Here is a 60,948-nt window from a genome sequence, read left to right on the forward strand (position 1 = left end):
ATTGAGAGGGCGTAGCGTGTGGGAGGACCACACTATCCCCCTCACGTCCAATCCGCGCTTAGCAGGCGCCCCGACCGAACTGTAGGAGTCGCTGTTTACAACGACCCGGACCCACCCCGCCAGCTTCTCCCACCCTCTGATACAGCCAATTGTATCAGTGCAGACGGCCAGCCAAGCTAGTGACAACCCCGGAGCTGTGAGCTGGATTCGAACAGGCAAATCCAGCTCAGCTCCGGGGCTGGTGACGAACGCAATCTCCGCTCGGCCACCTAACCGCCTCAATAATAAAGTGTTTTAATACTGTTGTGTTTGTTTCCCGGCACCAGCACCAGTGGTCCAGCTGCTCTTGTCGTGAAACACTTTTAGTATATTGTTTGGTAGTTTAATATAATGTCTAATCCGCCCGGGCCAATGGGCCGGTAGACGGGCAAAAAGAATTGGGTCTTGCCCTTGGGCCGGATTAGTTTTCTTTACATGTATGTTTATTTGTGTGTCCGTTTCCCCCCCACCATAACACCAACCCATGTACAAGGTACCTCTCTCAGATGTGAACACGGGCAGGCTTAGTGTGCCATTATCATATGGATGCCGTGGTTATGCACAGTTTGCACAAGTTGAATCACAGAGTGGTAGGATATCTGTTTACTTCATTGTGAGAAGTTTGACATCCCTTTTTATACAGTTCTTGACGTGGTATTTATTGATGTGTGATAAAGTTTCCTTCATTGTGTGAAGTGCTATTTATTAACAATCGATATCGTATGAAGTGCTATTTATTGACAATTGATCGTATGACATGCTATTTATTGACAATTGATATTACACTCCTTCATTGTGTGAAGTGTCACCAGGTTGCTGTGAATAAAACCCTGCCCGGTCAAGACTGATTGGGGTTCCTGAGCATGAGGTTGAAGTGGGCTTATAGTAATGTTGTCCACTCCTTTTTATGTAATAAATATTATGGTTAAATTAACCTACACTCTTGTGTCTTTCTTAAAGCTAGGAACTTAGCGGGTGTAACAGTACCCATTTCGCAATCTGTTAATAAAGTTTTCAATCAATCAATCAAAACAGCTCAATACAATTGTTAAGGGGATGCAGACCAGAGAAAGACGTTTGTCTTGTTTACATCAGGGTCCCCCATTTTCAATTCATCATAAACAGGGGTGTAGAAAGTACCCAGAAATTATACTTTACTACTACTATTATACTAAGTACACTGTACAACTGTACAAGCAAAACTGTACATTGGAATATTGACGAAACCATACTTGGTCATTTACTGTACATTGGAGGGGGTTGGGTTAGGACATTTACAGGGGCCAGTTTCGAATTGCAGTCTCCCGTAGTTGCTCTTTGAGAGTGGTTTTGAAAGTGGGTAGTGATTCACATTCCTTTACAGCAGGGATCAGCAACCTTTTTGATAAGAAGTGCCATTTTAAAATGTTCTTGTTAACCAGTGTGCCATATCAATGTTAAGGTTAATTATGACACCACATCACAATGTAAATCTCCAACAGATCTGTAATTCTATTCCATCCATATAGGCAACGTGCATAGCAATAGTTTTAATAACCATTTTCCTCTCATAAATATATAAGAGAATGCTGCCGTCTTTATGAGATGCTTGCTTGCCATACCTGGACACATTCAGCCTTGTCTGCCTCATCCTTTAAAGTTCTCATGTTTGGTCTCAAAATGGCGTTTAACACTCAATGTTCGGCAAACAACAACAGACTGACCCTTCTCATTGGCTCTGACCATGAAATATCCCTGGTATATCAGTCAACCTACAGTACCATAAATAACAGGCTGTGCAACTGCCAATGGCTGTGAAAGAGGTAACTGCATGGGGTGGTAACTCAACATTTCCAAAAAGGTTCCTCTTACACATTTGCTAGTGTGCCATGTTGGTTTAGATAATGTGTACCAATGGTGGCACTCGTGCCTAAGGTTGCTGACCCCTGCTTTACAGCTTTGGGTAGGGCGTTCCACATCGATGTGGCATAATTGCGAACCGTGTTTAGTCCCTTGTTTGAGCCGAATCTGGGTTTAACATGATTTGTGGAGCTCCCTCTGGTGTTGTGATCGTGGTATTCACTGACCTTTGGGAAGTATTTTGACATGTACATGGTGGGCCTGATCTCTGCCAACGACGAGAGGGCCTACCTGGAAGAGGTCAAGGTCCTGGCGGGATGGTGCCAGGAAAACAGCCTCTCCCTGAACGTCAGCAAAACAAAGGAGATGATTGTGGACTTCAGGAGGTCGGGGGTCAAGGACTACAGCCCCCTCAGCATCGACGGGGCACCGGTTGAGAGAGTCAACAGCTTTAAGTACCTCGGAGCCTACATATCCGAGGACTTGACATGGACCACACACATTGACAGTGTTGTGAAGAAGGCACGACAACGCCTCTACTTCCTCAGGCGCCTAAGGAAGTTCCAAGTCAGTCAGAAGATCCTTAAGAACTTCTACTCATGTACAATAGAGAGCATCTTGACCGGCAACATCACCTCCTGGTTTGGGAATAGCACTGCACAAGACCGAAGCAGACTACAAAGAGTGACACGTTCAGCCGAACGCACAATTGGAGGGGGGCTCCCCACCCTCCAGAACATTTACAACAAGCGTTGCAAGGGCAAGGCTAAGAGAATCATTAAAGACTCCAGTCACCTGAACAACTGCCTCTTTGAACTGCTGCGGTCAGGCAAGCGATACCGGAGTCTCAAGGCGAGCACAGAAAGACTCAGAAGAAGCTTCTATCCCCAGGCCATCAGGCTGCTAAACGAACAATGAATGAACACTACACAACAACAACCACCAAACGCACATAGCACACACATCCACACGCACACACTCACTTTAAACAAACACACTGTAGCACCCACTCCACACACTTTATAGCACACACCCACTTTAAACAAACACACTGTAGCACCCACTCCCCACACTTTATATTTATTGATGAAGGATTGCACTACAACTCGTACACCTTACTGTAAATTGTACCTAAATTGTACCTCATCCCATTTCTGCTTTGCACTAGATAGTACTGTACATTAGTACACTGCATAGTATTGTATATTATATGGTAACTCAGAACATTGTACATATGTCTATACCGAACACTGTGACCTCATTTTCTTCTTCTAAATTACATGCTATACTATGTTATTTGATACTATCTTGTCTAGCACAGTCTCTGGAGCGTAACAGTAAGAAGCATTTTGTATGAAAGTATTCTGTACTTCTGTATGACAACTATTAAAGAAACTTGAAACCTTAGTCGTATAGTGTATCTTGTTGACCAGGCCCATTGCAAGTTGCTGTACTCCATGTTGCGCGGTTTTTGGCCTCCCGAACGATGTTGTGCCATCCCAGTCCAGCCTCTTTCATTTCCCCTTCCCAAGAACGGCGCCAGGTGTTTCGAGGCCTGCCGCGTTTCCTCTTTCCAGGTGGGTTCCATCGTAGGGCTTGCCGGGTGATGTTTGTGTCTTCCTTTCTCAGGGTATGGCCTATCCACATCCACTTTCTCTTCTTTATTTCTTCTGGCGGGGGTAGTTGTTTTGTGCGCTCCCACAGGTCCAGATTTGTAACCAGTTGACTAACTCACATAATTAGCATCATATAGCCACAATACTAACTAACAATGCTTTACTTTTTCTCTTTCCTTGGCATGTCTCCCAGGGGGCCCGGAATCACTACTTACTGGTCTGTTTAGTCCTATCTCATTCCTCATCTCTCCTGCTCCATCCCTCATCTGCTCTGCTGACTGTGGTCATCCTGTCCTGGGTGTGTTTGGTCTCCTGCTCCACTCTTCTTCAGGCTCTGTGATCTTGCACCTTTTTAGGGTGGAGGATATCGGCAGCCATTGGACGTGGTTGGCTGCCTGAATTTAGCTTAAGTCTATTGCTCTTTTTGCCCAACAAAGTAACTGCAATTTTTTTTAGGACCAGCACCATGAAAGGACATACTTTAAAGACTACAAGACAATCTGAATGTGTGCACATAACCTCACCATGCTCACTGAGAACACCTGCACAATGAGGATTACAGTTTATCACAAATGATGTGCTTGTTTATGTGTTGTGCTTGTAGTAGTAGTGTTAGCTTGTGTGCTATTTGATTGTTATTATTTACACTGTTTCTAAACAACTCCTAACTGATCAGAAAAAGATACTGGAATATGTTGTTTCTTTACACATATGTTGGATTATGTAATTGGTTTGTCTTTTTTATTGGTTTGTCATGACAAACCAATTACATAATCCAACATATGTGTAAAGAAACAACATATTCCAGTTAACGGTATATTTTTTTAATGATTCGTTACAGCGAAATCAATACTTCCATTTGTATAAATTGCATTAAGCGGACCTTAGTATTGCTGAATGTAATTCAAGCATATATACCTTTAGGAGTTGAACATGAAGTAGTATTTTAACTTTGGGTGGAATAAAGTTTTAGAAACATTTGGGATGAATACACCTTTAAAGCTATTTGTGGGAATACACATACAAAAATAAAAACGAAAGAATGGAAAAACATGCAGAACTGATCGCTAATGCTGTCACGTCCCTGATGAAGATGAACAGGAGCACTTGGATTGGCAAGGTATTGTATTGGAGCGGACCCATGACAGGATGAAGGATGACAGGATGGGTCAAGCGCAGATGACATTTCAATGGCAACCCCCCTGTTGTGAAGGGCCAGATTAACACTGAGAATCTACGTTTTATTGTTTTATATAACTTGTATATTATTTATATATATAAGCTATATCCCTTTAAGCCTCCGTTTGAATCATAGCATTATTCGCTTTCCTCATTGGATAACGCCCTTGACACTGGCGGCGCCAAGAATCGCGCCCCTCAGACAAGTTCAAAGACGAGTCTGGACAAGTTGAGACATGCCCTTGGCCAGCGCATTGATTCCGGACAAGAGATTCGGTTGCGCCCTAGAAAGCACTCTAAGTGTTCTGAAGGATCAGATTAAACCGAATATATATATTTATTTATATATATATATTTAATTGTATTTGTATATCCCCTGATATCCCCTGTATATTCCTTGTACAATATGCATTGAATATCCCTTCTAGTCTACTGAACATCCCATAATAGTCTCCATTCTACCATTGGACGAGACCTTGGTGCCAGGTCGCCATACCCCTCAGACCAGGTTCAATCGTACCGCTCAACATGTATGGACAAGTCCTAGTTCCGCGTAGGAATATGTCTACCGCACCACTAATGGTACTATTTATTCATAGTGCGTATATATACTGCGCTATTAAAGTAGAACTTTCTTTTTAGTCCAGTTCCTTACCCTCCAACAGAGTGACAGACGCAAAAGCCTCCCCGCGAACCACGTGTGGGCAGTAAGGCCAATTCGGCCCAGTATCGGCATTGAGACATCGTGTATATTAATATTTGAATAGTCATATTTGGCACTATATCGTCGAGTTGGACGTATTCTATTAAGCTAATAATAGTCTATTCATATATAGTGCCTCGTGCGGTAAGAGTTCTATAGTAATCAGCACCCCCATCGTTTCGGGCATCAGCTGGACGCTTATCCAGGGTGGTTGACCCCACGTGAAGCTGCACCCGAGGAGCTCCAGGCCAAAGAGCGAGTGGACCTGTATATTGGATTATTCTACCGACGACGGCTAGCCTTCCCCGGCTTGGATTATGCTTTGAGTACTTTGATTATTCTATGGATAAAGGCCAACACTGCGGTGTGTTGGAAATACCCCCCCCGGAGAGGACGACAGGTGAGACGGCGCTCTGCACAGTGAGGTCGCCTCACGTCTCTCCGTCGTGGACCGGAGGACGCCGGCCACAGAGGGTCCAACTGCATTCATCTGTGGATCGAGGATCGTTGGGCACCGTGTCGCACAACTGTGGACTCTCCCAAGATACCCTCGGCCAGACGGGATCCAGCCAGTGACTCTCTAAACCCCCCCCCCCTCCAGCTGTCCTACAAGCAGTCGGAACCTTCCCCTAGTGTATCCAGCTATATAATCATTCAAGTATCATCGCTATTGTTCCCTAAATATTCCAGGTTGTATATTTGCTTCCTGCGCAATCAGAGATTGGACATTCGATATTGATCTACCTACGAATACTCATTTGCCATAAAAGTGCATACTATTTCAAATCATAAATGTAATTAAGTGATCGTTGTACATACCTTTTGCTATGTATTAAAACTCAAACTTTCGATTTGGTACATTTGTGTTGGATCCGTTTATCAGGTGGGAGTGTTCAACATATTCATACCTAGTACTGGGTGGCCAGAGTCTAAAGTACAAGAGGTAGTGGTAGTAAGTATCATATCTAACCATACAGTCAGGGAATTGTACCCCTCAGTTACAATTGGTCCTTCGAGCCGGATGGTAATCAGTGTAATATTAATATAGTGTTATTAATATTAAAATGGCCTATGATGAACACTCCACGAAACGATCCTCCTAACCAACAACGCCCGCGGCGCAAACGACAGCTCCCTCAGCACCTAGAGGCTTACGCTGTCAGTCAACAACCTAGTCTTCTACCAACAGTAAACGCGGTAAAACTAGAAAGTAAAATGATGTCTAACCCTAACGACCAGGCTACCCCGACCATAGAGGCCCCTATGGGTTCTAATGTAACTGACCAAGCTCACGGTGGGGACCAGGGGAAACCAGACATGACTTTACACCCCGCCAATACCGAAGAAGTAGTCCCCGACGAGTCCCGGGAGGAAGACAACACTACCGAGAGAGAACTCGGCACGGAAGAAGATGAGGAGAGCACCGTGGAGATAGAGCTCCAAGACTCCGCACGGAGTACCCCAAGGGACGGCTCCCCTATACAACCGTCTTCTCCCAGCGAGGCAGAGAGGACACTACAGCAAGCATTCCTCGTCAGCCTGAAAGCCTCTACTGAACGCGATAGACTCCAGGGTGAACGCGATCGATTGCAGATACAGCAACGGAGCGAAGAAGAGCACATACGCCTGGAAATAAGACGCATTCAGATGGAAGAGAATATGGCAAGAGACCGGGCCGACGCCCAGCGCGCCGCCACCGGTGCCCAGAGAGAATCGGATCTCACCAAGCGCGAAGCCGAGCGCGACAGAGCACAAGCGCAACTAATAGAACAGCTGATCAGAAGGACAACACCCCCTCCCTCCACCAGAGGCTCCAGGAACTCGTCTAGACATCACTCCAGGGCGGCATCCCCTAGCCGAGTAAGCGACCCTGAACTTGACCAACAGACGAGGTCTATACCGCCCGCAGACCCCCTTCCCCAACCGGTCCAAGCGAGACCCAGCCACCGGGAAGGAGCAGCATACACTGCGGAGAGGCTAAATCAGAGACTACAAGCCCTGGATGACCTAACGGAAGACGAAGAGGAAGAGGAGGAGAACCACGCCCGACGACAGCACAGTACTCTACCGGACCAGGAGGTCCAGTACAGCCCAGGCTATACCCCCGCGGAGCTGCGCTACAGACCCCCGATGCTATTCACGGGTGAGCACGACGCACGACCCGCACCGAGGAACAGCACCTGGACCAGCGGGCCATGGTACACAGCCGGTACCAGCCCACGCCAAGGAGCAGGAGGAGACTCGCCTAGGAGGCCTCTCCCCCAACGCTCGCCGATGTATCAACAATCCGCGTCATACATTGGCACACCTATGGTACCAGACTTCACCCAGGAGAACCGGGCCCAGTATACGGAGCTCCGCATGTGTCTGGAGACAATGTTGGTGGATGTCATTGATGAACGCCATAAATACGCGATACTACTGAAGCATTTAAAGGTACCCCGCGCGCACAACATAGCGCTCGCCTACGCCACTTCCACGACCCCATACACCGCAGCGCTGGTAGCGTTGGACCAGAGATATGGACGTATATGGGATTACGTGATCCAGGAGATCAGGCACATCGACCGCCTACCCCCAGCAACAGACAATCGAGCACTGGACGACCTGTCCATCAGAGTGCAGTCCCTGGTAGGGATGCTGGGAGCGCAGAGGGAAAAGGGTAGGCATGAACTATACGCCAACTCAAATGTAGAGAGGATCTTGGAGAAGCTACCGCCCGCCCGACAGGAGCGCTTTAGGCGGCAGAGAGACCACCGAGACCCTAATGGCCCCGAACCGAACCTCCTCGATCTAGCCGACTTCCTGGCGAGAGAAGTCAGCAGCTTACGGCTAGATACATTCGGACGGAGCACCCCTGGCTCCAGAGAAGGAACCAGGAGACTAAATGATGGAAGAAGATCGGTGACTGTCATGCACCAATCGGAGTCAGTGCCAAGCAGTAGGAGCCACAGTACCCCCTCAAGAAAGGAGAAGTGGAAGATAGTGTGCCCCTACTGTGAGAAAGAACACTGGCTGTCACAATGTGACTCATTCCCCAAGATGAATGCGGAGGAAGCGAGTCAATGGATAAAGTCCAACAGACGCTGTTTTCGCTGTGCGCGATCACACATGGCAGCCGAATGCCGCTTAAAGAAAAAGTGCAGTCGGTGCGATGGAGCCCATCTGGACATACTCCACGACAGTAACAGACGGCGGCCTCCACCCGCACCATCAAGCAGCAAAGCAAGCGTCATGTACATCGACCCCGCCAGCAGCAGCGGAGCCAGAGTGCTCTTAAAGGTAGTCCGTGTGACATTGAGCTACCAGAATAAAGTCACTTACGCCGTCCTTGATGACGGGTCAGAGAAGACCCTTCTGCTCGCGTCCGCTGCGGCCCAGCTAGGGCTGCGGGGGAGCGAAAACCAAATGACAATTCGGACAATAAGAAGAGATTTGAAAACGATAAAGGGCGAGAATGTCTCATTCTCTATCGCAGCAAGCGGCCAGCCCGAGCGACGGTACAGGATTACAGACGCTTTCACCAGCCAAGAAATAGGACTGTCGCGGTACACATACCCAAGCTGATGGAGAAATATGTACATCTACGCAAGCTACCGATCCCACTCATAGACGGTGCTACCCCGACACTGTTGATAGGCTCCGACCATGCAGACCTCATTGTCCCGATAGACCGGGTTCATACCGGACCCAGAGGCTGTCCTGCAGCAGTCGAGACCCGCCTAGGATGGACTCTCCAAGGCCCACTCGCCAAATCTCTCAACCGAACCACAGCCACTAGCTGTCTCCACTCCCGAGTCACAGAGGGAGACACCGCACTCCTGCAGCATGTAGAGAGGCTATGGACCTTAGAACAAATGCCCTTTAAGAACGAAAAGAAAGACATTCGCTCTAAAGACGACATCTACGCCATTAACCTCCTCGGAACAAAGAGAGTCCCAGTCAGCGGCGTGTTGAGATACGCCACGCCACTCCTGCGGCGGGAAGGGATGCCTACCTTTCACGCAAAGAAAGACGCCACAGAGCGGTACCTACTAAACACAGAGCGGCGCTTAGCCAAGGACCCCGCCCAAGAAAGTGTATACCGCGCTGAGATTGAGAAGCTCATCACAGCGGGACACGTCACAAAGATTGACATTAAAGAGGCCGACCAGACGACTGAATCGTGGTACGTGCCCCACCACAAGGTTCATCACAACGGCAAAGACCGCATCGTGTTTAACTGCAGCTACCAGATCGGATCCCAAAATCTGAATAAAGAGCTATTGCCCGGTCCTACACTCGGCCCCTCCCTACTAGGCGTACTACTCCGCTTCCGCCAGGACAAGGTGGCTATCAGCGGGGATATCAAAGGGATGTTCCTGCAGGTGAGATTAGTAGAGGAGGACAAGCCCCTGTTGCGGTTCCTATGGAGAGAGAGGCCAGGAGATGAGCACCCAGCCATCTACCAATGGGAAGTCCTCCCTTTCGGAACTACATGCAGCCCATGCTGTGCTACATTTGCACTACAGAGACATGTCGCAGAGGACCCAGCAGCGGACGAAGAGGTCCGACACAGTGTGAAGAACAGCTTCTACGTAGATAACTGTCTACAAAGCGTTTCGACCCAGGAAGAAGCCGAGGCTCTCCTACTTAAACTCCGCGCCTCTCTGATCAAAGGCGGCTTTGATCTCAGGCAGTGGGCCAGCAGCGATCCGCACGTACTGCGCAGCCTCTCCTCCGAGGACAAGGCAGCGAGCAGCGAGACCTGGATGGCCACAATCCCAGGAGAAGCCCAAGAGATGACACTAGGACTAGTGTGGCGCTTCAAAACAGATTCGCTCCACTATAGACACAAACCCCTGACCACGGAGCAGGGAAGGTCGACGGCAATACCGACCACCAGACGGAGTGTGTACAGAACACTCGCCCGACAATATGACCCGTTAGGATGTATACTACCGTACACCACCAGGGCAAAGATGATTGTACGAGCATTGTGGGACAAGGACCAGGGCTGGGACGACCCCATTCCCGCACACCTTGCATCCACCTGGAGAGAGTGGGAGATGGAACTCCACTCACTCCCAGGCGTTAATATACGCCGAAGCTACTTCCCACCCACGGTGAGGCCAGAGACATGTAAAATGGATATACACGTCTTCAGTGACGCCTCCGAGGTCGCCTACGGATCAGTAGCCTACTTGCGGGCCCAAGAAGAGGGGGGAGAGATCTACACAGCATTCATCCTCGCCCGCTCGAGAATAGCCCCACGCAAGCAACAGTCTATCCCACGTCTAGAGCTCTGCGCAGCCCTCGCAGGAGCGCATCTAGCCACGCTCATCCAACGTGAGCTCACCATTCCGGTGCATAGAACAATCCTGTGGTCAGATTCCACGACAGTACTCGCCTGGATCAAATCGGATTCATGCAAATACAAAGTCTTCGTGGGAGTCAGAGTCACTGAGATTCAAGAGTTAACCGGAGAGTTAACCGGAGAAGCAAACTGGCGCTATGTTGATACAAAACACAACCCAGCTGACGTCATCACCCGGGGAATGTCCCTAGATGACTTAACCCGTCGTAACATCTACAGTGACGGACCAGCATTCCTCAAGCTCCCGGAAGGAGATTGGCCCACGCCCACCCCGAGGGAAGCAAGTGACGAGGAGGCTGAGAATAAGAAACCTATGTTCTGTGGATTGAGCACTGTTGTCTCCGCAGACCCCAACATAGACGATTGCATTACCATAGAGAGTGCGCAGCAACGGACATTCCTGCGGCACCACCCAGAGATTCAGTCCCCCGCTGATATGTCAGCAGCTGACTACGAGGAAGCAGAACTGCTTCTACTGCAACGAGCCCAGAGAGACTCGTTCCCCGATTAACTAGACTGTCTACAGGGAGGAAAGCCCGTCCCATCAGACAGCAGATTGATTCATCTGGCCCCCGAGTGTGACACACATACCCTCATCAGAGTGGGTGGTCGCCTGCGGAGAGCCCCCAATTTACCGGATGACATTAAGTACCCGATCGTATTGAACAGCCGACACAAGGTCACAGAGCTGATTATAAAGAAATACGACGAGGATGTACACCACGCAGGAGCAGAGAGAGTCTTCGCGGAGATCAGACGTCGTTACTGGATACTTCAAGGAAGAGAGGCGGTGCGACGCTTCCAGCGAACCTGTCTAGACTGCCGAAAGTGGCGCGCGCAGCCCAGCATACCACGGATGGCTGACCTACCTCCATGTCGCCTCCGACTCGGCGACAAGCCATTCCACTCAACAGGCATGGACTGTTTTGGCCCGCTGCACATAAAGAAAGGAAGAGGCACCGAGAAGCGGTGGGGTATTGTATTCAAATGCATGACCACCAGAGCGATACATATCGAGCTCCTTCCGACCATGAGCACAGACTCATTCCTTATGGCCTTCCGAAGATTCACATCACGGAAAGGAAAACCGTCTACATTATTGTCCGATCACGGGACAAACTTCAAAGGCGGAGAAAGAGAGCTGAGGGAGAGCTTCCAAGCTATGGGCCCAGAACTTAAGACCCACCTCGCTCCAGCCCAGATTGACTTCCAATTCAACCCCCCAAACGCACCCCACTTCGGTGGAACTTGGGAACGAGAAGTACGTTCTATAAAGACAGCCCTGTACGCAGTACTTGGGGCCCAGACTGTGGCGGAAGAAGTCCTAATGACAGTCCTCACGGAGATTGAGGGAGTATTGAACTCAAAGCCCCTCGGTTACGTCTCCAGTGATGTAGCAGATGTCGACCCAGTCACCCCCAACACCCTCCTGATGGGGCGGCTAGATCCCGCGTTACCCCAGACAATGTACCGGCCTGAAGAAGCGAACGGCCGACGAATGTGGAGGTACAGCCAAGTATTAGCCGACAAGTTTTGGAGCAGTTTCCTACTGCACTACCTACCGTCTCTACAGACCCGCCAGAAGTGGGTAAAAGAGAGAGACAATTTGACGGAAGGAACAGTCGTCATGATTATTGACCAGTCACTACCCAGAGCTATGTGGCCGGCTGGCCGCGTAAGCAAAGTGATCACCGGTGCCGATGGCAAGGTCCGAGCAGCTGAAGTACTCGTCCAAGGGCGCACTTACACCCGTCCTGTGGCGAGGCTCGTAGAACTGCCCCGACTCCCAGACACAATCGATGATGACCATGACCCTATGACTTTGTGAGTTGACTGACCCTTACAGCGAACCCTTGAGTGGTAGACAGTGCGGTTAATCTGTCTCTGCTTAACTAATTAGGTTGGGACCAATTAGGGGGCGGCTGTTCTGAAGGATCAGATTAAACCGAATATATATATTTATTTATATATATATATTTAATTGTATTTGTATATCCCCTGATATCCCCTGTATATTCCTTGTACAATATGCATTGAATATCCCTTCTAGTCTACTGAACATCCCATAATAGTCTCCATTCTACCATTGGACGAGACCTTGGTGCCAGGTCGCCATACCCCTCAGACCAGGTTCAATCGTACCGCTCAACATGTATGGACAAGTCCTAGTTCCGCGTAGGAATATGTCTACCGCACCACTAATGGTACTATTTATTCATAGTGCGTATATATACTGCGCTATTAAAGTAGAACTTTCTTTTTAGTCCAGTTCCTTACCCTCCAACAGAGTGACAGACGCAAAAGCCTCCCCGCGAACCACGTGTGGGCAGTAAGGCCAATTCGGCCCAGTATCGGCATTGAGACATCGTGTATATTAATATTTGAATAGTCATATTTGGCACTATATCATCGAGTTGGACGTATTCTATTAAGCTAATAATAGTCTATTCATATATAGTGCCTCGTGCGGTAAGAGTTCTATAGTAATCAGCACCCCCATCGTTTCGGGCATCAGCTGGACGCTTATCCAGGGTGGTTGACCCCACGTGAAGCTGCACCCGAGGAGCTCCAGGCCAAAGAGCGAGTGGACCTGTATATTGGATTATTCTACCGACGACGGCTAGCCTTCCCCGGCTTGGATTATGCTTTGAGTACTTTGATTATTCTATGGATAAAGGCCAACACTGCGGTGTGTTGGAAATACCCCCCCCGGAGAGGACGACAGGTGAGACGGCGCTCTGCACAGTGAGGTCGCCTCACGTCTCTCCGTCGTGGACCGGAGGACGCCGGCCACAGAGGGTCCAACTGCATTCATCTGTGGATCGAGGATCGTTGGGCACCGTGTCGCACAACTGTGGACTCTCCCAAGATACCCTCGGCCAGACGGGATCCAGCCAGTGACTCTCTAAACCCCCCCCCCCCCCTCCAGCTGTCCTACAAGCAGTCGGAACCTTCCCCTAGTGTATCCAGCTATATAATCATTCAAGTATCATCGCTATTGTTCCCTAAATATTCCAGGTTGTATATTTGCTTCCTGCGCAATCAGAGATTGGACATTCGATATTGATCTACCTACGAATACTCATTTGCCATAAAAGTGCATACTATTTCAAATCATAAATGTAATTAAGTGATCGTTGTACATACCTTTTGCTATGTATTAAAACTCAAACTTTCGATTTGGTACATTTGTGTTGGATCCGTTTATCAGGTGGGAGTGTTCAACATATTCATACCTAGTACTGGGTGGCCAGAGTCTAAAGTACAAGAGGTAGTGGTAGTAAGTATCATATCTAACCATACAGTCAGGGAATTGTACCCCTCAGTTACACTAAGTATATATTGTGGAAGGCGCAAACAGCAGCAGTTCGACCTAATCTAATGCAGCAGCAGTTCGTCATTTTAGTGTGAATCTAACGTTAACGCAGTTCGTTCGGTGTGCAGCAGTAACAAGCAGTTCGTTCGTTTAGTAACTAAGTAACAACTTACTGCTTATCTCTTACAGAATGACCTCCTAGACCCTAATCAGTCAGGCTTCAGGACTGGTCACTCCACAGAGACAGCCCTCATTGCGGTCACAGAGGCACTTCACTTAGCAAAAGCGAAAGGCCTCTCCTCTGTCCTGATTCTCCTAGATCTATCTGCAGCCTTCGACACAGTCAACCACCAGATCCTCCTCGCGGCCCTCGCAGGAATGGGAGTGGCTGGCTCTGCGCTGACATGGTTGTCATCATACCTCAATGACCGCTCCTACCAAGTGTCATGGAGAGGGACCCTGTCGGCCACCCGCCCCCTGCGGACGGGTGTCCCCCAGGGCTCGGTTTTAGGACCCCTTCTCTTCTCCCTCTACACTAAATCACTGGGTAACATTATCACGTCTCATGGCTTCTCCTACCACTGTTATGCCGACGATACTCAACTCTTCCTCTCCTTCCCTCCCTCAGATATCCACGTCTCTGAGCGGATCTCGGCCTGTCTGTCCGACATCTCCGCCTGGATGACGACCAACCACCTCAAACTGAACCTAAGCAAAACAGAATTGCTCCACCTGCCGGCCAAATCCTCCCCCCTGACCGACCTTTCCATCACAGTCGAGAATGCAGCTGTGACCGCGTCCCCGACCGCCAAGAACCTTGGTGTTGTCCTCGACGACCAGTTGAACTTCTCTGCTCACATCGCAGCGACAACCAGAACCTGCCGATTCCTCCTGAGCAACGTCAGAAGGATACGCCCCTTCCTGACAAAAGAAGCCACCCAACTCCTCGTCCAATCAACAGTCATCTCCCGCCTCGACTACTGCAACGCACTGCTCGCTGGCCTCCCGGCCACTGCCACTAAGCCTCTTCAACTCATTCAGAACGCAGCGGCCTGCCTGATCTCAAACCTACCGAAGTCGGCCCATGTCACCCCACTTCTTAGGGACCTGCACTGGCTCCCCATTGCTGCACGAATCCGCTTCAAGGCCCTCGACCTAGCATACCGTGCGGCAAAGGGAACTGCTCCCGCCTACCTCCGGTCAATGGTCTCTAACTACACACCCTCAAGACCCCTACGCTCTGCATCTTCTGGCCGCCTCAGACCTACTCCTATCCAAGCTCCGGGAGGGTCATCAAAGAGAAGTCGCCTATTCTCAGTCCTTGCCCCACAATGGTGGAATGAACTACCCACCCCAGTTAGGACAGCCGAAACACGTCCAATCTTTCGCCGTCGACTAAAGACGCACTTCTTCAACCATTATCTGAATAAAAAAAAAAAAAAAGAAAAAAAAAATCTAACCCTAACTAACCATACTGTCATGCACTTGTCCTAATAAACTAACCTACACTGTAGCACTCAACACTTTGATGAACATTGTTACTCAGCTGATAGAGTTGTGCTCTTCCTGATGGCTTGTCGTACAGAACTTGTAAGTCGCTTTGGATAAAAGCGTCAGCTAAATGACTAAATGTAAATGTAAATGTAAATGTAAACTAGTGTGAACCTTAGCAAGTGTGTGTGGACTTAACGTAATTAGTATCAGAACACGAGGTGAACCTAGCAGCAGAACTATTGGACATGTGAGCATTGGAACCTACCGCGGCGTATCGTTACGGATAACTAGTAGCTCCTTAGATACTACTTTGATATTGTAGAACCATTGTTTGGTGGATTATAGTGACTTGTGGAAACGTAGTACCGTGGAGAAGAGCATCGTTAATACCATTGTCGTTTGGATTTAACTACCCTGAAGATCTACATCGAGCTAGCTTCGAGGACGAAGCTGGCTGGCTATCATCATTGCTATCGGGCATTGGATTAAAGCTATTACCCTGCTACCGAGCACTTGGATTACAAGGACCGGATCCGTATGAGAACCCCCTTTCTTCAAGTGACCAGCCGGAGTATCCGTCTATTCTTCATTCCTCTGGAGCTTACTACTCTGTGGGAGGAAATCACCAGTCTCCAGCTATACCCTCGTTTGCCCCCCTATATCGCCATCTCACGCCATGCAGCGTCCCGGTCTAGTATTCTTAGCCTAGGAATGATTCATTCCCACTGACTTTGATACTCTGACATTCTAATATCATTCGCCATAAAAGAGCGACCCAGTAATTCTCCGTTGTATATCTGCTATTGATAATAAAATACTGTAAATGATATCTCTTTGTCACCGTGCCGTCTATTGAGTGTCTGCCATATTTAACTGTACTGTCTGGCAAGTAATAATAATATGTAGTAGTGGTTTAATCTATCACAATCTTTAATACAGTCAGGGTTTTGTAACCCCTCAGTTAGAATTGGTCCTTCGAGCCGGAGGGTATCAGTAATACTAATCATATTAATAGTAATATGGCCAGCGGCAGACACTCTCCAAACGGCTCTCCCAAACTAGAGCGCCCTAGGCGCCAACGTCAGCCCCCTCCACACTTGGAGGACTACGCTGTCGTTCTACCTCCTAGCTTATCTAAAAAGACGTTAAGCACGGATAAAACTAATAGCTTAAGTATGCCCAACCTTATCGACTTGTCGGCCCCACTAGTAGAGACCCAAGCTGGTTTAAACGAAACTGACTTAGCTCACGGGGGGGGGACAAGCGGGACATGACTTGACTATGCCCAACGACCACAGCGCCACCGAGATGGACCTCGGAGCGCAAGAAGGTACAGAACGCGCACCCGAGATGGACCTCGGAGAGCAAGAGGATAAAGAGCGCGCCCCCGAGACGGACCTCGGCGCGCACCAAAGAAAAGAGTACCGCGCCTCTGAGATGGACCTCGGAGCGCGGGAGAAGATAAGAAACAGCGCCCTCGAGATGGACCTCGGAGCGCGTAAAGAGAACAGGTCAACGCCAAGCCCTGTCAACTCCAGATCACCATCATCAGCGTCATCCCCAAGCGAGGCCGACCAGAGGCTAGCGCAAGTCTTGATCGCCACGCTGACAGCTTCAACCAAAAGAGACCGCCTCCAGGGTGAGCGTGAACGTCTCCAAGCGCAACAAGAGAGTGAGCGTAACCGCCTACAGAGTGAGCGTGAACATACCAGACTGGAAGAGAGGCGCCTCCAGGCTGAAGAAAACATCCAGCGAGACCGCGCCAATGCGCAACGAGAGGCACAGCGCGACGCAGCCAATGCCCAGCGCGAGGCGGAACGAGACCGTCTGCAGGCGCAAATTATGGAGCAAGCGCTCCAGAGGGTGACTCCCCACTCCTCCACCCGGAGCTCCCGGAGATCATCACGACATGGGTCGAGGGCACCTTCTCCTCCCCGACCAATCTACACGGGACCCAGCCAACGGGAAGAACCTGCTTACGTCGCCGAGAAACTAACCAAGCGACTACAAAGCCTAGCGGAGGACGAGGGAGGACATAAAGCCCACACGCACGAACCCATCTCAGACCAGGAGGAACAGTGCAGCCCCGATCTCAGCCCCGACACGCTGCGTTACGAACCCCCAACCCGTCCCAGGGGTGAGTTTGAGCAACAGACAGCACCGAGGAGCAGTACCTGGGGGCCCGGCCTCTGGTTCCCACCCAGCACGAACCCACGACCCCACGTACGGGGAGACTCGCCAAGGAGGCCTCTCCCCCTACGCGCATCAGTGTCACAGCCATCCATGGAATCTTACATTGGGACACCCACATTCCCAGACTTTACGCGTGAAGACAGAGCGCAGTATACCGAACTGCGCATGTGTTTAGAGACCATTATGTCCGGAGTACAGGACGAGTCCTACAAATATGCCATCCTCCTCAAGCACCTTAAAGTACCCAGAGCGCACAACATAGCGCTGGCATATTCTAATTCAAGGACCCCCTACTCTGACGCCCTGGTGGCCCTCGACGCGCGTTATGGACGTACATGGGACTATGTAATTCAAGAGATACGGGAGATTGAACGCCTCCCCCCAGCTAAAGACAATAGAGCCCTGGATGACCTATCCATTAAAGTACAATCCCTGGTAGGGATGCTCGGGTCACAAAAGGAGAAGGGGATGTACGAGTTATACGGCAACTCCAACGTGGAGCGGATATTAGAGAAGCTCCCCCCAGCCCGCCAAGAACGTTTTCGGCGGCAAAGAGATCACTGTGACCCCCACGGCCCAGAACAATCACTCCTAGACCTTGCTGACTTCCTAGCCAGAGAGGTCAGCAGCCTACGGATCGACACCTTCGCGTGGGGCGGCTCTAACCCTAAAGATGGACCGAGAAGGTTTAAAGACAACGGCAGGCCCGTCACCGTGATGCACCAGGCCGAGGCGGTGTCACGGCAGACGAGTCACAACCCCCACGCCAAGGAGAAATGGAAGGCTGCCTGTCAGTACTGTGACAGTGAACACTGGCTGTCACAGTGCGACGCCTTCAAAGGACTGACTACAGCCGAAATAAGTCAGTCGCTTAAGGATAACCGCCGCTGCTTCCGCTGCGCGCGTGGCCACATGGCAGCCGAGTGCCGCCTCAAGAAAAGGTGCGGCAAGTGCGACGGCGCCCACCTAGAAGTACTACACGAGAGCAACAAACGCCCACCAGGAGACCAAAGTAGGCCCATCACAGTGATGTACCAGGCCGAGTCGGTGTCACCACAGACCAGTCTTAACCCCCCCGCCAAAGAGGGATGGAAGATCACATGTTTTTACTGCCACAGCGGACACTGGCTGTCACAGTGCGACGACCACAAGAAATTGACCCCCGCCGAAATGGATCATCGGCTTAAGGCTAACACGCATGACGCCGCTTACTGCGAATCACTGTGCGAGGCCCCCAAGCGGAGATTAGCTCTACAAGGCAACTCACCAACAGAAGTGCTCCACATCGACCCCGCGTATAGTGGGAGCCCCAGAGTGCTCATCAAGGTAGTACGAGTACTCCTCAGCCACGGAGACAAGGTACTCGACACCTACGCCGTCCTCGACGACGGGTCGGAGAAGACACTCCTCCTCGCCTCCGCCGCGACCCAGTTGGACCTGCGGGGCCCAGAGGAGACGATGACCCTCCGTACCATTAGTCGAGACTTAAAGACAATAAAAGGTGAAAACGTCTCATTCACCATAGCAGCGATCGACCACCCTGAGAAGCGGTACAGCATCAACAAGGCGCTCATGAGCTACGACATAGGTCTGTCAAGCTACGATTACCCCATCCCACAGCTGATGGAGAAGTACGATCACCTACGCCTACTGCCCATACCGCTCATCAGCGGAGCTACGCCGACCCTACTCATTGGCTCCGACCACGTGGACCTCATTGTCCCAACCAAGGCGGCCCACATCGGACCCAAGGTTAAGACCCGACTGGGGTGGACGCTCCAGGGCCCCCTCTACGGACCTGCCAGCCAACCAACGATCACACGCTGCCTTTACACCAAGGTGAGCGACACAGACAACACTCTCTTACAGCCCATTGAGAGGCTATGGACATTAGACGCGATGCCATTCAAGACCGAATGCAAGATGGTTCGGCCCAAAGAGGACAAGTACGCCATCGCTCTACTAGATCAAAGGACTACGAGAGTCAAGGTCGACGGAGTGTTCAGACACGCAACCCCACTCTTGAAGCGGACGAAGATGCCTGTGAGAGAACCGTGGGCTCAAGAAGAGGGAGTTCCGAACTCCACCCCCCTCAGCTACGCTCCAAGCGACGTAGCTGACCTCGAACCCATCACCCCAAACTACCTCTTGATGGGGCGGCCGGACCCGGCCCCTCCTCAGACGGTGTACAGACAGGACGACAGGAACGGACGGAGGATGTGGAGACACAACCAAGCACAGATCGACCAGTCTTGGGCCCGCTTCCTCCTACGCTACCTACCATCCCTTCCAGCCCGTCAGAAGTGGGTAAAGGACAGGGACAACCTGAAGGTGGACACAGTCGTCATGATAATAGACCAGTCACTACCCCGAGCTACGTGGCCGGCCGGCCGCGTGAGCAGAGTGATTACTGGTGCCGATGGGAAGGTCAGAGCGGCAGAAGTCATAGTCCAAGGGCGGACTTACACCCGACCTGTGGCTAAGTTGATAGAGCTGCCGGAGATCCCTGACTCCCCTGACGACGACCATGACCCACTGACTTTGTAGATTGTTCCAACTCCTCATAACAAAGTATGGAGAAGTTGACTGGACACTAATATTAATCTGTGCCCCTTTACTAATTAGGTGCGGACTAATTAGGAGGCGGCTGTTGTGAAGGGCCAGATTAACACTGAGAATCTACGTTTTATTGTTTTATATAACTTGTATATTATTTATATATATAAGCTATATCCCTTTAAGCCTCCGTTTGAATCATAGCATTATTCGCTTTCCTCATTGGATAACGCCCTTGACACTGGCGGCGCCAAGAATCGCGCCCCTCAGACAAGTTCAAAGACGAGTCTGGACAAGTTGAGACATGCCCTTGGCCAGCGCATTGATTCCGGACAAGAGATTCGGTTGCGCCCTAGAAAGCACTCTAAGTATATATTGTGGAAGGCGCAAACAGCAGCAGTTCGACCTAATCTAATGCAGCAGCAGTTCGTCATTTTAGTGTGAATCTAACGTTAACGCAGTTCGTTCAGTGTGCAGCAGTAACAAGCAGTTCGTTTGTTTAGTAACTAGTGTGAACCTTAGCAAGTGTGTGTGGACTTAACGTAATTAGTATCAGAACACGAGGTGAACCTAGCAGCAGAACTATTGGACATGTGAGCATTGGAACCTACCGCAGCGTATCGTTACGGATAACTAGTAGCTCCTTAGATACTACTTTGATATTGTAGAACCATTGGTTGGTGGATTATAGTGACTTGTGGAAACGTAGTACCGTGGAGAAGAGCATCGTTAATACCATTGTCGTTTGGATTTAACTACCCTGAAGATCTACATCGAGCTAGCTTCGAGGACGAAGCTGGCTGGCTATCATCATTGCTATCGGGCATTGGATTAAAGCTATTACCCTGCTACCGAGCACTTGGATTACAAGGACCGGATCCATATGAGAACCCCCTTTCTTCAAGTGACCAGCCGGAGTATCCGTCTATTCTTCATTCCTCTGGAGCTTACTACTCTGTGGGAGGAAATCACCAGTCTCCAGCTATACCCTTGTTTGCCCCCCTATATCGCCATCTCACGCCATGCAGCGTCCCGGTCTAGTATCCTTAGCCTAGGAATTATTCATTCCCACTGACTTTGATACTCTGACATTTCAAGTCAAGTCAAGTCAAGTCAAGAGTTTTAATTGTCACGGCATACAGGTATACAATGAAATGCGGGTGGTCTTGCCCGCAACGATGTGCAATACAGTGGTACAACATATAATAGAATCAAAAATGAAAAAACAACATTGTGCAGTAAACAGGTAACAGGTAACATGGAGTGACATCTCGGTATCTGTACATAGTTATTTACAGAGCATATGGGACATGCTAGTTAGCTTTGGTAGTGCAATACACTGTTCCTGTTATTCTAATTTAAAGTGTCCTTTCCTTTGGCCATAAGTGTGCGTGTGTGCGACATGAGTGTGTGCCCGCTCATGTTAAAGTGTTAAGTGGCTGCTCGTGTGTGAGCGTGCACAGCGTGCGTGTCGTGTGTGTGTTCATGTGTGCTTGTGTGTGGATAGTTCAATGTTCTGAGCACTCAATGTTCATTGTTCATGGCTCTGATGGCCTGGGGGAAGAAGCTGAGCCTCAGCCGCTCTGTCCTAGTAGCTGGGGTTCGCAGGCGTCTGCCTGACCTCAGCAGCTGAAACAGGCTGTTATTGGGGTGGTGAGGGTCTTTCATTATCCTGCAGGCTCTGGATTTGCACCTCTTGTTGTATAGAACCTGCAGGGGGGGTAGTGCAATACCCGTGGTACTCTCGGCTGAGCGCACCACGCTCTGTAGGGCCTTCTTGTCCTGTGCTGTGCTGTTTCCATACCAGGCAGTGATGTTTCCGGTCAGGATGCTCTCTACAGCTCCTGAGTAGAAGGACTGGAGTATCTTCCCCGATACTCTGAACTTCCTTAACTGTCTCAGGTGGTAGAGGCGCTGTTTCGCCTTCTTTACTACTGTGTCTATGTGTGTTGACCATGTCAGGTCCTCTGAGATGTGGACCCCCAGGTACTTAAAGCTGCTCACCCTGTCCACGGTGGCCCCGTTAATCATCAGTGGTGTGTGCGTCTCCTGCAGTCCTCTCCTATAATCCACGATCAGCTCCTTGGTTTTACCAATGTTCAGGAGCAGGCTGTTGTCCTGGCACCAGCGTTCCAGTACCTCAACCTCCTCCCGGTAGGCCTTCTCGTCGTTGTCCGAGATCAGCCCCACCACCACCGTGTCGTCTGCGAACTTCACTATGGAGTTAGAGCTGAACTTGGCCACACATTCTAATATCATTCGCCATAAAAGAGCGACCCAGTAATTCTCCGTTGTATATCTGCTATTAATAATAAAATACTGTAAATGATATCTCTTTGTCACCGTGCCGTCTATTGAGTGTCTGCCATATTTAACTGTACTGTCTGGCAAGTAATAATAATATGTAGTAGTGGTTTAATCTATCACAATCTTTAATACAGTCAGGGTTTTGTAACCGCTCAGTTACACCCCCCAAAGGAATGCGTGTGTGCTGCCCATCTCACATGTGTTACAAATAAAGACTTCATAGTCCCATTTCATTCATTTATTCATTCAAACTATTTGGGGTTATAAGCTTTAAAAGGATTTGGGGAAGACACCATAACACAATTGGGTATTCGAACCTTAAAACCATTTGGGTTGAATACACCTTTAAAATTATTCGGGAAGACACATTTGGGTATTAGAACCTTTAAAACCATTTGGGTGGAATAGACCTTTAAAATGATTCGGGGAAGACACATTTGGGTATTAGAACCTTTAAAACCATTTGGGTGGAATACACCTTTAAAATTATTCGGGGAAGCCACATTTGGGTATTAGAACCTTTAAGACAATTTGGGTGGAATACACCTTTAAAATTATTCGGGGAAGACACATTTGGGTATTTGAACCTTTAAAACCATTTGGGTGGAATACACCTTTAAAATGATTCAGGGGAGACACATTTTGGTATTAGAACCTTTAAAACCATTTGGGTGGAATTCACCTTTAAAATGATTCAGGGAAGACACATTTTGGTATTAGAACCTTTAAAACCATTTGGGTGGAATACACCTTTAAAATTATTCGGGGAAGACACATTTGGGTATTAGAACCTTTAAGACAATTTGGGTGGAATACACCTTTAAAATTATTTGGGGAAGACACATTTGGGTATTAGAACCTTTAAAACCATTTGGGTGGAATACACCTTTAAAATGATTCAGGGAAGACACATTTGGGTATTATAACCATTTGGGTGGAATACACCTTTAAAATCATTCGGGGAAGACACATTTGGGTTATAACCTTTAACACTATTTGGGTGGAATACACCTTTAACTGTCCTGCAGCCATTTTATCACTGTCCTGCAGCCATTTTACCAATATCCTGCAGGCTGCAGCCATTTTACCACTGTACACTGTCCTGCTACTGTTGCATCACTGTGATGCACTGTCCTGCACTGTCCTGCTAACCATTTGGGTGGAATACACCTTTAACTGTCCTGCTACATCACTGTGATGCATTGTCCTGCTACATCACTGTGATGCACTGTCCTGCTACATCACTGTGATCCACTGTACTGCTACATCACTGTGATGCACTGTCCTGCTACATCACTGTGATCCACTGTACTGCTACATCACTGTGATCCACTGTACTGCTACATCACTGTGATGCACTGTCCTGCTACATCACTGTGATGTACTGTCCTGCTACATCACTGTCCTGCTACATCACTGTGATCCACTGTCCTGCTACATCACTGTACTGCTACATCACTGTGATGCACTGTCCTGCTACATCACTGTGATGCACTGTCCTGCTACATCACTGTGATCCACTGTACTGCTACATCACTGTGATGTACTGTCCTGCTACATCACTGTGATCCACTGTACTGCTACATCACTGTGATGCACTGTCCTGCTACATCACTGTGATGTACTGTCCTGCTACATCACTGTGATGTACTGTCCTGCTACATCACTGTGATGTACTGTCCTGCTACATCACTGTGATGCACTGTCCTGCTACATCACTGTGATGTACTGTCCTGCTACATCACTGTGATGTACTGTCCTGCTACATCACTGTGATGTACTGTCCTGCTACATCACTGTGATGTACTGTCCTGCTACATCACTGTGATGCACTGTCCTGCTACATCACTGTGATCCACTGTCCTGCTACATCACTGTGATCCACTGTCCTGCTACATCACTGTCCTGCTACATCACTGTGATCCACTGTCCTGCTACATCACTGTGATGTACTGTCCTGCTACATCACTGTGATCCACTGTCCTGCTACATCACTGTGATGTACTGTCCTGCTACATCACTGTCCTGCTACTGTTTAATCACTGTGATCCACTGTCCTGCTACATCACTGTGATCCACTGTCCTGCTACTGTTGCATCACTGTCCTGCACAGTACAGGACACAAAATGATTTAACTGCCTCTCCTCAAAGAGCACCTATGAGAGACAGAAATTCGAGACTGGCCCCTGTAAATGTCCTAACGCAACCCCCTCCAATGTACAATAAATGTCCTATTAAACCCAATAATACACAAGACCCTCTTCTTGGGACCAAGTAAGGTTTCGACGATAATCCAATGTACAGTCCCCCCCCCCCCCCCCCCCCCCCCCCCCCCCTACCAACCTCCTACCTACCAACCTCCTCCGATGTACAGTTTCTTCGTCAAATGTATATATCTCTTTTTAGACTCTTTTTGTATCACAAACAGTACTGTATTTTTGTAAATCTGGTATGTCATAAATGTATAGATGTATATGTCATGTATGTCATATATGTTATGATGAATCGAAAATGGGGGACCCTGATGTAAACAAGACAAAAGTCTTTCTCTGGTCTGGATCCCCTTAACAATTGTGTGCATTGAGCTGTACTGTAGTGTATTGTAATTTGTACCCATTCTGCAATCTGTTAATAACATTTTCAATCAATCAATCAATCAATTCAATCCCCCATTTTCAATTCATAGTGACCCTGATGTAAACAAGACGAATTGATTGATTGATTGAAAACTTTATTAACAGATTGCAGAATGGGTACAGTACAGTACAGCTCAATACACACAATTGTTAAGGGGATGCAGACCAGAGAAAGATTTTCGTCTTGTTTACATCAGGGTCCCCCATTTTCAATTCATCTCAAAACATATATGACATACACGACATACAGATAGACAGTACGAAAGTATTTCTCTGGTCTGCATACCATTAACAATTGTGTGTATTGAGCCATACTGTATTGTACCCATTCTGCAAAAATGTTCAATCAATCAATAGGAGAGGCGTGCCGATTCCCATCCGGTGGGCGTGGTTTTCACTTCAAACGTAGCCTTCGAAGGCTACGCCCTGCATTGAGACAACCCTTTGAGTAAAATAACACAGTGGGAAGTACAGTTTTCTTGATCGCGCACGACGATTGGCCCATATTATTTAGAGAAATATATGATTGGTGAATCTATTTATCAATCAACGTGAAGACAATTTCAATTGGTCAAAGTAGTTGTCCCTCAGCTGACGTGCGCATTGCCTGCCGGGTGGCTCCACAGGAAGCAGAGGTCCGTTGTTTATTGTAAAAATACTTTAGTTTAAAGTAGATAAATAGACTTCTGAAATGGGGAACCGAGATGATGAATATGACTATTTATTCAAAGGTAATTCAATTGACTCTTGCAAGTGTTAACGTTACAGATTCAGACATTGCTCTCTTGGTATCGCAGGTGAAGTTATGTGCCAGTAGTAGCAGCGAGTGAGGAAGTCAACTAGCTAACGTTTGCTATCTAAGCTAGCTGGCTAACTAGCTAATTGTTTAACCGTCTAAAAATGCCAGATTTAATAATAAGGGGGGTTCGTCCTTCGTTAAATGTAGTTATTCTACTGGCGAATCGATCGATGAACTGTCAATAATTAAAATTAGGGTTGCCAAGTTTCGCAAGTATGTTACAGTAATGATGACTGTTAATCAACTTGCAGCAATCAGCTGAGTGAGAAGAGCTATCATAGGTTGGCTAACGTTAGCAACCTTATGTCACCTGAATGAATGAATGAAAACTTTATTTAACCGATTGCAGAATGGGTATAATACAGTACGGCTCAATACACACAATTGTTACGGGCATGCAGACCAGAGAAAGACGTTTGTCTTGTTTACATCAGGGTCCCCCATTTTCAATTCATAGACAATTATGACATACACAACATGACATCATGACATTTATGGCATAGGGACATACATGACATACAGTATAGTTACATTTGTGACATATACGATATGCAAATATACAGTACTGTTACCCATAGATCCTGACAGAGAGTATACATATGATGGGGAGGAGACTGTACATTAGGAGGGGGTGGGTGGGTGGGAGAGAAATATACATACGGCAGGGCGAGAATATACATACGGTGGGGAGGAGACTGTCTATTAGTAGGGGTTTGGACATTTATGGTGGCCAGTTTCGAATTGCAGCCTCCCGTAGGTGCTCTTTAAGAGCGGTTTTGAATGTGGGTAGGGATTCACATTCCTTTACAGCTTTGGGTAGGGCGTTCCACATTATAGACTATATGAATTGAAAATGGGGGACCCTGATGGAAACAAGACAAACGTCTTTTTCAGGTCTGCATCCCCTTAACAATTGTGTGTATTGAGCCGCACTGTATTGTACCCATTCTGCAATCTGTTAAATAAAGTTTTCATTCATTCATTCATTCATTCATGTGGCATAATTGTGAAACGTGTTTAGTCCCTTGTTTGAGCCGAATCTGGGTTTAACATGATTTGTTGAGCTCCCTCTGGTGTTGTGGTCGTGGTATTCACTGACCTTTGGGAAGTATTTTGACATGTACATGGGTACCTTAGTCATATAGTGTATCTTGTAGACCAGGCCCATTGCAAGTTGCTGTACTCTGTCGTCTACTCTAAGCCATCCTAAGGTTGTCAAAGTGGGCAGGGCAGGGGTGAGGTGGGTTCTAGGAGTAAGGTCAAGTAGTAGTCTGACCAGTTTGTTTTGTGATGTTTGTCTTGTTTTTAGCGCCTTTGAGGTGCTTTGGTACCATGAGGTGCAAGCATAGTCGTAGTACCCTTGAATGAGTGCTCACTGTGCTCCTGTTAGTCTTCAGGGTATTCTTGTTTACCAGAGAGGAGATCCGGTACAAGAATCTAGTTCGTTGGTTGACTTTTTTTATTACCTTGGATGCCATTTTGTCACAGGAAGGATTTGCCTCTAGGATGGAACCTAGGTATGTAATTTCATCTTTCCTTGTGACAATATTGTCACCCACTGTAACTGAGAAGCCGTCGGTCTTGCTGAGTTTGTTATTTGATCCGAAGAGAATGCACTCTGTTTTACCCAGGTGATAGTTTGTTATCAGCGAGCCAGGTGCAGATTCTGCCGAGTTCTGAGCTGAGGGCTTTTTCAACCTGTAACTTGTTCTTGTCAGAGACCAGCAGTCGTCCGTGAACAAGAACAAGTTGCAGTCACAAGCTGACGACATGTCATTTGCATAAATTAGGAACAGTAGTGGTCCTAGTATGCTTCCTTGTGGAACACCACAGCTCACTGTGAGGGGGGGGGGGGGGATAGAGTACTGTTTACCTCCATCATCTGTTCTCTCCCCTCTAGGTAGGATTGCATCCAGCTCACTGATAAACTATCAAAACCAATTGCTTTTAGCTTGTCAATCAGTATGGAGTGATTGACAGTGTCGAATGCCTTTTGTAGGACCGTCCAGCGTGGTTGTTCAAATAGAGAAGGCATGTGTCAGTGGAGTGGGATGTTCTGAAGCCAGATTGGAATTCGTAGATTAGATTTTTTTCCGCTAGGTACTTTTCTATCTCTGAGTCTTCGTAGACTAGTTTTTGCCTGATCAGACGGCAACTAATATTGGACTGGTGAAGAAGGTGGGTACCTAACCTCACCTAGCTAACGTTAACTCTTAGTCTTGAACTTGTTGACAACTTCTATGCTGTCCGAGTGTCCGTTATGCTTATGCATAACTATCTGTTGCACTAATTATTCTCTGAGCTGCTTGGGCAGGGCGACATTCTTGCTTACTTACGTCTGAGGACTAGACGGAATGGAACGGAATTGATGATGACGACATTCAAATGTACTGGAACCGATGACTCACTTGTCTTGTCTGTTATATTAATTCATGCTATCAGGAATTGTGGCTGTACAGCATCAAGCCAATGACTACTGTCATCTTTAATGGAAGGGTCTCTGTGTGAAACCATGTGCAGTACAAATGTAGCCAGTGTGGGAACTGGAAGCTAGGTTTAAGCAGAGGCACAACCACTCTATGCTGCTGGTAATATGTGTTATTTTCCCAGTGGTGCTAATAGGAGACTCTGGAGTGGGGAAGAGTAACCTGCTGTCTCGTTTTACGAGGAATGAGTTCAACTTGGAGAGTAAGAGCACCATCGGGGTGGAGTTTGCCACCCGCAGCATCCAGGTGGATGGAAAGATGATAAAAGCCCAGATCTGGGACACAGCTGGACAGGAACGCTACAGGGCCATCACTTCAGCGTGAGTTATTTTCCTCTGTGTGTGTTAGTTTTTCAAATTTTGTGATTGTAATTTGTAAGATTATATAGAACAACAATGGCTTATATATGTAACTCTTGACATCTTGGAGAGACAGATTTTTTGTACTTTGCTTAGGCTACATCAATGCAAATAAAGAGGAAGTGGGATAAAGTCATTTCCCTTTACTGGTCTGTTCTTCTGAGCAGGTACTATCGGGGGGCTGTTGGTGCTCTCATCGTTTATGACATCGCCAAACATCTGACCTATGAGAACGTGGAGCGCTGGCTGAAGGAGCTGAGGGACCATGCTGACAACAACATCGTCATCATGCTGGTGGGCAACAAGAGTGACCTGCGCCACCTCAGGGCTGTGCCCACAGATGAGGCTCACGCCTTCTCAGGTAAACCACGGAGATACGGAGCCCTGCCGTTTTAACGGGAAGAAATAAGATATGTCTTTTCATCCCCTACGATCAGACCTCATGAAGTATTAAACATGAAGTTTGAGCCAATCATACAATTTGTAAAGTGTATGAACTTGTAAATGTTCAAGATGTAATGTTATCGTCTCTTTTTGTTCCTCAGAAAAGAACACACTCTCGTTTATTGAAACATCTGCCTTGGACTCCACTAATGTAGAAGAAGCATTCAAGAACATCTTAACGGGTAATAAAAGTGAAACATTGTACAATACTCGACACAAATGCTGTCAAACGACTCATTAATTGGAAAATAGGCTGTGATTAATCGCAATTAATATAAAAATACATTGCAAAATACATCTATTGAGGCTGTTTTGATGAATAAATGCATGCTTGGGGAAGTAATCAAAAGGATTGGTCACATTATTTAGTCTTCAGTCTTCACATTATTTAGTGGAACGGCAATCCATTTAGTAAATACATTTTCTGAGGCAACCAGTGTTTCCAACCGGATTTTGTGAAACTGTGGTGGGTGAACCTCTGCCCCTCTAGTGGGGTCCGGGGGCATGCCCCCCCCGGAACTTTTTTGTTTGTTTGTACGTTTTAAAGTTAAATGAATCAATCTGGTGCACTTTGAGAGCAAAATAAAGAGGCTAGATCTATGATGAACTTTGTGCTCAAAACACAAAATTTACTAGAGCAGTGCTTCCCAATCCTCTCCTCAAAGCACCCCAGCCGTTCAATGTATTTGTTAAATTCCACCACCAGCACACCTGATTCAACTTAACTAGCCCTTTATTAGTTGAATCAGGTGTGCTGGTGGTGGAATTTAACAAATGCATGGAACGGCTGGGGTGTCTCTAGGAGAGGTTTGGGAACCACTGGACTAGAGCATACATTTGAGCCATCAAAGAAATTAAGCAAAAGTGGTTACCTGTGTTGAACTGGTTTATTTTTTAGAAAATAAACAAATATACTGGATTACTATTACGATGCCCATAGCGCCCTCTGGCGTCCAATGTGTTAATAAATAGGTTTTGTAATTAGAGCAACGTTATGCACCTGCCGAGAGAAACATTTTCCTACCTGAGCAACAGGGACACGGAGCAATAGAGAGACGCAAATGTTCTGGTCTCAATCATAATGTTTCTTTTGGACAATAAATCTTGCAAACTACATCAGCTGCAGCCTGGACAGTCAACATCCACAACTTTTGTTACCCGAGTAGAAAACATCTTTCAGCGCCATGCTTAGCGGTTATCTCTACCACTAGATGGCCAGCTTGATAGTTGTTTCCGTGGTGTTTCACTATGTTTGCAAAGCTGTGTGTGTCTTCTGTATTATAGCTGTGGAGACAATGGTGTGGCTAATTTGACAGACATTACTTGTAGTGCAACATGGAAAAAAGAGTTTGTTTTTTCTACACACTGTAGTTTGTAGTTTATTACACGCTAAACATCGTGCATTTCCAAGATAATCCAGTCGTTTTTCATAGATTGCGAGATAAAACGTGTTATGTGCAATAAGCCCGAATCGTTCTTGTTGATTCCCTGAACCCCCAAATACTCTCAAATCAAAGGTATATAACATGTATATATGTACCTTCACAAAATCATCAAGGGGGGGGAGGGGGGGGGGGGTCGTTTTAACTCAAAACTGTGATCGTGTTTGCCGAGCATGTTTTACGTCCGGTGAAACACAGAACTGTGATAGTTAGAAAAACACGTTTCAGATTCGGTAAAATAGACATAATATACCTTACTTTAGCCAGAAGGTATTCAAAAAAAATTATTCCAAGTGATCGCATCGCCATCGCGATTACCAGTGTATATGTCTATACACGTTTCGATGGTCAAATACGCTTAGGCAACGGAATTTCGAGGCGATCAATGTGAGCAGGAGGAGGGGCCCCTACCAAGAAAAGAAAAAAAGGAGGCCATGTATCAACACCAAGCCATTCCAGTTCAGACACAGACGATACTTCCACCTGGTGATAGTCGATCGGCATTGCAATTCAAACATATACAAACGACCCAGGGACGGCTAGAATGATCCGGATGATGATTTAGAACGGGGATCAGAGGAAAAATATCAAAGGATCAAAACCTGAGAGATCTCCGGTCTGGCGCTCAACCGCTGGCGAGTTAACCCGGGATATCTCGGGTCTGGCGCCCAATGTGTTAAGTAGGTGCATCGTGGCGCATTGTCAAAATATTTAGGGAACGCCCGGGGACCACGCCCGGGGACCATCCAAGTGCTCCTGCCCGTCTTCGTCACGGACGAGACAGCGTTAGCGATCTGTTGTTGTGCATGTTTTTCCATTGGGTTTCTCTTATCGGGGGGGGGGGGGGGGGGCCTTGCGAGCATGGGGAGAACATGCAAACTCCACACAGAAAGGCCTGGGAGATCACAATCACCTGGGTACCTGGCATCGCGGAAACCTGGTCCCCAAGCGGGAATCGAACCCTTATTTTTAATTGTAGCGTGTATAGGGACAAAATGCCAATGGATTAAGTATAATATGCGTTGCGGGCTATTACTAGCCTCCCAGGAATTACCCCAGACCACTCTAAAACCATACTTATATTCACCACGGTATAAAACGAGTATGTATGGATGGAAAAAATATTCCTTTTTCACATCTTGAACGATAGATACTCGATGTCAAATGGGCCATAATATTGCATATATAGCTATAATATTTAAATAGTTATAGCCCTGCAAACAAGGTGAGCGACTCCCACCATTTACAGCGGTGGCGGTAGCTACTACAGGATGAGGCTTATCCGTGGCGTCCAATGAGTTAAGTAGGTTCATCGTGGCGCATTGTCAAAATATTTAGGGAATGACAAGTGGCCACTACATATACTGTATATATTATAAAGAAATCTATAAAACTGGATGTTTTATTACAAAAAACGGATAGTATAATAACCATGTCATCTAATTCTATGACATCTAATTCCTTTGCACAATTCAGTATGACTCCGCTTCTGAAAACAAGCCAGCCAGCTAACCCCAACTAACCTTACTGTCATGCACTTGTCCTAATAAACTAACCTACACTGTAACACGCAACACTTTGATGAGTATTGTTACTCAGCTGATAGAGTTGTACCCTTCCTGATGACTTGTCGTACAGAACTTGTAAGTCGCTTTGGATAAAAGCGTCAGCTAAATGTAAATGTAGCATTAACCAAGTGCTAGACCTCCGTGGTACAGTAGCCCACCTTGCTGACAGTGGCTTCGTCTTGGTGCCTCAGAACACATTCTGGTCATAGTTATTCCAACAAGCTGACTGGCTAAAGAGATTTTTTTTTTTCCATTTCAACCTTTATTTAAAATCGTAAGCATCTGAGGTTTCCCTCATTTACAGAAACGACAATTGTACAGTACATAATAAAAACAATATTCACAGAAATTTAAACACCAGAGTAAAACAAATTAAAAACGTTTAAAAAATAATTTTAAAATATCAACAAACAGTTACAGGTAGTCACACAATGGTCTGAAATCATACATTTAAACATTCCAAGGGAAGGGAGAACCTCCAATTTTAGCGTGAGTTGAAGGACATTCCATGAGTTAGAGGCATCAAAGGAAAAGGCTGACTTCCCTAGCTCACAAGAGTGAAACTACTTTTTCTTGTAATGTTAGCAAAAATAACGCTAGTAGATAAGAGCTTGCAGGAGGGAAAAGACGCTGGATGTGTTTGGGCGCAGCAGCTGACACACCTCAGACAACCCTGAGGCCGCTTTTCCTCCTCTAGTGGCCAGCACATCTCTCTTGTGTTTTGCGATTCTTTTTTGGACTCCTGACACCATGTTAACCTCACCTGTTATCTCGTCCCATGCCTTTTTTTGGATGGTCTTGTACCCTGTATTGACACTACTAAATAAGACGTCACGGTTATGTTCTACTCCTTGCAACAGTATCTCCATCCCTGCACCGATGAGGTTAGGTCTGCGTTTACTGGCCAGTGCACGAGTGGTGTTGGCTTTCCACGTTGACAGGATTTTCTGTATGATACCATGTTCAATAATGCTGTATAAACTGTGTGTATATATCTACATCTGTCTGTACATACCGGCATGCATATACTCTGTAGATACCTTAACTACTTTTACTAGTTACATACATTGCTGGCCAGTATGACTTTTACCATAGGGTCTGTATAATATTACAACTCTACATGCATCTGATACAGCCCTTATAAGGAACTGGTGTGGCGTTTATGTATGCAAATTCTGGTGTACGAGAATGCATGTTCAATTTAAGAATCTGTGGCATTCCTCATTCAGGGGAGCACAGCTGAGAACACTTTGACTGTTTAAGAACACATTTCCATGCGTTCATGTATCCGGCGGGGATCTCTTGCGAAGTTTGCAGTGGCAGTTAATCACTCTTCTTTTAATCCAAAAGTCTGTTCTGGAAGAAATGTATAATAAAAGACCATGGAACAGGAGAGCTTCTTGAAATGAATAGTTCTAGCGAAAAAAGAAGGTGCTCTTTGGTAGAGGGTATGAATATGTATTGTAGACATGAGAAGAACCATGACACTTGGCTTGTAGTGAAAAACATTTTTAAATGCCTTTTTTATTTCATTGGCAAGTTCTATACACCAAACATGATTGGAATATTAACTCTTGACACGTTTCGGCATCTAGCCTTCTGGACCGCTCAGAAACGTTGTATTATAAAATCTTCCATTAAGGGGATGTCTGGTCTCATCACTCTCCCGGTTGACATGTCGGAGGAAGGTAAACGCACCGACTAGGGAGGCTTTCTTTTGGAGTTATGGGTGGCGGTTGGGGTCAAAAGAGGTAATGTGATTAAATTGACAGCCCTACTCAAATACTATTGTTTCTCCTACAGAAATCTACCGTATCGTATCACAGAAGCAGATAGCGGACAGATCTGCACATGACGAGTCACCGGGAAACAACGTGGTGGACCTCTTTGTCCCGCCCAACACCGATGGGCAGAAAGGCAGCAAACTCCAGTGCTGCCAAAGCCTGTGACACTCATCTTTACCCTTCCCTCCTTCACCTCCCCCAAACCTCTCCTCTTCATCACCGCTTTACTCTCGAGTGTCGTGCTGCTGTCTCTACCTCCACATCTTCAGTAGTCTCTTGGACACCAAGACTCTCCTTGTGGTTGACATTCCGTTTTTATTGTTTTCTCCCTTTTTAGTTTTTATGTACTCTTATCTTCTAACCTCAGAAAAAAACATATGTCTACATAACTTCAGTAGTGTTTCCATAATAGCCACAATAATGGTGATGCAGAGTCTTAGCGTCATGCTAAGCTATTGTGGGGCTAAAAGTCTACAGTTTTCTTTAATTGATTAACTTATATGGCCCTGATCATGTGACCCAATCGAAGGAGTAGTGAGGGATCAGTATGGCTACGTTTCACTGCTTTTCTATTTTTTTTTTTTTTTTTCTTCCCCTTTTGTTGTCTCGTCCGCTTTCATCTGCACTGACACTTGACTGTTGAGATCATCTGCCACAGTGGAATCTTTTGAGTTATTCTGGTTGATTTAATTCCACCTGTGCATCTTGGGAGTGTTGACGTGCAGACTTAAGTCTAGAGCTTCTAGTTTTTCTCCCTGTCTGAGCCCTGTGTCCACCATGGCATGAAGTTAGCAAGGGACCTGACCTGCAGTCACTGTCTGACACGAGATGGACAAGTGTGAAACAAATGTGACTTTTTTTTGTGATGTTCTTGATGCGCTTAGTGCACAGAGATACCAAAGAAGATTTATTTTTATTTTTATGCAATCATTATCTTATAGAGGTATGGGTACAGTATGTCTTAAGCTGCCCAGATTGCAGATTTTAGCTTAGTTCTTGCAACACAAGACATGTTATTTGCAAAGCTACATTATATGATATAGCCATCATATGCATCTAGCATGTTACATTAAATTAATTAGAGCTTCAAATGGTTACTATATCTAACTATATTTTATTCTCTCATTGTGTAGATATTCTTATTAAACAAATGCATGAAACCCCAAGGAGACTTGGAACTAGTAAAAAGGTGTGAGTAACTTACTCATACAGATGTATTACTTGTCAATATACTCTTAAACAAATAGAGTAGGAGAAACTGACCAGGTAACTAATGTGCCTGTATACACATCCTTACATCCTCGAATGAGCCTTAGATAATATCAAAACACACATGGTGATAACATATGTTCAAACACTCAGACATTTATTCTAAATGTCGTGTTATTTTCTTTTAATAAAAAAAAAATTTTGATTACTACTTTGACCTGGAATTCATATTTGGATGGAAAGAAGGACTGAATGCCCATGTTGAGGCCATACATCTATCAACTGCCTTTGGTGTGGGAAACACTTGATTCAACTTGCACCTCAGAACCTACAGGGGTTGAGCTTGTTTGAGGGTCAACTGGTTCTGGTGCTGTGGCCCTAAGAGTAGGAGAATTAATTTCCCTATTGGCTTGGCTGGGCTTATAAGAGTTTGAGTTCTGTAAGTCTGTTATATCTCTCCTACCTCTGATTATTCTCCTCCATCTGGGTTTGGAGCTGCTCCTGCTGCATCCGTAGTTGCCATGTCACCATTTTGCATGAATCATTCCCTTGTGTGAGATTCCACATCTCCTGGTTGCAGTCATTACTTGGAGGTGCTTGGTCATCAGATGATCCACCAGAGGACACAACATCCTCCACATCGTCTTGTTCCACATCCAGAGGCAGAACGTTGTCAGGCATGATGAGGTTTCGGTGAATTTTCTCCTCATCCCTGCCGACCTTCTTTATGTGGTACACCGGAGGCTTGGGATCCATCCAAGTGACCTCATAGGGGTCAGATTCCCATCAGTCAACCAGTTTATTTCCCCCTTGTTTTGTCTTTAGTTGCCAGGAGTGCAGTCACCGACTGACACGAGAACCTTTCACCTTTTTGTCAAACTGCTGTTTTTGACGTGATTGCCGTCTGGTTGCATGTTGTTGGGCAACTTTCATTGACTCCCTCAGGTCATGATTCAGCTTAGTGACATAGGCATCATAGTCGAGCACTCTCATCTCAGAGCAGACTCAAACATGACATCCCTTGGGGAATCCTTCTGAACATGAGATAGAAGGGGCCAAGGGCATAACCTGTTGTCTCATGGCTGGTACAATTGTGTGAGAATGTTGTTGATCATCTGAGGCTCGTAGCATACTGCCAAGAGTGCGGTTGAAGCGCTCCACACTTCCATTTCCAGTAGGATGATGGGCTGTGGTGTGAGATTTATGAATTGGCTATGTCAAGGAGGTTGTGGATAAGCTGAGACTCAAAGTTGGAGCCATGGTCTCCATGATCCTCTCTGGGAAGCCATATACACAAAATAAATCATTCCACAACTGCTTGGCCACCTATTTTGCTGTTTGGATTGCACAGGGGAATGCAAGAGCAAGGCGTGTGAAATGATCTGTAACCACAAGGACGTCCACAGGGCTCTTGTTTGAGTTCTCTGCACTCGAAAAGTCTATGCACACCAACTCGAGTGGAGCATGAGTTTGGATGGACTCGAGAGGGGCTCTGGCTTCTGGTTCTGGGGATTTGCTCACGACACACCGTTTACACCTAGTCACTTACTCCTTCACTGCCCCAAGACGTTGCATTGCATAACCTGGGCACAGTGCCTGGTGAAATCCCTTAACTCTGCTACTATCTGTTCATCAGTGCCAGTTGCTGTTTCCATACCCGTGTCCCCATAGCATATCTCATGGAACTGGTGACGCATACCAAAGCGGTCTGCAGCAGCTTCCAGAAGCACCCTTGAGTTGCTGAAGCCAGAAGTCTGTAGCGCAACTAAAGCCCGCTCTGCGGCTCCAGGGTTGGCAGGCTACATGCATGGTGGAAACTGCATTCGCCAGGCACACCAGAGCGAGATTGGGATGCACACAAGCATTCGGATCGATAAAGTACATCACTTTATACTTTTTAAGAACTTTTTCAGTCCTTCGGTTTTCCTTGCTCCACTTAGAAAAACCTTGTCGCTTCCACTCATTTAGATGGAGACACAAGTAACCGGTGACCCCTGTTGCACATAATTTGATATAGTTATGTGATGTCTGAAACCAGCCTCAAGTTCCTTCTCTTGAGTTGTGGCTCACGCTGTGTCCACCTGGGGGGAAAACGGAACTAAGTAATATTTGTACTGATGTAATTTCAAGTTGGAACAAGCACTTAAAACAGATTTTCTCTACCATGTTTATCGGATTTAACACTTTGATTTATTGTAAAAATACACTATCTTGGGGGAGACACTATCTTCAGAGAGCAGTTTCCTCCCACATACCCTATCTATTTGCCATTTCTCCCTTTTTGTTTACACTTCACTAATAGTATTTTGGAGCCGCCGTGGGGAATGCATGAAGGTAAATGGAAGATATATGAACCTTTTGGAATAGAACAATTCCCCCAGGGATGAAGGATGCAAGTCACTTTACATTTTTTACAAGTCCAACCATTTAAAACATACTCAAATTAAATTTGTTATTGGAATTAAGAAACTGCAATTGTAATTGTTTATGGTTGGCTTAATTGCCTTATGTCTCTGAAGAATTGACATGTCCCATTTGTTGAAAAATACATAATTCATGTTGTTCTGCCTTTCACAGCATGGATTATTGAAATGTTAATAAACATAATCTATACAACCAGTTGACAGACAGGATTTATTTTCAATTATCCTGCTCTCCTAATATGTCCTTGCATAATGCTGTATTTAATGCCATGGTCTAATAAGCGTAATTAGAAGTGACTGACTAATGCATGGAGGTCAAGATCTAACCTCACTGGACGCATACTTTTGCAAACCTACTTTTCCTCAAGATTGAACCATATTGTCTGATTGTAATGCATTACAAAACAATACATGAACAGAGTTGTACAAGTAGGATTCGACATTACAACAATGTAAATGCTCTTGGCCTGAGAACATCCTTTCCCCATTCTGATTGTTTTAGATAGATGGCCTTTATTATTCTGTATGCAATGTTTAACTACTCGGCGTCAGGCTATTTTTATTTTCTTCCGTTTAACTTGGGAGGAAATGTGTCTAGTATTATTATTTAAAAAATATATATATTTATGACTAGTATGTCAACTTGTAGTTGTGCGTGACTGGTGACGAGCTGCCCCTCTCCAAGTGAAAGGAAAGCGTCTGGGAGTGGGAGGCAACTAACCTGTGATGATAAGAGTAGGGGTGGTCTCTCTGTGCAGTGCAACGTTAGCTAAAGCAAAGCTAGCATATTAACGTTTACCTTTTTGTTTAGTCAACCGACATGGATTCAGTCAAATCCAACATATAACAAAATGAAACGAGAAGCAAACACACAGTGACAGTGAGTACATCGTGTTTGTCGGTTAACGTTAGCATGTTGCCCAGCGCGATAACAGCTGTGAGAACCGATGTGTTAGCATGGATTGCGTCTATTTGCTGGATTTGGGATTACCCCACAATTATGGTATTTATGCGTATTTGTGTCCTGCGATCATTTATATTATAGGTTACATATTTAGCACACATTGCAACTTCAAAAAGCAACGTTCGCTTTTGTTTAACCAATGATGTGTTAAACTTGTATAATTCCATGCATTGCATACACCTTTATCCGTTCCAGAGAATAGTCTCAGTCTGACGGAGCCAGAGCCACAGCAGTTGGCTTTAACGGTAATGGAATTGACCATGATGACACCTGTCCTTCAGCTGGTGTCTGCTACATAATATACTGGTTTGATCTCCTAGTTATTATCACTGTAACGTTAATGTTACGTAGTATTAAGTTAGTATTCATCACGTAAGACAGTGCAAGAAAGTAGCACAACCAGAATAAGAACAACGATAATGTGATGTTGATGGCAATTGCTAGCTGATCGTTCCAATCAACAATGTTCTATTAATATTTTCCAGCACCTCCAAAACTAGGTTTTACTTGATTTAGCTAAATAATTGTGATAAGGCTAGATATTTATCTATGTAACATTAGCCTAACTATGTACAAAATAATGCAGTCATGCAGACATCTAACGTCTAACCTGCTGTGCCGTTCAAAGCGTTAAAACACACAGATCAAGCAGTTAATGGGTCAACAGAGCAATGTTATTGTTTTTCACTTGACAACTTTGAGCTGCTGTGTTTTGCTGTATCTCTGTCTGAGTAAAGGGCTGCCAGTGACTGTGTAGGAGTAGCCTTTAAATGTGTAGACGCACAGACAACGGCGATGAGCCCTTTAAATGAATGGCATGCTGTGTTATCTTGACGAAGTCTTATCTGAGGGGAGACAGCTTTGTTTTATCAGGCTCTGTTGCTCATGAGACTGCTACAACCACTCTGACTTCTTTAGCAGAGAGGTATGCACTGCAGCAGGCTTTACTCTTGTTGTTGTTAAACGTTTATTTAATAAATGGCATGCAAAGCAAGTAATATAATACATGTGTTAAACTTGAGCTGGCCTCTAGTTGTAATTTCATATCATCCAACATCAGCTCCTTTGACACATTTGTAACCTTTCTGAGCAGTACTACTACCCTTGTATTGTGTTTAAAGTAAACTCCAGTCCAGAGTACCAATTTGGTGCTTCTCAGTTTTTGGTTGCCCTATAAATGTCATTTATTATCACCCTCTTACTACAGTGTAGTAGTATCCTGTAGTACCCTACCCTCTAGAATGGACCATGTAGTACGCCTTAAAGCGTGATGTAGTTATCTATTGCATCTGAGATGAATTTGTTAAAATTATCGTCTGACAGGAGCAGAGTTAAAAGTCTCCATGGAGATGAGTAACGTCGTAGTGAGGTGAGTTGGATATCTAACGTAAGAGGCGTGTGGTCAGAGATGACAATGGGATGATATTTAACAGATGTGATGAGTGTTTTCTGTCTTTGTTTATAAATCTGTTTTTTTTTTTTTTTTTTTTAAACTGCAGCCTAGTTGGTTATTGAGTAATAATTTTCAAAGTTCACAGGGTTTGTTTTTGTTTTCCTCAGTTTTGTCATTGATGAATTTATTTTGTGCAGATTTGATCATGGTGTTTAATTACATAGTTTCTTTGTTGTTTGAGTTCAACCGTTTGAGCTTTTGGCAAGCTTTGACTGACTTTTATGAAGATCAGACCATTTTTTATCTCTGGTTCTCATAGCGGTCAGTATGTCTGAGTGCATCCATGGCTCAGCGTGATCTTTAACCCTGGTGGTTCTTAGGGGGCCATGTTGTTTAGTATTGTTGAGTATTTGGTTTTGAATCCAAGCCATGGAATCCAAGCCATTTCTTCAACTAGTAATAATAATAATAATAATTTCATTTATTTTGTATAGCGCTTTTCAAAGACCCAAAGTCACTGACAATAGGCAAAAAAGAAACAAAGAAAACAAAGAAACATAGAACCACAGGGAAACGGAGGACAATAAGAAATACACAGGAACATAAAACCATGAGTAACGGATAACAAATACGGGAGTGAGTAGGGGAGACAGTCGGGAGGAGAGTAAGGGAAAACCAAGGGGGGTGGGGGGGGGGGGAGAGAGGAGAGAACGTGGGGCAGGGGGAAATGGTGGCGAGTTGGAGGAGGGTGGTTATGGGTAAGGAAGGTTGAATGCTTGGGAGAACGGGTAGGTTTTGAGTCTGGATTTGAAGGTGGAGAGTGAGGGAGAGTCTCTGATGGTCTGAGGGAGGGAGTTCCAGAGTCGGGATGCAGCTTGTGAGAATGCCCGGTCACCAAAACTTTTGAGTTTGGATGACGGGACAGTGAGGGAAAGAGTGGAATAGGACCGGAGGGAACGGGTGGGGCGGTAGGGGAGAAGGAGGTCAGTCAGGTAGGGGGGGGCCAGGCTATGGAGGGCTTTGAAGGTCGGGTAGTATTTTGAAGTTAATGCGTTCCTTGATCGGGAGCCAGTGGAGGGAGTGGAGGACAGGAGTGATGTGATCGCGGGACCGGGTGTTAGTGAGGAGGCGGGTGGCTGAGTTTTGGACCATCTGCAGTAGGGATGCCCCGATCACGTTTTTTGCCACCGATACCGATCGTCGTGAGCCATATCGGCCGATACCGATCCGATACCGATTGTTTTTGATTAAAAAGAAATTAAAAATTATTTTATATACTTTTTTTTTTTTTTTTTTTTATAAAATATATATATTATATAATTAGACTTGTACTTGTATTATCTGCGAGACATCGCCACCACGCAACAAGTCAAAATGCTCGCTATCTGCAAACAGCTCCACTGTCTGTGTGTACTCTAGTAGCCTCCAGCTCCAAAAAGGATTCTCCGGCGCTGCAGCGGGACCCTATTGGTAACGTTATTGTGCTTTGGTCATTTCACATTCAGCAAGCCCTCAGCTCGAATACGCATTAAATCAATGTTATAAGACATTGATATCAAGAGCTATCTGTAGCTACTGCTAGCCGGCTAGATGACGTTAAGACAGAACTTTAGTTCAATGGGACATTTCGTTTTGAACAGTAAACTAACGTCAGCTAACGCAAGCTAACGCAAGCTAACGGAGGTATGAACATGGACTACTACTAGACTTTCTATCAGGAGCTATCGGTAGCTAGCCGGCTAAATACCGTTAGACAATGCCTACTAAACGTGAATAGTTGACTGGGTAATTTTGTTTAAACAGTAACGATAGCTAGGTAGCTAATGTTAGCGCAGGTCGAATGCACTACAGACTCGAGCAGAGGAGCCGCCTCTCAGTCCTCTTTGTTTACAAACTCTACACAGGGGCGGGCGGGGCTATGGAGGAGGAGCAGCGGCAGTTTGCAGGTCGTGTGTGTCTGAGACAGACAGCGAGTGAGAGCTTCGCTTGATCGGTTTCCGCGATCGGCGAATATGACTCATTATCGGAATTCACAGATTGCATATTTATACTGAGTATCGGCCGATAACGATCGGTGGCCGATCGATCGGGGCATCCCTAATCTGCAGTTTATGGAGGGAGCGGGAGGTGATGCCAGTGAGGAGGGAGTTACAGTAGTCCAGGCGGGAGGAGATGAAGGAGTGTATGAGGGATTCAGCAGCAGGGGGGGAGAGGCAGTGACGGATTTTGGCAATGTTGCAGAGGTGAAAATATGAAGTTTTGACAATGGAGCGGACATGGGGGTCAAATGAGAGGGTGGGGTCGATGATGACACGGAGGTTGCGGACTAGGGGGGAGGGGGTGATGGTGGAGTCATTGATGGTGAGTGTGATGGGTCCGCATCTGGTGAGGGTGGTGTTGGTGCCGATGATGAAAAGTTCTGTCTTGTCGCTATTTAATTTGAGGAGGTTATGGGTCATCCAGGTTTGTAGTTCCGTGATGCAGGATTCAATGTGACTGAGGGGAGGGCTGTGGGGGGATTGTGTGGTGATGTAAATTTGGGTGTTGTGTTGTCAGCATAGCAGTGGAAGTTGAGGTTGTATTTGCGAATGATGTGACCAGGGGAGGAAATTAGGCCACTTTACTCGCCAATTGCGAGTATTTTTTACGTTTGGCGAGTAATTCATGAAGAGCACTCGCCAGTCTGGCGAGTACTAGTAATTACAAAACAAAACAAAAAAATCATTCTGCAATCTGCTGATTCGCTCACTGGCACAAACCGAACTCTGACTCCCCCCTTGATTCCTCCCATTTGCGCCACATAATAATCAGACCATAACCAATGAACATCATCGTTGTACAGATGCGCTCTAAGCTCCTCCAATGAACACTCGTTTTCTAGAAGATGCCGCCCATCTAGGGGAAGTGGACAGACCACTGCGTGCGGCCCTACAGACTCCTGTCACCGGCTTGACAACGTAGACAAACTTACAAAAACACATGAGTGGATGAAAATAATTGCATGTAGAGTCGTCGCTTTCGGATATCGGTGCGGTCTGACATGGGGGCGAACAACAGCACGCGACGCGTCTCCTTCGAGTCGGATGAGAATGACACGTCAACCAGCATTAGCCGGCTAGCTACCTAGCATGTAACAAGCTACCATAACGCGCATTCAACATAGTGGACGACTATACTGAGCGGCTTTGCTTAAATGCAGCCGAGTGACATTTTATTATTACCGGGTTTCCCAGCATATCACCACTCGCCCATATGCCCTTCACAACGGTGATGTTGTCATATTTGGCATTCAGAACACACCTGCTGAACCCCTAGCGTTGTCGATTCGGTTCCAATGTATTGTCATCTTACAGCACAAGTACAGTACAACCAGAATACATTTGGCATACAACCAGAGTGCAAATGTAACAAGTCAAGTTCAAGTTGTTTTATTTAGCTATTACATTACAGTGAAATGCTTGGTTCTTTCACTGCCCAACCCAGTATTGATTGATTGATTGAAAACTTTATTAACAGATTGCAGAATGGGTACAATACAGTACAGCTCAATACACACAATTGTTAAGGGGATGCAGACCAGAGAAGGACTTTAGTCTTGTTTACATCAGGGTCCCCCATTTCAGTCCTGTTTGCTTAATGCCTTGTCCACTTCCTCCACACTCCAATATGTTATGATGAATTGAAAATGGGGGACCCTGATGTAAACAAGACGAAAGTCTTTCTCTGGTCTGCATCCCCTTAACAATTGTATGTATTGAACTGTACTGTATTGTACCCATTCTGCAATCTGTTAATAAACTTTTCAATCAATCAATCCCTTCAACCCTGCTCCTGTCAAACCTGCTCTTTCCATTCCCTCCATCATGTCCCCCCTTTCTGATGAATATTTCCTGCACTTAAGAGTCAGACACACATTCCTAGTAGTTGAGCTGTGATGAATGAAAACTTTATTTAACAGATTGCAGAATGGGTACAGTACAGTACGGCTCAATACATGCAATTGTTAAGGGGATGCAGACCAGAGAAAGACTTTCGTCTTGTTTACATCAGGGTCCCCCATTTTCAATTCATTTTCAATTCATCATTCAGTATAACCTAGACCAGCCCAACCCAGCATCTTTCACTGCCCAGTTCAGCCCAACCCAGTCCAGAATAGTTCCCTCTTTCATGTTAATATGTGATTTAATGATGTAATATTTTGAAGAGTAGAGACAGTGTGATTAATTTACTATGATTGAAAATCAATTTAGACGAAGACGTACAAAGAAGTAATTATCACAATTAGCGATTTTTTTTGTCTGGTAAAAAATCTATTTGGCTGGTAAAAAAAATCAGATACCCGCCAGTTGGCTGGTAAGCCAAAAAGTTAGTTTCCTCCCCTGGATGTGACCGAGGGGGAGAATGTAGCAGATGAAGAGCAGGGGGCCTAGGACTGAGCCTTGGGGGACCCCCTGTGTGACTGGGGAGGGGGAAGAGGTGTGGCTGGAGAGGGAGATAAATTGATGTCTGTCAGTGAGATAGGAAGAAAACCAGTCAAGTGCTGTGCCCTCAACACCCAGTTGGTGCAGCCTTTGGAGGAGGATGGAGTGACCCACTGTGTCAAAGGCTGCACTGAGATCTAGTAGGATCAGGATGTTGAGGGCACCAGCATCAGCGGAGATGAGGAGGTCGTTGATTACTTTGACCAGTGCAGTTTCAGTGCTGTGAGCAGGGCGGAAGCCAGATTGAAGGGGTTCGTAGAGGGTGTTGGACTGGAGATGGGAGTGGAGTTGGGAGGCAGCAATGCGTTCAAGTGTTTTGGAGAAGAAAGGGAGATTGGATATGGGGCGGTAGTTGGAGAGGTTGGATGGGTCGAGGGTGGGTTTTTTGAGGACAGGGGTGACAGCGGCATGTTTATAGGGGGAGGGGACGTGGCCTAGGGATAGTGACTGGTTGAAGAGGGCGGTGAGGTGGGGGATGAGAGCAGGGAGGCAGGCCTTGGTGGTGTACCTCTGAGCTCATCTGACCAGTCTAGGCTCTCCAGTTCTTGGTTAAAGTAGGGCTGGGCGATATATCGAGTATACATGAGATGTAGTCAATTACTATATCGTGAACATCGAGTATATGTTGTAAGTAGAGATGTTCCGATACCATTTTTTCCTTCCCGATCCGATTCCGATACCTAAGCTTTGGGTATCGGCCGATACCGATACTGAACCGATACCAGTGCATACATAAATTTTTTTTTTTATAAAAGTATATTATATAAATTATAAAACTATTATAATTTTTTTTTACACCTACAGATACTGTTTTATATATACTGTTTTTTAGTAACAACTAGAAACTAAGTAATGGTATTTATTCAACAACAGGTGATTGTATAGATTAGTATTAGTATCATTAACTATGCTCAATGAGTTCACCCACGGAAAGGTTGTTGGGACATTGTTTCCGCACGGACGCTGTTGCACTTGCTATCCAGTCTGCAGAGGCTCTGGCTAGTAGTAACATGTATGTTGTGATTTTCGATGCAAAATAAATATTCAACATTCTCTTTTGAGACTCCGCCTCAGACTCTTATCCTTTGGCACTAAAAGCTAAACATTGTCACCGGTATGGCTGTCGCAACATGTCATTAATTGCGTGCGAGAGGTCGATCAGCGACGACACTTTAGGTTAGCCACATTAGCGTGAGCTAACGTTAGATGGAAAGACAATGTAACGTTACTGCCAGTAACTTACTGGTGAAAAAGTGATTTACCTTGGAATACTCATTTGCCAACTTGCTGTACTTTGCTTGCAAGTCTGCAGCCATTATTGCTGGATTATGAATAGCCCCAACTTTAGCCAAGGTAACGTTAAAGATAAAACTAGCTTTTCAGCTAGCGCTTCAGCTAATGCTAATAACACCAGCAAGCCCCGCTCTGCCGGGACGATGTCAATTAAGAAAGTATCTGCTGTTAAAATGACAAATGGCATTGACACTTTAATTCACAGTCTATTAAAAACACGTTTGTTTTATAATGCTCGCTCTCAGCAGACCGCACGTGTTGTTGATAAATTACGTCATATGGGATCAGAGGCTAGACTTTCGGCGTACTCGCCGATACCGATACCAGCATTTTAGGCAGTATCTGAGGCATTTCCGATACTGGTATCGGTATCGGAACAACTCTAGTTGTAAGTAACATCAGTTAGCCGCCGCTGCTAAACAAACCTATCAAAACATACACGGACCAACTTGCTTTAGCGCAGCGCTTTCCTCTCATTTCATTATAGACACAGACCTGCACGGACCTTCAATGACGAGCAATTGTCATTTCATTAGACACAGACCAGCTCGGACCTTCAATGACATGCAATTGAATTGAATTGACACGACCAACTGGCTAATGTTGGCTGCTGTTAGCCGCTGGCTAACGTTAGCCGCTGTTAGCCGCTCAGCTAACGCTAAACTAACTAACTAACTAACTAACGTGACTCCGCGACACCAGTTCCATTAGTGAGGAAAGGGGGGGGGGGGGGGGTTATCTCTTTCTCTCTCTCTCTACGTTCAATGATTTAAAGTGGCCACACGTTACAATATAAATACTAACTGGATAGTTGATTATAAACATTTAATTTCATTATCTGAAATATTATAAAATCATTAAGTCTGCTATAAGCCATTATCCCTTTGTGTGTGATTATTATTGTCTCACACTAGTGTGTATATAAAGTGTGTGTGTTTTAGCTAAAGTGGATAGAAAACACAGTAAGAGTTTTTATATAAATTGTCTTACAGTAGATAATTGTATTTTTAATAAAAAAATAAAAAGTAGTAGTGTGTCAGTAGACTACTCTTAGTACATTTTTAGAAACGTTTAATTTAATTATTTTTTTAAAGCATCTTCATGGTTTAATGCAAACATATGTTGCAGGGACTGACCCACGTAATTTGTTTTTTCGTGTTCCACCCTCTGTCCCACGCAATGTATTTCCCCATTGCCCATTTCTAAATCGTCTTGTTTAAAATAAATAAAGCATGGACATTTGCATGGTGTGCGTATTCATCCACAATCTATAGCTCAACATGAAAATATTCGCAATTAATCGTAAAGGTAGCAAAATAACAACGTTTATGTTTTCGTTCACTGAGGAACTACACTCACTTTGGCGCTGCTGACTGACGTCACGTCACCACAGCGTAGACTCATGGTTTTAGTCGCAGACCTAGGATCAAATTTCCCTTACATTCCATAAGCTTAACAATTCGTACAATGGGAAAATAACTGACCCTGAATCTGTGGCTAGTATCTGTTTCACCCAACACTAGTGCTCCGGTGATCATAACCATTTATCTCTAAAGCTAACCACTATTTTAAAAAGCCACAACCAGGTTACCATATTTGTATTTATAATTTAAATCGTATAACGTTATTTTGCTGCATATTAAATCACTGTAAAAAATACTAATGTAAATCATTGTTTCGTTGTACATATTGTGTATAGTTTATCACGTTATTGTTTTTTATGTAACTTTAGTAGCTAGCCGGCATTCCCGAAACTCTACATGCAGTTCTCTCCTCTTTGTATACTTTTGTCCTCACCAACAAATTATTCTGCCAGGGAACTTATGGACACGACCGTAGACAATTGCTAACGTCTAGTACGTTAACTTTAGCTAGGTAACGTTAGCTAGCATGGTATCAGCTGGCCGTGATGTGTATTAGGCGACAACACAGAACGCCAGGCATTTTCCTGCCATACACTGGTAAGTGTAGTCATTTTTTTTTATCCACTTTTTCTCCTTATTTTTCTCCCATCCCAATTTCGCCTCGCCAATTCTCCCTTCAATTCTCCCCTCCCCTGTCTCGAACGTTGCTAGACTATGCCTCCCACTGGTCGGCTGCAGTGAGGACCAAGCGTTGCATCACGTGTCCCCTCCGGTACACGAGGAGGCAGCTGTCGCATCTTTTCACCTGAAGAGCGCAATCTCTCAGTGGCGAGGAGTAACGCGTGGGAGGCTCACGCTGCCCCCGATACTTCCTGATTCTGCTGTACAGGCGCACCAACCGACCTGTAGGAGTCGCTGTCCACAACGTCCAATCCCCACCCACCGGCTTTCTACCCCTAACACTGCCAATTGTGTTAATATGAACGACCAGCCAAGCCGGTAGCAACGCAGAGATCTGGGCTCGATACCAGCATCTCCTGCGTTAGTGGCCCTGTCTGTCTGTCTGTTTGTCTATCTGTCATATCTGGTTGCCTGTCTGTCTGGCTGTCTGTCGGTCTGTCTGTCTGTTTGTTTGTTTGTTTGTTTGTTTGTCTATCTGTCTATATCTGGTTGCCTGTCTGTCCCGACAGAGACAGAGAGAGAGAGGGGGGGGGGGAGAAAGAGGGGGGGGGAGATAGAGGGAGAGATAGAGCTCTTGCTGGGGCTCCACACTGCTCTTTCAGGAGTACAGTCACACTGATCATCATTCTAAAATGAATTCTAACATACTAATTAATTATATAACGGGTTACATACAAAATGGACAATAGAACACTGGAACTGGAAATCATAAAAAAATCTTCAAACGGGGACTGACTTCGCATATAGACTAGGCATTTACAGCTGTCCCAATGTAAATGTGCCTTCCTCGGTGCGCTTCCGCGTGCTCAAGTCGTCGGTCCAGGTGTGCCTGGCCAGGCGCGCGATCCCGCGCGGAACCCATGCGTGAAATTCGTGCGCGTTCAGTGTGCCCGTGCCGTCATACCCCCCCGACACACAACTAACCGCCTCGGACAGTCCTTCATACCAGCGGCCATCGGGCTCCACAACAGTGGGCAGCGACTAGCGGCCTCCAGGCTCCACAGCAGGGGGCAGCGACTGCTGCCAGACATTGACCTAGGACTAATAGGAACCCAAGGAGGACAATAACACGACCTTAGGCATACTGCACCTTATGTGGATACTGCGATACTGTGAATAATGTATATTTCAGTGGATACTGTGGTACTGTGAATAATGTATATTTCAGTAGATAGTAAATTATAACACTACCTTATGCATACTGCACCTTATGTGACACTGTGAATACTGTGAATATATTTTTCAGTTAGTTAGATAGTAAATTATATATTATTGACCTATTTGTTTACACTGCTTGTGTTGTTTTTACTACCTGTACCCCCCCCCCCTTCCCCCATGCTGCTATGATGCCTGAATTTCCCCAAGACGATCAATAAAGGAATATCTTATCTTATCTTAAAAATGCTTAAACAATAATGTTAAGTGGTAGAAGGGAACTCATTTTGTGCAAAGATTTAAGCTTTTCAATTTCCATGCGGCAGAATTGTTACAATAGCCGATAATCCATTTTCCCAATGATGAATCCCTATACGGGTGGAACAACCAGTGACGTCAGACTACACCTCCCTATTGGCGTGACTGTATGCATCAAATGGTTAAATCAAGCATTTTTAAGTGCTTTAGAGGAAATGTCAAAATATTGCGATATATATTGTGTATCGTGATATAGCAAAAAAATATTGCGATATCCTTTAGAGGCCATATCGCCCAGCCCTAGGTTAAAGGCCTCGCTAGAGTAGGTTTTGAGGTCCCTAGATGTGACCGTTTTGTGACAGCCGGGCTTTTGCTTTAGCTTTTTGCAAGTACAGAATATCATATAATGATCGCTTAACCCGCAGGCCGCATGCTATAAACTCTTTATTGGAGATCCTGGACTTGTCGGACGTCAGAATGAGATCAATGGTAGGTTGTGTTGAATCACACACTCTTGTGGGTTGGGTGATTAGCTGGCTGACGGATCACAACCTACTGAAGGACTTGGAAACGGGTGCTTCTTTTCGTCGCATATCCGTGTTCCAGTCCCCAATCAGATTTTTTTCTACATCTTCAACCCCAGCTAAACACCCATCAAGTGTATCAACAGGCCTGGTGGTGGTAGATCTGCTGCTGTGGCCTGGGTTAAGCCTGCTGGTAGTAGCTGGCCTAGGCTTGGTGCATAGTGCAGGTTGAATTGCTGCGGACCCGGGCTGAAAACAAGCCACCGCTGCTGCAGAGATTTCATTTATGCTATGGCCTGGAGGTAGCGGGCCACTGCTGAGGCCTGGGCAAAGCCTGATGGTAGCTGGGCTGTTGCTGTGGCATAAGCTAGGCCTGGTGGTAGCTGGGCTTCTGCTGTGGCCTGGGCCCAGCCTATTAGCTGGGCTGCTGCTGGAGTTTGGCCTGATGGTGACAAAGCTGCACAGTGGCATGGGTTTGGCTTGATGGCTGATTGTTTGCTAATGGCCCCCGGGTTCAATTGTATATCCCCACTTAGCAACATCAAACGCAACAGAAAACTGTAAGCACGATACTTGCTTTTGGTGGTTTGTTTACTGCAGTGTTTCTCCTAGGATTTCTTTCAGGGGGGGTGGTAGTAGGCCCCCCGAAACTACTAGTGTTGTCGCGGGACGCGCGTGTCATGGATACGTGGTGTCAACGGTGTCGTCATAGACGCGCACAGTAAGGTGGTATCGGTGCATTTCTCTACACTGAGCGGAAATTAAACTATTGCACATAAATTAGGTAAATAAATATTAACTATTTATTTACAACGCATAAATTAACTTATTTACAATTATACATACAGTAGTGACAACACGCATATTTTACTATTTACAATACAGGGAGGCACATACAACACTCATAACTATTTACAACCAGTGTCCAAGCGAGCGCACTCAAGTTGTTCGGAAATTCTGAGGGCTCAGAGTGCACACTGGATGCTCTGACCGAAGAGTCAGTTTATCAAAGCGGAGCAGATTTTCAGAGTGAATTAATAAAAAAAATTATTAGGTTTTTGGTAGATTATTTTATTGGTTTTTACTACCGGGCAGTCCGGTAGAGAGAGAGGAATAATGGGAGACAGAGCAGGGGAAGACATTCGGCAAAGAATGCCGGGTCCGGGAATCAAACCCGGGTCGGCCGTGCCGCGACGCAGCGCGTTACGTGGTTCGCCACTCGGGCGCCCCCAGAGTGAATTTATTAACTCACCTTAACTATGAAATCCGTTTTTTATCTTTTCCTGTTTTCGGATATGAATTTTCCTGTTTTTGCATTTCTCTGTTTTTAATTGTCCTGTTTTCGGATTTCTCGGATCTTAGATTTATTTTCCTTTTGTATTTAACCAAAAAAAACAATACAAAATTATGTTTTTAACTAACTTTAATAACGGTACATTAACAGTGCCAGTGCAGTTCAATGTTCAGTTCAGTTATGAGGTTTTTTTTTCAGTTCAGTTCAATGCAGTTCAACTGCCTGTGCAGTGCAATAACTAAATAATAATTAAATCGTTAAATAATACAAAATAATAATTTGTTTAAAATAAATCAGAAAAAACTGTCAAATGTAATTTCTTTCAAAGAGATGTCCTTTAAAGGTTCATGCTTATCCCCATCTCTGGCTGACATCACCAGTGTGATACATGATGAGGCCTTTTGCTGAAGCTTCTCTCTGTATAATTATTATATAAATATAAGTTTAAATATCAACATTATCTGGCCATCCTCAATAAATACTACTCCTCTGACCTCATCTGGTCTTTGCAAAGACCAGAGTTGGGACGGGCACGCCGCGCGCACACACAGAAAGGGAGAATGGCTTGTGTGTGTGTGTGCACGAGCGCCCATTAAGCAGACTTAATGATTTTAGAATATCATTAAGTCAACTATCCAGTTAGTTTTTATAGTGTAACGTTTGGCTACTTGAAGGAGAGAGAGAGAGACTGAGACTTGTTACGCGCAATGCTAGTAGTCTGTCTCGGAATTGTCTCGGAGTTGTCTGGATTTGGTAGCTTTTTTCTGCATCTCCGTAGACTTTAAACCGTGCTGCGCCACCGGTTTAAAGTCGTAGTGAAGATTGATTTATATGAAAACCGATTTATGTATAATGTAGCTAGCTCGCTAACGTTACTGTGATTAACACTTTGAGCGCCACGCTAGGGGTGGACGGTATAAACGGTATACGGTATAAACGGTATGAATTTGCTCTACGGTATGGATTTTGACTATACCGTCTAAACCGGTAGTGCAGCTCTAAAATACCAATGACGTCATGTAACCACAGCGCGACTATTTCACTCGCATTTGCCCCTAAAAATAGATAGAATTAGTCATAGATAATAGATATGTGCGAACTGGAAAAAGTTATTTAGGAGGCTTCGCGCAGTGGGCGTGCCAGCCCCTACCGCACGCATGTAAACACGGATCTAGTAGTCTAGTGGGACGGGACACGGGAGCTCAGCTGTCGGCGGCGTCTCCCTGAGCTAACGTTAGCTTAGCTACCGTTACAAAATGACCCAGTCAACTATTCACTTTTAGTTTAATACATGATGAGGCATTGTCTAACCGAACGGTATCTAGTCGGCCAGCTACCGATAGCTCCTGACATCAACAAACGCTCCACAAAGTCTAGTAGAGAGAGACGTGTGTGTGCTACCTGTTAGCCGTTAGCTCACGTTAACGCGAGTTAGTTCACCGTTCAAAACGAAATGTCCCATTGAACTAAATAATTCACTGAGGCGTTGTATTAACGTTATATATCCGGCTTAGCCGGATAGCTCCTGATATCAATGTCTTATAACACTGATTCGATGCGTATTCGAGCTGAGGGCTTGCTAACGTTATTCCAATATAATAGGGTCCAGGTGCAGCGCCGGAGAATCCTGGCCGTAGCTCTGCTCGAGGCTACTGAGTATAGGTCCAGGTGCAGCTCCGGGGAAACCTGGCCGTAGCTGGAGGCTACTAGAGTACACACAGACAGTGGAGCTTGTTGCGTGGTGGCGATGTCTCGCAGATAATACAAGTACAAGTCTAATTATATAATATATATATTTTATAAAAAAAAAAAAAAAATTATATAAAATAAACATTTTTTTTTATCAAAAACGATGATACCGTGATATATACCGTTACCGTCTATGCTTCAAATTATACCGTGATATAAATTTTAGACCATACCGTCCACCCCTACGCCACGCCTGGTTTTCCGTTTTACCGCTTGAATGCCACCATCGGCGCCAATGTTAACGTTAATATCGCCTAATCTATGTTTTAAATTATGGCTATGTGTCTAATCTGCCCATCGCATTATCAAATACTATTTTCCAGTCAGTGCTGTGAAGGCAGATTGTTTTTTTATCGCGTCGTTTCCGTTTCAGAGCAGTTAGAAAAGCCCCCGTTTTGATATAAAAAACAGCTCATTCTGGAGCATTCTATGAAAATCGTCTTTTAGTGGAATATTCCACAACGTTGATATTCGTCGGCCTTTTTATGAATCGTTTTCAAATAAACTCTAGATGATCAATATTATACGTGCACGCAAGCACATTACGGCCGCGCACTGATAATCGCTCCGTTGATTTCCTCACGGAGTTTTACAGTGAAACCGAAAGAAGACATTTCACAAAACAGCTTATAACTTCATCAAACTTACTCTGATTATCCTAACACTGATAACATAGAGTCCTTACCTGACATCAGATGGTATCCAACTGGTATATTCCAATTCCTGATCACCATTCGAAAAAATCGATACGTGTATGGATCCAACGCGATACAGTAGAACTCCATGATCCGCGGGGCTCTGAGGCTCCAGAATGAACTCTGGTAACCCCGACTGGATCAATGAACTGGAAAATGTGGAGTACCGGATTTTTTTCCCCATTCATTTTCATTGAGTCCATTCCAAAATCACTTATGTCATCTGGGAGATGACAGGGGGCGCTTTTTTCCACAGTGATCGCCGGCGCCCCTCGGCTATACTCGGGTAGGCTCGGGTGATGCAATAATTTTTCAGATCGCAAAAAAAAAAAAAAAAAAAAAAATCAGAGAAATCTCGTGAGTGGCACTCAAAGTGTTAAAGCAAGCTTTAAAAAAATATATATATATATTTTTTGTATAAATTCTTTATTATAATTCTTTTTTTATTTTAAAGAAAAATTGGAGGGGTGGGGGGTCCCGTTGGCCAAGGCAATGGTAGGGGAAACACTGTACTGTGTCCACTAGAAATTCCACTGTAAACTTCTTTCTGCCAGAAAATGGTGTATGTAATTAAATGTCCATGCCCAAAATAAATAAATCATGGTATGTCAATCCAAGGTGCAGGATGTCAAAAAGTGGACAATGATTGATTTCGTGCCAAGCAGAAGCCTTGAGTTGGTGGGACAAGCAGAAGCCACAAACAAAGGAACAAAGTCCAAACACAAGCATTTTCTCTGTACCTGTTGGTTGAATCTCACTTCGGAATCCCATCTTTCTTTGAGTTTAAAAATGTTTGCTGAAAAACTTCAGCTAATACTGTAAAAAAGGAGGATAGGTGTGGATCCCCACAAACCACACCGTCCTTCGGCAGCCATTTGCTTCTTCAGTGGAAGAGTTCATACTGTATGTTCAGATGCCTAGTGGTATTCATGTATGTAATGTAACCTTACTAGACAATAGACATTCACACAAGGAGCTTTGCGACGGACGCGCAAAGTGACAGATCCTGATCATCCTGGTGTGATGGACAAGCACAGCTTCAAATTGAAGTTGCGTTCACCCTCCAATAATGCTGTGAAGTGTAAACGAATCATAACAGAGAAAATGAAGTTTCTGCTGAAATGGTTCCATCCAGAAATAGAGGAAAAACAGACGGATCCCTGTACCTTTCAACTAAAACTAAATTTACACAGACACATGCATAGACAAAAATTATTTAGCAGGTTGGAGCTCCAGTTATGCAAGCTACAGTTGCCTGTAAAATAACGTCATCACAACGACAGTGGAAAAAAAATTACTTAAAAAAGTTTACGTTAAACAGAATTCATGTTGTGGCAAATATTTGATGTTTGCAATTTCATAACAATCATACTGATCAAATGATGTACTGTATATCCACGGCACTCAAGCAACACTTGAAGGATGACGCTGCATTAGTATTTGATAGAGGACGGTTGTAAGTCAGCCAAATATGACCTGAACACAATACAAGTTAATACAACATGGTATTTCTGATAGTGAGGTCAATAGTACTGACTCCAATAGTAAATTAATCCATCCTCTTTCTCTCTCTCTCGCTCTCTCTCGCTCCCTCTCTCTAGTTGGGCCTAACGACTCCAACCTGTGGAAGAGCAGAGTGCTCCCCCCCCCCCCCCTACTCCTCCAGTCATCCCTTGCTGGAAGGTGTAACCATGACGACAGGGGAATGTTGCCATCTTCCTGGTTCCCTGTGTGATTGTGCAGGCGACCTGTCAAAGAGTGTGGAGGAATCGGGCAGTGCTGGCTGCCAGGCTCAGTACGTCACCCAGGTCACAGCCAAAGATGGACGGCTGTTGTCCACCGTCCTCAAAAATCTGGGTACACAGAGGTAAGGGCCAACCAACACACATCAGGTCTACAGAAGCCACCAACTGATCCTGCTTGGTGTTACAACATGTCTTCAGTAACTCTTCATTGAGTTTAAGTCACATTTCTGAAAATAGTTTTACTAAAATAGATTTTCCCCCCTCTTTTATATTACTTTTGTATTATAGTTTTGAGTATGAGCTCTCAAACTAAGGGAAATGCAATGACATCAAATCCCATTGTCTGAAATGGTTGAAAGAAGATTTTATGGACATGGTCATGTTTGCTTACCTACCTAATACATCTAGAATTATTGAAATAGAAAAAACGTAGAGATGATTAACTTGAAAAACGGAAACATGAAAGGCCAGGAAGATTTCTTACAACCTATCTTGGATAATGCAATTTGGTGATGTCATCATATAGACCTTAAATATTTCTGCCCAAACAAGGGCGTCTGGCTCCACCATCTACCGCTGTTATGGAAACATGAAAGATCATCCCGAGCCTCGTCTGTGGTTCAGATCTTCACACCATCACCTAATCACAACTAAACCGTATACAAAGTAGAAGTCATTTTACAGCAAGTTAGAGCGACCGCGGTTCGACCATGGTTAGCTTTGGAATATTGTCTGTCCAAACATTAAAACACTTATCTAGCAAAACTATAACTTACTCCTCCTGTAAAACATCACTTTATCTCTCACTCCTCCTGTAAAACATCACTTTATCTCTCACTCCAAACGCACCATAAAGGACATAAGTACTGGTAAACAGGAAATGTTGTCCTTGCTTTCTTTTTGGAAAATGTCTTTCAAACCAAAAAAAGCACATTTTGGTGGGCTTTAACACTTTGAGTGCCAGCGACGAGAATTCTCGTTAGTTCATGCCAACCGTTGAGTGCCAACCGATGAGAAATCTCGCTTTTAATCGTAATTTTTTAAATTATTGATTTCCATTCATTTTTCATCAATCTAGCCTCACGTTACCAGTGGGGATCTGTCTGAGCTCGAACAGGGAAAATACCGCCCCCTATCGTCTCTCCGGATGGTATTGCACCCCATTGGATTGGACTGAATGAAATGGATGGAGGGAAAAAGAGTCCGGATTCCACATTTTACTTGTCAGGCATGTAATCCGAGCCTATTGCAGTCATCGCCCACCCTCAGAACAGCGTGGAATATGTCTTTCGACCACCCAGCGTTGGATCAATAAACGCGATCGATATTTGGAATGGCGATCAGGAATTGGAATAATCTTTTTGGAGAACATCTGATCTGAGGTAAGGAATCTATTTTACCAGTCTTGGGATAATCAGAGCTGTTTTCACCTATATATCAACGTGTCCCTTATGTGTGTGTGTGGCTGTGAGTGTGTGCGTGCTGATCAGGAAATAAGATAATCGATTTTTCAGCCCGCTTCTATAGCGTGCATAAGTACACATATACTATCGATAATCTAGTGTTTATTTGAAAACGATTCATAAATAGGCCAAAAAATTACTGTGTTTTGTGTATTACAGTAAAGCACGATTCCTGCAGAATCTTTTCTTTTTTCTGAAAGTTTAAAAAAACTAGCGTTTTTCAAAATGGTTTCGACAATGTTGACTGCAAACAAGTCATTGATAAGCGACGGCCGTATTAGACACATAGCCATAATTTAAAGGGGAACTATCTTATAAATGGCCTTTTTCAGTGTTTAACATTGTTTCCTAGCTATGTGGACTTATATTAATATGATCTATGTCTCTAATTCTCATATTGGCGCATTCTTCCAATTCTCCTCTCACAATATTCACCCTCACTGAACTGAGTCATCTGAAAATGTGCTGATTTGTGATGTCAGAGAGACTCGGCTGCATGAGACTGCTGAGACTCACACACACTCCACACAGTTCCCACCGTGGTTGGAGCCCAGGCTCAAAACAGCTTAAGATCTTGAGGTAGAAAAATGTTGTTTTTGAGCACTTGATTAGAAATACAAAACAATGAATTAAAAAAAATAAGAAAATACAGAGGTGTTCCATAAACTCACAGGAATTGTGTAAAAGTGCCCAAATAGTGAAAGAAATAGTAAAATAGTTCCCCTGATATAGTTTATGCGTTCACAAATGTGAGCGCTCTGTCATTGAATAGAGCGTTGGCACTCAATGGGGGTATCTAGGACTGGCACGGCTGGCACGGAAAGTGTTAAGGCCAAAGATAGGTCTGAGGCGAGATGTAGGTCGGAATGTTTTTCTCTTCACGACACTCCTGCGTCTCTCTCTCTCCCAGCGACGGTCCCATCTGCCGCATATGCCACGAGGGGGGCAGCAGTGAGGGTCTCCTGTCGCCCTGCAACTGCACGGGCACCCTGGGCGCGGTCCACAAGAGCTGCCTGGAGAAGTGGCTCTCCTCCTCCAACACCAGCTACTGTGAGTTGTGCCACACAGAGTTCTCCATCGAGCGCCGGCCGAGGCCCCTCACAGAGGTAACAAAGGTCAATGCCCCCTGCCTTGTCTGCACTGCTCTCTTTGCTCACATCTTGTCTACATATTTTGTGTGTGTGTCATTTAATTTTTTTTTTTGCGTCTGGGGGACTTTCTCCGATGTTCTCTTCCTGCTTGCTTGCTTGCTTCTCAGAGGAGGGAATAGAATGAGTGTGTTCATGTTATTGCTCTGATTGACTTTGTCTGACACTCCCTCTCTCCTGTACCTCTCTCTCTCCTGTACCTCCCTCTCTCCTGTACCTCTCTCTCCTGTACCTCTCTCTCTCCTGAACCTCTCCCTCTCCTTTACCTCTCTCTCCTGTACCTCCCTCTCTCCTGTACCTCTCTCTCTCTCTCCTGTACCTCTCCCTCTCCTGTACCTCCCTCTCTCCCCGTACCTCTTTCTCTCCTGTACCTCTCTCTCTCTCTCTCTCTCTCTCTCTCTCTTGCTTTCCTGCCACCATCCTTCCTCCTCCACAGTGGCTACGGGACCCCGGCCCCCGTAACGAGAAGAGAACGCTGTTCTGTGACATGGTGTGTTTTCTGTTCATCACGCCCCTGGCGGCCATCTCCGGCTGGCTCTGTTTGAGGGGGGCCCAGGACCACCTGCAGCTGAAGAGTCGGCTGGAGGCCGTGGGGCTCATCGCCCTCACGATCGCCCTCTTCACTATCTATGTCCTCTGGACCCTGGTAAACAAAACCCACCGCACACATAGAAGGGACTGTGGCAATATAACACACTGTAAACGTGGCTCTCGGAAGAAACGGGGAAAAAGGGAAAATAAATATATGTTGTGGAATATTTCAAATGAGCCATGACGGTGAACTGTAGAAATTGAGATAGTCATTTGTATATAAAAACATAGAACATAGTTTAATATCTGTGCTTCCACAGCGATCAGTTTATAGAGAGACACACGAGCGTCTGACCAGAAAGTGACAGAGCTCTGGTCAGAACGTACATTAATACATAATTGAAATGACGTACATTAGACATCCAGATATGACAGAAAGGTAAACAAAATCTGCCCTAGTGGGAGAAATGAATAAACAAGCCTTGGCTAGGCAGTGTTATTGTTATGTCTTTCACACCAGAGGCCAAATGCTCCTAACCTTGGTTCGTCGTTAAAGAGACGATCAGACTGTAGCCTAGTGTCTGGACTGTAGTCAGACTAGTTGATCATATTAACTAGTCAAAAGCTGTACAGAGATTTAACACAGATGCACATAGATAACATTTCCATTACAATGTCAATTGAAAGGATCAATAGGTGGCCACTGATTTTTGGCAACATTTTAGATTTCATATTATATCTCGACAGTAATCGATAGTATTAAAAAAAAAACGAAATGAAAACAATCCGTCGTTCCATTAGGGGGCAACGACATCCAATCAAACGAAACAATAAAGTAAAATGATTGGAACGAGCGAGCTGTTTATCAAACCCTCTAGTGACACTCGTGCTTGTTATGCCTGCTGCTAGTTACCTACCTAGCGTGGCTTTGGATGCATTCTGATTGGTAAGGGCATTGTCGATTTCGGTTTAAGGATTTGAAAATCTCAACGGCCGCCTATTCCTCTTTTAAGCTGTTAAGAGCCTGGAGTTTCTGAATGATCCAGTTTCCCTCATGACCTGGATGAGAGAAGAGGATTTTTATTTTTTATTTTTTTTATCTTTTTCCCCCTCCTTCTTTTTCCGATTTTTCTCCCATCCCACCCTTCCTGGTTGTTGCGCACTTTCCCCTACTGTTGGTCCGAGAGGCCGGAGACTGTCGCATGCTTTCCTCCGACGCATGTGCAGCCTGCCGGCAGCCAGCCTGGCCGCGCAGATTCTCACTGGGCGAGTGTGACGTGTGGGAGGCCGCACTACCTCTCTCCAGATCCTACCCTCGCTGAGCAGGTGCCCCGACCGAACTGTAGGGGTCGCTGTCCACAACGCCCAGGACCCACCCGCCAGATTTCCCACCCTCTAATACTGCCAATTGTATTAGTGTGAACGGCCAGCCAAGCTGGTGACAACGCCGGGAGCTGGATTCGAACACGCGAACCCAGCATCTCCGGCGTTGGTGACGAACGCAATCTCCGCTACGCCACCTGACCGCCCTGAGAAGAGGACTTTTTGAGCATGCCCGCTTTCTGTCGGCCAGTTTGAAATGTGCTTGCTGGGCGCTTTCCTTTTTTCTTTTGAACACTTAACACCTTTCTCCCTCACTCTCCTTATCACCTCTTTCCTCTACAGGTGTCGTTCCGCTACCACTGTCAGCTTTACTCTGAATGGAGAAGAACCAATCAGAGAGTACGTCTGCTCATTCCCGACGCCAAGGGGGCTCACTCTACCCAGCATTCCTTGCTATCCACCAAACTGATGAAGAAGTCGGCAGATGAAAGTATAGTATGAGAGCGGCGGGGAGACGTCGGAGGAGGAGGAGGTGTGTGTCAGTGGTGTCATTAGTGTGCTGGGGTTGTTTATTCAACCGTGCCTCCCAGCAAGACCTGGAGGGGGGGGGGGAAGCATTTTGTGGATTTTTTTTTTTTTTTTTTTTTTTTTTTTTTAACTTTTTTGTAACTTTTTTAATGCATTATCTTCACCCATCAAGTAGTTTCCCCAACCCCACACCTCTCCTCCTTTTTTCCCCACCCGGACCTCTCCAGCAACGCCAGCCTACTGGTGTGGAAACCAGTACATTTAGGTGAAGGTCAAAATGTAGTCTTACCTACAGGTGACTACGGTGTGTCTGGCGAAGCTTCTACAGAGGTTGATACGAATGTCACACGACAACGTGCAGACGACGTGGGAACGGCACCTAAATAAAAGCGATGATGACGACGGCGATGATGAAGATAATGAAAAAGATGACCAAACCCCCTGAAGTGTTAATGAACTGTTAAAGACTCTACATGTCGTCCCTCTTTAACCCTTTCACTACCGCACTACCAAATGGTTAACCCTTTCACTGCGACAATACAGAAGGTTAACCCTTTCACTGCCACACGACAAAGGGTTAACCCTTTCACTACCACATTACAGAAGGTTAC

The 60,948-nt window shown here is 45.5% G+C and overlaps 2 protein-coding genes across 3 annotated transcripts; both read left to right on the top strand.

The window, feature by feature from the left end:
• Positions 1-25,836: 25,836 nt before the first annotated feature.
• Positions 25,837-35,536, top strand: LOC311223963 (ras-related protein Rab-11B-like). The gene is made up of 5 exons (XM_084308741.1): positions 25,837-25,965; positions 28,644-28,839; positions 29,046-29,239; positions 29,424-29,504; positions 34,136-35,536. Exons 1-5 carry the CDS (start codon positions 25,926-25,928, stop codon positions 34,279-34,281), a joined length of 657 nt encoding a protein of 218 aa, XP_084164867.1. The 5' UTR covers positions 25,837-25,925; the 3' UTR covers positions 34,282-35,536.
• A 2,947-nt stretch (positions 35,537-38,483) lies between these two features.
• Positions 38,484-60,390, top strand: marchf2 (membrane-associated ring finger (C3HC4) 2). Of its 2 annotated transcripts, none has more exons than XM_084307381.1 (5): positions 38,484-38,628; positions 55,201-55,466; positions 57,718-57,922; positions 58,392-58,601; positions 60,152-60,390. In XM_084307381.1, the coding sequence occupies exons 2-5, from the start codon at positions 55,291-55,293 to the stop codon at positions 60,308-60,310; spliced, it is 750 nt and encodes a 249-aa protein (XP_084163507.1). In that variant the 5' UTR covers positions 38,484-38,628; positions 55,201-55,290; the 3' UTR covers positions 60,311-60,390. The 2 variants fall into 2 exon arrangements, with proteins under 2 accessions (XP_084163507.1, XP_084163508.1); XM_084307382.1 differs by having other exon boundaries at positions 57,718-57,913.
• Positions 60,391-60,948: the final 558 nt, after the last annotated feature.

Source organism: Notolepis coatsorum, assembly GCF_963971535.1.
Source record: "Notolepis coatsorum genome assembly, chromosome: 2".
Taxonomy (NCBI): domain Eukaryota; kingdom Metazoa; phylum Chordata; class Actinopteri; order Aulopiformes; family Paralepididae; genus Notolepis; species Notolepis coatsorum.

Excerpts from the sequence above, each read along its gene's own strand:
- marchf2 (XM_084307381.1), top strand. The coding sequence starts at position 55,291 with ATGACGACAGGGGAATGTTGCCATCTTCCTGGTTCCCTGTGTGATTGT. Across the intron at positions 55,467-57,717 it reads AAAAATCTGGGTACACAGAG|CGACGGTCCCATCTGCCGCA; the intron begins GTAAGGGCCAAC and ends TCTCTCTCCCAG. Across the intron at positions 57,923-58,391 it reads CCCTCACAGAGGTAACAAAG|TGGCTACGGGACCCCGGCCC; the intron begins GTCAATGCCCCC and ends CCTCCTCCACAG.
- LOC311223963 (XM_084308741.1), top strand. The coding sequence starts at position 25,926 with ATGGGGAACCGAGATGATGAATATGACTATTTATTCAAAG. Across the intron at positions 29,240-29,423 it reads TGAGGCTCACGCCTTCTCAG|AAAAGAACACACTCTCGTTT; the intron begins GTAAACCACGGA and ends TTTGTTCCTCAG. Across the intron at positions 29,505-34,135 it reads ATTCAAGAACATCTTAACGG|AAATCTACCGTATCGTATCA; the intron begins GTAATAAAAGTG and ends TTTCTCCTACAG.